Source organism: Lactuca saligna, chromosome 4 (assembly GCF_052625555.1).
Source record: "Lactuca saligna cultivar CGN05327 chromosome 4, ASM5262555v1, whole genome shotgun sequence".
NCBI lineage: Eukaryota > Viridiplantae > Streptophyta > Magnoliopsida > Asterales > Asteraceae > Lactuca > Lactuca saligna.
The window spans coordinates 97,092,594-97,164,682 of record NC_136420.1 but is presented as its reverse complement, the minus strand read 5'-3'; the positions used below and the strand labels follow the sequence as shown (position 1 = coordinate 97,164,682).

The 72,089-nt window shown below is 37.1% G+C and overlaps 5 protein-coding genes across 5 annotated transcripts; 3 read left to right on the top strand and 2 right to left on the bottom strand.

Moving 5' to 3' along the window:
• Positions 1 to 30,254: 30,254 nt before the first annotated feature.
• On the top strand, positions 30,255 to 31,758 carry LOC145042438 (transcription factor MYB1R1-like). The gene is made up of 3 exons (XM_078990857.1): positions 30,255 to 30,764; positions 30,990 to 31,198; positions 31,321 to 31,758. The coding sequence occupies exons 1-3, from the start codon at positions 30,482 to 30,484 to the stop codon at positions 31,633 to 31,635; spliced, it is 807 nt and encodes a 268-aa protein (XP_078846983.1). The 5' UTR covers positions 30,255 to 30,481; the 3' UTR covers positions 31,636 to 31,758.
• A 2,235-nt stretch (positions 31,759 to 33,993) lies between these two features.
• On the bottom strand, positions 33,994 to 37,193 carry LOC145042437 (serine/threonine-protein kinase AtPK1/AtPK6-like). The gene is made up of 7 exons (XM_078990856.1): positions 37,046 to 37,193; positions 36,166 to 36,973; positions 35,197 to 35,279; positions 34,975 to 35,095; positions 34,736 to 34,909; positions 34,517 to 34,624; positions 33,994 to 34,432 (listed from the first exon to the last, which is right to left on the bottom strand). The coding sequence occupies exons 2-7, from the start codon at positions 36,796 to 36,798 to the stop codon at positions 34,121 to 34,123; spliced, it is 1,431 nt and encodes a 476-aa protein (XP_078846982.1). The 5' UTR covers positions 36,799 to 36,973; positions 37,046 to 37,193; the 3' UTR covers positions 33,994 to 34,120.
• Positions 37,194 to 37,467: 274 nt separating this feature from the next.
• Positions 37,468 to 39,746, top strand: LOC145042436 (DPP6 N-terminal domain-like protein). Its single transcript, XM_078990855.1, has one exon. The coding sequence runs from the start codon at positions 37,591 to 37,593 to the stop codon at positions 39,652 to 39,654; it is 2,064 nt and encodes a 687-aa protein (XP_078846981.1). The 5' UTR covers positions 37,468 to 37,590; the 3' UTR covers positions 39,655 to 39,746.
• A 19,430-nt stretch (positions 39,747 to 59,176) lies between these two features.
• Positions 59,177 to 59,943, top strand: LOC145038706 (uncharacterized). The gene has a single exon (XM_078986983.1). It carries the CDS (start codon positions 59,289 to 59,291, stop codon positions 59,772 to 59,774), a length of 486 nt encoding a protein of 161 aa, XP_078843109.1. The 5' UTR covers positions 59,177 to 59,288; the 3' UTR covers positions 59,775 to 59,943.
• A 1,436-nt stretch (positions 59,944 to 61,379) lies between these two features.
• MRL1 (Pentatricopeptide repeat (PPR) superfamily protein) lies at positions 61,380 to 69,875 on the bottom strand. The gene is made up of 19 exons (XM_078990853.1): positions 69,475 to 69,875; positions 67,788 to 68,553; positions 67,468 to 67,681; positions 67,264 to 67,327; positions 66,650 to 66,794; positions 66,428 to 66,543; positions 66,045 to 66,173; positions 65,758 to 65,931; positions 65,066 to 65,230; positions 64,627 to 64,767; positions 64,299 to 64,398; positions 63,753 to 63,861; positions 63,564 to 63,655; positions 62,793 to 62,883; positions 62,432 to 62,666; positions 62,257 to 62,349; positions 62,101 to 62,149; positions 61,936 to 62,029; positions 61,380 to 61,809 (listed from the first exon to the last, which is right to left on the bottom strand). Exons 1-19 carry the CDS (start codon positions 69,817 to 69,819, stop codon positions 61,584 to 61,586), a joined length of 3,348 nt encoding a protein of 1,115 aa, XP_078846979.1. The 5' UTR covers positions 69,820 to 69,875; the 3' UTR covers positions 61,380 to 61,583.
• Positions 69,876 to 72,089: the final 2,214 nt, after the last annotated feature.

Here is a 72,089-nt window from a genome sequence, read left to right as displayed (position 1 = left end):
TCGGTATACATCTGACGACCACCAAAAGAAATTGATTTCTGATGTTCAACCATCGGCGACTGGTTGCCGGAATATGAGAGGGAGACGAGACGGTGATGATGCAGGTTTGGGGGAAAAGATTGGTGTTTCTCATGAGAATGAAGGAGGGGTATTAAGTTAGGTTGGGGTGTCCTTGAATCAAACAAATATATATATATATATATTTGATTAATACATTTTTCATATTAAATTTATATATTTTTTAATTAACTGATAATTAAAAAAAAAAGTAAAAGAAACCAGTAAGGGCAAATCAGTCTTTTTAGAACGGACAGGGACCAAGCGTGTTACAAAAATATCAATTAAGGACGGTTCGAGTTAAAAATAGTTCTTAGGGACCAAGCATGCAGATTACCTTAAACCACAGGGACGATCCGTGTAATTTACCCTACTTTTTATTAGAGAGATGATTACTTTTGGTGGATTATTAATAATTTTTTTCGTTAAGTTGTACTTTTTATTTCGGAATAATTATTTAACGGAAAAAATTATTAGTAATCTAACTGTAAGCAACCATTTTTCTTTAATAAAAGTAATAAGCCATATAGAAGCTTAGTTCCGTAAAAAACTTTGTGTATGAGATTCGATTGAATAATGAGATTGTGATTCCAATTTTTGTATTTGGTGTTGATTGGTACACTAGTGAAGATATGTTTTAGTAGCCGTTAATCTCCACTCCATCATGTCAATAAGTAGACAAATGTGAGTATGTCACCATTATCGACATAAGTGCTCCTTTAATATGATGAGACATTGATTTTACTGGAGTATGTGATATCGACGTTTGTTATTAACTTTTAACTTAACTCTGATACTAGTTCTAAGGCCATTGTGGAGCCGCAATGGTCTTCACGACCACAACTTCCTTCCACCTCAACATCGCTATCATCGTCTTCCACAACAAAGCCGATATACACTCCACATTGATTGTGGTCGTGGTCTGCAAAAGAGAAGAAGAGAGACTTGGTCGCGGTCCTCCGTTCTCCCCACAACAAATCACCACGACAATGCCCAACCACAAACCAGCAGGATAGTATGCACAATCGTGGTTTGTGGCCACATCCACAACGATCCTATTTGTGGTATGTATTACTGATGGTCTAATAGACTCTCTTTCTCTCTTGAAGATATTTGACATACAAGGAAAATTACTTGATATTTATGATATGGTTATTACTCGGTTTGTGAATGATTTAATAAGCTTGACGTAACATCTTGTTTTAAGGTACTTTCTTTTTGACCATTATATTGAGATTTATTGCATTTTGGTCCTTAAAATGTAAGACTTGTGGATGGGATGGGCTATTATGGCAATTTTGGAATCGTAGGGCAGAGTCACACTGGGCATACGGTGTGACATCCCTAAAATCTCGGCAAGAAAAGACTGATTTCATTTATGCTTTTTAAAATAATTTCAGAGTAAATCCTTTTGATTTAAAAGAGTTGCGGAATTTATTCCCAAAAATAAAGTATGATAAAATAATATTTATCAAAACATTTTATCAAGAGATGCATTTTCATTATATAATCAAAACTCGGGATGTCATGTTCCGATACAGATCATAAAGCATAAACGATAACATTACATGTCATTCAACAAATATATACATATACAGACTTGTAAACAAAACAACTTGATGATTCATCCATCTTATGCCCTTGTGCCACTTCCTGTAATACAAATAAATTAAGTGGGTCAGGCTTGGTAGCCTGGTGAGCATATAGGGTTTTCAACCCACAATAAATAATTATATTTAATTTCACCAACCAACAATAACCCGATTACCCATTCCCGTTATCCTCACTTTATGTCCCTAAAACAACATCTATCTCAAGGGACCTAATCTAGGATTTTCATCAGGACGGACATTACTGCTATGGGGTTTCTTCAACAATAGATATCCTAAAGGCAACCATGAGGGGGATAGAGTACACCGGTGAACACATCGTTTACAACACCTACAGGTTATGAACCTGTTAGCGTTCCACTGGACTGTCTACAAAGAGTCTGTGGTCGTCATTCATACTCCGTTATATGACTAGGTCAACATCAACAACATCGAGGCCTCTCATATGTTTATCACACATCAACTATCTACCCATGTTCTACCCAACATATTAGTAGATAAAAATATATATTTTTATACATAGTTTAAAACCAGTATAGCATGTTCAATCAATACATATTCCACATAACAGATGAGGTACACACACATAACACGTGTTTCATAGAGAATAAATCAGATCTATGAGATAGAAGAAAGTGAATATACATTCACACATATAACAACAAAATATACACATAACACGTATTTTTATGTAAAATACTTCATAATTATGCGTTAGAAGAAAGTAACTACACACTCACTTGATCAGAAGATGATAGGACAGCACTACGACTTGTAGAAGTAGTATTCTTCGGTAGATCTGGAAGATCTTCACAAAAACCGGGCTCCTCGCGGGCAGAGCTTCGGCTCGGGAATCGCACTTCTCGGGATCTTCGGGGCTTCGGGATCTTCTTTGGGGCTCGGGATTGATACCGGGGCTTCGGGATATTTTTTAGCACGCAAAACGATGCAAAAGGGGAGAAAGAGGAGAGAATTTGGCAAATGGAGTCGGCTCCCCTCGCAAGCCTTTTATAGAGGTTGAGGCCTCGCATTACGCTGGGTGTAATGCTCTACGCGGGGCGTACGCCTCCGGAAACGTCACTGCATGCGTCATCGGAGCACTCGAGTCCGAGGCGGTGCATGTGTCGGGGTACGCTGGGCGTAGTTCGGATCAGACCAATGACTCCTTCGGATATTATCCGAATTAAAGATTAAATAAATAAATATTAATCATTTAAAAACTTTTGAAATTCATATTTTCTTCATACGAACTCCGTTTTCGACGTTCTTTATATTTACGCGTAGGTGAGACTACGCTCTACAACTTTCGTTTAGACTCCATCGGCTAATTTTGACTTTTATTTTTATTATTTATTTTTAGTAGGCCGGGACAGGAAAACTCTGTTATAAATTCATAACTTCTTCATCTGACGTCCGTTTTCATCTGTCTTTTCACCAATGCACTACTATCAACGAGATTTTCGATTCTCGTTTAGATTGTTTCAACCAACAATCACTCGATCTCGAATCGAGTATTCGGGCTGCATAATGCTAAGCTAAAACTTCGGAAAATCACAACTTCCTCATACGAAGTTAGATTTGAGCATTCTTTTTATGCATGCTCTCGGTTTAATGAACTCTACGAATTTTGTTTAGATCACTAACGCTAAATATCACTCTAGCAGTAAATTTCACTTTTTATGTTATTCAACGTTGTCGGTTCTGTCGCGAAACTTCGACAAGTCATAACTTCTTCGTTATAACTTGGATTTCGGCATTCTTTATATATTCGGAAACCTCATTTCAAGTACTACAACATTATCCATAGATATCGAGCTTATATAACATTTCGTTTTGACGCTTATTTTTATTCTTAATTCAATTAAGTCACGCAGTTAAGCACAAAACACATAATACTCAAATAATACACTTCTATTATTTCTAAACGGGTTACAAAGGTTAAACTACACTATTATATCAACATTAATGACAAGCCCAGAAACACAGGCGTTAAAATTCTCTCCACCTTAGAATGATTCCATCCCCGGAATCACACATCAACGAACAAATGCGGGTAGCGACTCATCATGTCACTCTCCATCTCCCAGGTGAGATTTGGCCCACTCGTGTGTTTCCATCGGACAAGCACTAACTCGACCATCTTGCGTTGCAACTTCTTAGTCTTTCGGTCAATGATTGCCTCTGGTTCTTCAATCAACATTTTGTTCTCATCGATTCTCAACTCCGAAAGTGGAATCATGTCGGAAACTTCTCCCGTGAACTTCCTCAAATAACACACATGGAAAGTGTTATGAATTCCATTCAGTTCTTCTGGTAGTTCGAGCTTGTAAGCTTGGTTCCCAATCCTCTGAAGAACTTTAAACGGTCCAATAAACCTTTGACTTAATTTTCCCCTTTTTCCAAATCTTATAAGTCCCTTCCACGACGAGACTTTAAGCAAAACCGAAATCTCCAACTTCAAAATTCATCGGTCTTCGCTTGTTGTCAGCATAGCTCTTTTGATGATCCTGAGCTGCTAACATTCTTTCCCTAATTATTTTCAACTTTTCAGCGGTTTGATGGACTATCTACGGTCCCATAAACTGCTGTTCCCCAGCCTCAAGCCAACAAGATGGCGTACGACACTTCTGTCCAGACAAAGCTTGATAAGATGCCATCTTTATGATCGAGTGGAAACTATTATTGTATGAAAATTCTACCAAAGGTAAATGCTCATCCCAATTACGTTGGAATTCCAGGGTACATGCTCTCAGCATATCTTCAAGTGTTTGTATCGTCCGTTCGCTCTGACCATCAGTCTGTGGATGGTAAGCTGTACTCAAACACAACTTGGTACCCAATTCCTCTTGTAGACTCTTCCAAAACCTCGAGGTGAAACGGCTGTCACGATCCGATACAATCGTTAACGGAACACCGTGAAGCCTCACAATTTTCTTCACGTAAGAATTTGCAAGCTTTTCCAAAGACCATTTCTTCTTGGCTGCTATGAAATGCGCACTCTTAGTGAATCGATCACCGACCACCCAAATCATGTCGTGACCATTCTTTGTTATGGGCAGTTTAGTGACAAAATACATAGCAATGTCTTCCCATTTACCCATAGGCACAGGTAAAGGTTCTAAACTCCCATATGGTTTCTGATGTTGTGTCTTGACTCTAGCACAAGTAGTAGGGTTTCAGGTCCCTATACATTTTAGTGCTACCGGGATGAATCGAGTACATGGTCTTGTGAGCTTCTTCCATCAGAAAATCTCTGACTCCTCCTGTCTTAGGTATCCAAATCTGATCTTGGAACACCTTTAGTCCATGACTGTTTATACCGAACACCAACGTTTTACCCAAACTTTCCTCCTTTTGGCAATTCTTCTCAGAATCTTCCTCTTGAGCTTTCTTAATACTCCCCACAATTGTCGAGAAAACATCTATTCTCAACCCTCTTGGCCTCTTTCCTTCAAGATTGACTTTCCAACTGAGAGCATGAGCGACAACATTTGCTTTACCGGGGTGGTAAAGTATCTCACAGTCGTAGTCCTTAAGTAACTATAGCCAGCGTCGTTGTTGCCTCATATTCAATTCTTTCTGATTAAAGAGATATTGAAGACTCTTATGATCAATGAAAAGTTTTCACTTTGTGGCATAGAGGTAATGCCTCCATATCTTCAGAGCAAAAACGACCGCTGCTAACTCCAAATCATGAGTCGGGTAGTTCTTTTCATGCTCTTTCAATTTTCGAGATGCATATGCGATCACCTTATCTCTTTGGGTCAAAACACAACCCAATCCAACTCCAGACGCATCGCTATAAACAACGAAGTCTTCAACTCCATCGGGCAGAGAAAGTATCGGTGCCTCGCATAGTTTCTTCTTTAGCTTTTCGAATGCTTCTTTATGCTTATCATTCCAAGCATAAGTAGATCCTTTGTGCGTCAAAGCTGTTAATGGAGTAGCGGTCGAAGAAAAGCCTTGGATAAACCTTTGGTAATATCCGACTAATCCCAAAAAGCTTCGGATCTCTGTGGGACTTTTCGGTTGTTCCCACTTCATCACAACTTCGATCTTCGCTGGATCTACCATTATCCCCTCTTGGTTGACCACGTGACCCAAGAATTGGACTTATCAAATCCAAAAATCACATTTGGAGAACTTTGCATACAACTTCTCCATATTCAACACTTCCAAAACTTCTCGCAAGTGTCTGCCATGCTCCTTTTGGCTTTTTGAGTAAATCAGAATGTCATCTATGAACACTATCACAGATTTATCTAGGAACGGATTACAAACCCTGTTCATTAAATCCATGAATGCCTCTGGAGCATTGGTTAGTCCAAACGACATAACCAAAAACTCGTAGTGCCCATATCGTGTTCTGAATGCAGTCTTCTTTATATTCTGCTCTCTTACCTTCAGCTGATGATATCCTGACCTAAGATCGATCTTTGAGAAATAACTCGAACCTTGTAGTTGATCGAACAGGTCATCAATCCTCGACAGTGGATATCTATTCTTTATTATTGCCTTGTTCAGCTCTATGTTATCAATGCATATCCTCATACTTCCATCTTTCTTCTTCACGAATAACACTAGAGCTCCCCAGGGTGATGAACTAGGTCTAATGAAACCTTTGTCCAATAACTCCTGAAGTTGCATCATCAGCTCCTTCATCTCCATCGGTGCTAATCGGTAAGGTGCTTTTGCTATTGGCGTCGTCCCTGGTAACAAGTTTATTCTAAACTCTACTTGTCTATCAGGCGGTAATCCGGGAAGATCTTCGGGAAATACTTCCGGATAATCACATACGACAGGAATGCTCTGCATCTCCTTTTTCTCCTTCATAGCATCTATCACAAATGCCAGATACGACGTACATCCTTTGGCCAAACACTTTCTGGCTTTCATCAATGAAATCATTCCAGAATTTACTCTGCGTTTATCTCCATACACCATAAACAACTCTTTCCCAGGCGGGTTTACTTTGACTATCTTCTTCTTGCACAATATCTCGATGTCATTGGCGCTAAGCCAATCCATTCCAAGCACGATTTCGAAACCGTTTAGTTCGATAGGCAGTAATTCCTCATGGAATTTATTCCCATTCAAGTCAATTAAGATGTTTTTCATACGATGGCTAACAGGTACAAACTTACCACTAGCAACTTCGACTAATAAGGCATTCTCTAGTCTATCAACAGGCAAAACTAGTTTTCTACCAAATTCATGCGATATAAAGGAGTAGTTGGCTCCAGAATCAAATAAAATTTGGTTAGGCAATTTGTTTATGAGAAAGGTACATGAAGCGACATCAGCTTCATCTTTAGCAGCTTCCAGTTTCATCTGGAATGCTCTCGCCTTCGGCTTTGGCGGAATATTGGGTCTTGCTGCCTCCTTCTTTTTCGGGCAGTCCCTCGACATGTGTCCCTCCTCACCACAACCATAGCAAACTTTCTTAGTGAGGGTGCATTCATTGGCATAGTGCCATGGATTTCCACATTTAAAACATGTGGCCACCACTTCACATTTCCCATGATGCTTCTTACATTTGTCGCACCACTTGGCTTCACCTCCACCTCCCCTCGAACCAGACTTCGAGAACTTGTTTTTCTTGTTGGATCCTGAAGGTCCATCAAACTTCCTCTTTTCACCAACCTCTATCCTTTCCAGACCCTTTTCCTTCTGCCGTGCCTCCACATTCTTAGCTGCTCGAACAGCTGTTTTTAGAGTGGTTGCCATCTTGACTGTCAGGCCAACGTCGGCAAGCAGCCCATTAGCGAACCTATCAATCTTGGAGAGTTCCTTTGGCACTAGGTACAAAAATAACTTCATATTCTCAGTGAATGTTGTAGCATAGTCATCTATGCTCATCCTCACCTTCTTCAAGTTTTGGAACTCATTGTTCAGATCTATCTCTGAACAATATTGCACCCTTAACTGTTCCAAGAACTCCTCCCATGACATTTTCAGGGCTTCTCCTCGTGGCATAGTATCTGCCAACAACTCCCACCAACTCAAGACCCCGGTGTTCAGTTGTCTAACTGAAAATATAGTCTTCTGTTTGTTGCTACATTCGCAACTTTCAAATACCATCTCCATTTCGGAGATCCAATTTATAATCTCAACAGGCTTCAGGCTCCCAGAAGACTTGGCGCCCAAGAAATTCTTGTACATTCGCCCATCCTTGTTGTTTCTCCTTTCCGGTTCGTTCCTTCGTTCTTCTTGAGTCCCAAATTGACTCATAATGCGACTATTGTTCCCTTCCTCCAATTAATCGAGAATCAATTCAGGTTCCTCGATGGGCATAATAGGTTTGTCCCTATTATCATGCAACATCTGTCGCATTTCATCCCTTTGTTCGGCTAACATAGCCCGAATCATGGCTTGCACCCTAGCTATTGTTATTGGTTATTGTGCTGCTGCTACAACAGGTATTTGCTCAACATGTATTTGCTCAATCACTAGTAGTTGATTCCTGTTTTCATCCGCGTTTCCAACGCCACTCCTTGTTCTCACCATTTTTGTTTTATACACCGAATAAGGTGAAATTAGATCCTCATTCACGATAGATATTCAAATCTTCCTTATTACTCCGAAACATTTACATGCTAGTTCTAATACCGTAGACATACGCTTAGAATCCTAAACACATAAGGTTTCCAGATCTGGTCGGCAACAGACCATAGATCCGAACAATTAATATCATTTATGGCAACATATAACATTTAACACATAAAAGCATTTTAGGCAACTTTCCTAAAATAAACTAGTGCTCGTGTCTGAAATATAGCAGACACACATCTAACAATCTCCACTTAGCATTCTAAGTTTAAGTCTAGAAATCCTACAAATTCCTAGTTCGCTTAAACTAATGCTCTAATACCAACTATGACATCCCCAAAATCTCGACCAGAAAAGACCGATTTCATTTATGCTTTTTAAAATAATTTCAGAGTAAATCCTTTTGATTTAAAAGAGTTGCGGAATTTATTCCCAAAAATAAAGTATGATAAAATAATATTTATCAAAACATTTTATCAAGAGATGCATTTTCATTATATAATCAAAACTCGGGATGTCATGTTCCGATACAGATCATAAAGCATAAACGATAACATTACATGTCATTCAACAAATATATACATATACAGACTTGTAAACAAAACAACTTGATGATTCATCCATCTTATGCCCTTGTGCCACTTCCTGTAATACAAATAAATTACGTGGGTCAGGCTTGGGAGCCTGGTCAGCATATAGGGTTTTCAACCCACAATAAATAATTATATTTAGTTTCACCAACCAACAATAACCCGATTACCTATTCCCGTTATCCTCACTTTATGTCCCTAAAACAACATCTATCTCAAGGGACCTAATCTAGGATTTTCGTCGGGATGGACATTACTGCTAAGGGGTTTCGTTAACAATAGATATCCTAAAGGCAACCATGAGGGGGATAGAGTACACCGTTGAACACATCATTCACAACACCTAGAGGTTATGAACCTGCTAGCGTTTCACTGGACTGTCTAGAAAGAGTCCGTGGTCGTCATCCATACTCTGCTAGATGACTAGGTCAACATCAACAATATCGAGACCTCTCATCTGTTTATCACACATCAATTATCTACCCATGTTTTACCCAACATATTAGTAGATAAAATATATATTTTTATACATAGTTTAAAACCAATATAGCGTGTTCAATCAATACATATTCCACATAACAGATGAGGCACACACACATAACACGTATTTCATAGAGAATAAATCAAATCTATGAGATAGAAGAATGTGAATATACATTCACACATATAACAACAAAAAATATACATAACATGTATTTTATGTAAAATACTTCATAATATTGCGTTAGAAGAAAGTAACTACACACTCACTTGATCAGAAGATGATAGGACAGCACTACGACTTGTAGAAGTAGTATTCTTCGGTAGATCTGGAAGATCTTCACAAAAACGGGGCTCCTCGGGGGCAGAGAGCTTCAGCTCGGGAATCACACTTCTCGAGATCTTTAGGGCTTCGGGACTTGCTTCGCGGCTCGGGATTGATACCGGGGCTTCGGGATATTTCTAGCACGCAAAACGATGCAAAACAAGAGAAAGAAGAGAGAATTTGGAAAATGGAGTCGGCTGCCCTTGCAAACCTTTTACAAAGGCTAAGGCCTCGCATTACGTTGGGCGTAATGCTCTGCGCGGGGCGTACGCCTCTGGAAACGTCACTGCATGCGTCATCGGAGCACTCGAGTCTGAGGCGGTGCATGTATCGGGGTACGCTGATAAATAAATATTAATCATTTAAAAATTTTGAAATTCATATCTTCTTCATACGAACTCCGTTTTTGACGTTCTTTATATTCACGCGTAGGTGAGACTACGCTCTACAACTTTCGTTTAGACTCCGTCGGCTAATTTTGACTTTTATTTTTATTATTTATTTTTAGTAGGCCGGGACAGGAAAACTCTGTTATAAATTCATAACTTCTTCATCTGACGTCCGTTTTCATCTGTCTTTTCACCAATGCACTACTATCAACGAGATTTTCGATTCTCGTTTAGATTGTTTCAACCAACAATCACTCGATCTCGAATCGAGTATTCGGGCTACATACTGCTAAGCTGAAATTTCGGAAAATCATAGCTTCCTGATACGAAGTTAGATTTGAGCATTCTTTTTATGCACACTATCGGTTTAATGAACTCTACAACTTTTGTTTAGATCACTAAGGCTAAATATCGCTCTAGCAATAAATTTCACTTTTTATGTTATTCAGCGTTGTCGGTTCTGTCGCGAAATTTCGATATGTCATAACTTCTTCGTTATAACTCGGATTTCGGCATTCTTTATATATTCGGAAACCTCATTTCAACTAATACAACATTATCCATAGATATAGAGCTTATCTAACATTTCATTTTGACACTTATTTTTATTCTTAATTCAATTAAGTCACGCAGTTAAGCACAAAACACATAATAGTTAAATAATACACTTCTATTATTTCTAAACGGGTTACACAGGTTAACCTTGACTATTATATCCACATTAATGACAAGCCCAGAAACACAAGCATTACATATGGGGTGAAGTCCCAAACCCTAATATTTAGGGTTTATACCCTATTTATTTATCATTAACTCTCAAACTTGGTTCCCTTCATCAGCCTTCATCCTCTCAAAATGTTTTTGCAATCCCTAATCTTCCTTGTGAGCATTTTTAAGCTTGGCTGTGTGTGTTTTGTGCCTTTGAAGAAGAATGAAGAAAATAAAGACCATCATGGAGGAGTGAATCACTTTAGATCCAGAATCACACCATCTTTTGGTATCACTTGGAGGTATAAAGTTCTGAACTTGGTGAAGTTATACTTAGATCTTGTTTTAGGCTTGATTATATGTTCTTTTGGTCCCCTAAGCTTGGTACTATGAGTAGGGGTTAATCTAATCCATTTGAGTTGTCCTTTCAGAGGTTTTGGAGCCTCTTGAGTCATAAAAATGTAATCTTGGACACAAGTTTCTTCCCATGCATGGTCTTAATGGATTAAAAGGTTAGGATCTTTGGTGTTGGGCACTTAATGGACATGCAAAGTCATAAAGTTGGAAACTTTATGACTATTGAGGATATTTTAGCCTTGGATCTGTAACTGGAAGCATTAAGTCGAAGAAATAAGGGTTGAATGGGTTAAGAAGAGGGCAGTTGCGTACGCTGGGTGTACCGCATGGTACGTTGCGCGTATGAAAATATGGGCCCGGTGCCTCGGATGCTTGTACGCCCCGCATACCTCCGGAGTACGCCTCGCATATGAGGCCTGAGTCAACTCGGTTGTGTTGACTCGTTGACTTTGACCAAATTTAACCAAGTTTGACTTAAGGGTATTTTGAATTATGTTTGAGAATTGGCCACTTGGATGAATAGGTGGCGGTTAGAGTTAAGATTTGGAGTCTGGACCTCATCACTTATAGTTCAGACTGTGATGTGAGTTTTCCTCACTTTACTTTCGGGCCGATGACACCAAGGCCGACCCATTGGATCGTTACCCTAGTTTACCGTAGGTTGTTATATTGTAGTGATCTGTTATATTTGTATCCTAGTTTATAGGATGTTGCTATGTGGTAGTGATCTGTAGACCTGCCTGTTTAACTGTTTGTTGATTATATGTTTATCTGTTATGTATATGTCGACATATTGTGCTGGGATGAGGTTGTACTACTTTATACTTTAGCCAACAAACCTATCAGCATTCCAGATATGAGCTGAGGGCCGATTGGCATGACAGACTCATACTGAGGGGTCGATAGCATTCCAAATATGAATTGAGGGCCGGTTAGTATGCCAAACTTGTACTAAGGGACCGAGGGTATTCCAGCCCGAATGGAACCGTTGTATATTGGAATTCCAGTCCAATGACTGATTGGGCCATGGTTAATCCAGGCCGATGGCTGTAGTGTAACGACGTAGTTTTTCAACCAAAATTTTCATTTTAAAACACATGAACTCATATAATATATTTCATGAAAATCATAAGTGTCTCCGTGTCAATATAAATTCACGACAAAAGTGAATTCCCAGAACCCTCAACATAATCTCAAACAAGTGTGTACAATCATGCCAATGCCTTCCCGTGATCCTCGGATGTACCTGAAACACATAACACATAACACGGTAAGCATAAAGCTTAGTGAGCTCCCCAAAATACCACACAAAAATAATTAGCCACTCGAGGCTATAGCTCTGGAAGACCCTCCGATCAAAGTGTCTCAATGGGTCCCTCTAGTCCCATGGCTCGTTGGACCCTCTGGTCCGATCTGGTTTAGAACCCTTCGGTCTCATAGTTCGTTGGACCCTCCGGTCCGGTCTAAGTAACACATAATATAACATACAATACATATCACATAAACATGCATAAATCAAGCAAGATCATAAGACCCTCTGATCACACATAGTTACCACTCTAGGTAAAGTATGGTGTGAAGACTCATCTCGAAGTAAGCAAGCTAATACACCTCGTACACGAATCACAAAATCAGCCTCTGCCTAATACATATGGTGGTTATCTTTAATTAGACCAATTATACTAATAAGCTCCTACTCACCCTTCTCTAACTCTCGGTAAGGGTAAAAGACTATTCTACCCCTCTATGGTCTCCATTACTCATAGTTGGTCCAAACTCCAAAATTCAACAAAAGTCATCTGAGTCAACAGTCCATGTTGACTCAACTCGTTGAGTGCACCGGGAGGACTGGTTGAGTCCCCTCATTCCCTCAAAGACCTTATGAAAACCAACTCTACTCGCCGAGTAGACCCGTCTACTTGTCGAGTTATAGCATGTTCAGACTTTATCGGGTAAACCCTAATCGACTCGTCGAGTCTGCACATGGACTCGGCAAGTTCATCCAGCCCATACTCCCATTCAAACGTTTTAGGGCACATCTACCACTCCAAACACTAGATCTAGGCTCCCTAGGCTCGAATGTCACGTAAAGCTTCGATCTTTATGTTCATGCATGACATAAATGCTCCATAATGTCATTACATGCTCCAAAGAAGGTTAAATGCATGTGGACCTGCCTCTAACTCAATAAAGTTCGAATCTTTGGACTCTCAAGGCCTTCTCTAGTCTAGATCAGAGGTTCTAACCTCAAACCATGCACAAATAACTCAAGAACACAATATGATTTGGCCGAAAACCCTAAAAACTCCCAAAAATGAGATCTAATGAATGTGTGGCCGATATGAGAGCTTATTACCTCTGAATAACAACGAATGACAGAAGAATGCAAGATCCATAGCTTTCCTTTGGTTAGATTCACCCAAGCTCTTCCAATCCTTCCTCCAAATGCACAAGAATGCTCAAAATGGTCTCTCTCTCTCTCTCTCTCTCTCTCTACACAACGAAAGGGGCTGGTTAGGGTTTCCCTCTGTGAAGTGTGGCTGCCTAAGTAAGCTATAAGTGCCCTTAAATAGGTCCCAAACCCGAGGATTTAGGGTTTCTCATTCCAGCGCCTACTCGGCGAGTAGCCTCTTGGACTCGTCGAGTAGGTCATTAAACCATTGTGACCACGCATGACTCGACTCGACGAGTTATAACATCAACTCATCGAGTCGATCTATAAACTTCAAAAATAAATAATCAAAATGATGTACCTAGGATTCCGGATGTTACAATTCTCCCCCACTAGAATCAGACTTCATCCTCAAAGTCATGCACCACAAATAACTATGGATGCTGCTCCCGCACCTCTGACTCTGGCACACAAGTCAACTCGGACCTCCTCCGATGTTGCCACTGGACTTGAACCAGGGGCACTTTCTTGTTCCTCAGAACTTTCACCTTCCGATCCAAAATCGCGATCGGCCTTTCAATATAATTCAAGCTCACATCCACCTGAATTTCCTCTTACGATACCACTGCCGACTCATCAGCCACAAACTTCCTTAACTAAGACACGTGGAAGGTGTTATGGATCATACTAAAATCCGCATGTAGCTCTAACTGGTATGCCACCCTGCCCACTCTGGCGGTCACTTTGAAAGGACCGATGTATCGGGGTCCCATCTTGCCCCGTTTGCTGAATCAGATCACCCATTTCCAAGGGGATACCTTCAGGAGTACAAAGTCTCCAACCTGAAATTCAAGCTCGGATCATCACCTGTCCGCATAACTCTTCTGGTGGCTTTGCGCCATCAGTAATCTCTGTCTAACTTGATAAATCTGCTCGATCGTTTTCAGCACTATCTCCGTGCCACCCATCACTCTCTGTCCTACTTCTCCCCAGCAAATGGGAGTCCGACACCTTCTCCCATACAAAATCTCAAAAGGAGGCATACCAATACTCAAATGATAGTTGTTGTTGTAAGAAAACTCAGCTAGTGGTATGTAGGTGTCCCAACTTCCTCCGAAGTCCATAACACACGCACACAACATGTCCTCAAGTGTCTGAATCGTCCGCTTGCTCTGCTCATCGTTTTGTGGATTATACATGGTACTGAAATGAAAGCGTGCGCCCAACTCCTCATGAAACTTCTTCCAAAACCTGGAAGTAAAATGCACGTCCCGATCCGACACTATCGAAACCGGCACCCTAGGACATGCTACCACTTCTCTCACATAGATCTCAACCAATCTCTCCGCAGAAGAGCTCTCACTAATAGCAAGGAAGTGAGCGCTCTTCATCAATCGGTCCACAATCACCCAAATCGCGTCAACTCCTTGCACAATCCTTGGAAACTTGATGATAGAGTGCATCAATATATACATCCACTTCCACTAGATAATATCAAGGGGCTGTAATGGACCATGTGGATGCTGGTGCTCTGCTTTGACCCGACGGCAGGTCAAGCACCTATCAACTACCCAGGCAACATCCATCTTCATACAAGGCCACCAATAGTCTCTCTTCAGGTCTAAGTACATCTTAGTAGCCCTAGGAAAGATTGAGAACCTCGATCTATGCACCTCTTCCATCAGTATACGCCGAGATCCGCCCATATAAGGCACCCAAATCCACCCTCGGAAAGTCATAAGTCCTCGGCTATCCGTCACGAAATCGGACAACTGCCTACTAACCCGCTCCCTCTTGCAGTTCTCCCGTTTCACAGCCTCGGACTGCGCTTCTCGAATGGTATCCAAGACTAGAGTCATCATTGTCATCCTCATGCACACATCTCGAATCAGGGCACTCTCTTCTCTATGACTCAGGGCGTCGGCCACCATGTTAGCCTTGCCCGGATGATACAGAATCTCACAGTTATAGTCTTTCACCACATCCAACCATCTCCTCTGCCGCATATTTAGGTAGGGTTGATCCATTAGATACTTCAGGCTCTTGTGGTCCGTGTAAGTGGTACACCGAACCCCATACAAGTAGTGGCACCACATCTTGAGGGCGAACACTACCGCCCCCAAATATAGGTCGTGGGTGGGATATCTCATATCATGAGGCTTCAACTGCCTCAATGCGTATGCTATCACATGACCTCTTTGCATTAGCACCACACCTAACCCGAATATATATGTATCGCAATAAACCAAAAACAAAAGCAACGTTGGCGAAGAGTCTTCAATGAGGTCTGCTGCTCAAGAAGAGCTAACACTGTGGCTTTGCACAATCGCTGGCGAAGAGTCTTGAATGAGGTCTGCTGCTCGGGACCCCAAGCAAAAGAAACACCCTTCTGAGTCAACCTCGTGAGGGGGACGACAATCTTAGAGAAATCATTGACTCCGATAGTAGCCGGCCAACCCTAGAAAACTCCTGATATCGGTGGGGGATCTCGGCACTTCCCATCTCATAACTGCCTCAATCTTGGTCGGATCAACCAAAATCCCATTTTGATTAATAAGGTGTCCCAAGAATTGAACCTCCCGTAACCAGAAATCAGACTTGGAGAATTTGGCGAAAAGCCTCTCCGATCTCAATACACCCAGAATATCTCTCAAATTCTCCTCATGCTGCTCTCTGGATCTCAAATACACCAAAATATCGTCGATGAAAACAATCACTAAGGGATCCAACATAGTCTTGCACACCCAAAAGGCATCACCATGAACACGTAATGCCTATAATGAGTCCAAAAGGCCGTCTTCTGGATATCCAACCATCTCCTCTGCCGCATATTTAGGTAGGGTTGATCCATTAGATACTTCAGGCTCTTGTGGTCCGTGTAAGTGGTACACCGAACCCCATACAAGTAGTGGCACCACATATTGAGGGCGAACACTACCGCCCCCAAATATAGGTCGTGGGTGGGATATCTCATATCATGAGGCTTCAACTGCCTCAATGCGTATGCTATCACATGACCTCTTTGCATTAGCACCACACCTAACCCGAATATATATGTATCGCAATAAACCAAAAACAAAAGCAACGTTGGCGAAGAGTCTTCAATGAGGTCTGCTGTTCAAGAAGAGCTAACACTGTGGCTTTGCACAATCGCTGGCGAAGAGTCTTGAATGAGGTCTGCTGCTCGGGACCCCAAGCAAAAGAAACACCCTTCTGAGTCAACCTCGTGAGGGGGACGACAATCTTAGAGAAATCATTGACTCCGATAGTAGCCGGCCAACCCTAGAAAACTCCTGATATCGGTGGGGGATCTCGGCACTTCCCATCTCATAACTGCCTCAATCTTGGTCGGATCGACCAAAATCCCATTTTGATTAATGAGGTGTCCCAAGAATTGAACCTCCCGTAACCAGAAATCAGACTTGGAGAATTTGGCGAAAAGCCTCTCCGATCTCAATACACCCAGAATATCTCTCAAATTCTCCTCATGCTGCTCTCTGGATCTCAAATACACCAAAATATCGTCGATGAAAACAATCACTAAGGGATCCAACATAGTCTTGCACACCCAAAAGGCATCACCATGAACACGTAATGCCTATAATGAGTCCAAAAGGCCGTCTTCTGGATATCCAACCATCTCCTCTGCCGCATATTTAGGTAGGGTTGATCCATTAGATACTTCAGGCTCTTGTGGTCCGTGTAAGTGGTACACCGAACCCCATACAAGTAGTGGCACCACATCTTGAGGGCGAACACTACCGCCCCCAAATATAGGTCGTGGGTGGGATATCTCATATCATGAGGCTTCAACTGCCTCAATGCGTATGCTATCACATGACCTCTTTGCATTAGCACCACACCTAACCCGAATATATATGTATCGCAATAAACCAAAAACAAAAGCAACGTTGGCGAAGAGTCTTCAATGAGGTCTGCTGCTCAAGAAGAGCTAACACTGTGGCTTTGCACAATCGCTGGCGAAGAGTCTTGAATGAGGTCTGCTGCTCGGGACCCCAAGCAAAAGAAACACCCTTCTGAGTCAACCTCGTGAGGGGGACGACAATCTTAGAGAAATCATTGACTCCGATAGTAGCCGGCCAACCCTAGAAAACTCCTGATATCGGTGGGGGATCTCGGCACTTCCCATCTCATAACTGCCTCAATCTTGGTCGGATCAACCAAAATCCCATTTTGATTAATAAGGTGTCCCAAGAATTGAACCTCCCGTAACCAGAAATCAGACTTGGAGAATTTGGCGAAAAGCCTCTCCGATCTCAATACACCCAGAATATCTCTCAAATTCTCCTCATGCTGCTCTCTGGATCTCAAATACACCAAAATATCGTCGATGAAAACAATCACTAAGGGATCCAACATAGTCTTGCACACCCAAAAGGCATCACCATGAACACGTAATGCCTATAATGAGTCCAAAAGGCCGTCTTCTGGATATCCAACCATCTCCTCTGCCGCATATTTAGGTAGGGTTGATCCATTAGATACTTCAGGCTCTTGTGGTCCGTGTAAGTGGTACACCGAACCCCATACAAGTAGTGGCACCACATATTGAGGGCGAACACTACCGCCCCCAAATATAGGTCGTGGGTGGGATATCTCATATCATGAGGCTTCAACTGCCTCAATGCGTATGCTATCACATGACCTCTTTGCATTAGCACCACACCTAACCCGAATATATATGTATCGCAATAAACCAAAAACAAAAGCAACGTTGGCGAAGAGTCTTCAATGAGGTCTGCTGTTCAAGAAGAGCTAACACTGTGGCTTTGCACAATCGCTGGCGAAGAGTCTTGAATGAGGTCTGCTGCTCGGGACCCCAAGCAAAAGAAACACCCTTCTGAGTCAACCTCGTGAGGGGGACGACAATCTTAGAGAAATCATTGACTCCGATAGTAGCCGGCCAACCCTAGAAAACTCCTGATATCGGTGGGGGATCTCGACACTTCCCATCTCATAACTGCCTCAATCTTGGTCGGATCGACCAAAATCCCATTTTGATTAATGAGGTGTCCCAAGAATTGAACCTCCCGTAACCAGAAATCAGACTTGGAGAATTTGGCGAAAAGCCTCTCCGATCTCAATACACCCAGAATATCTCTCAAATTCTCCTCATGCTGCTCTCTGGATCTCAAATACACCAAAATATCGTCGATGAAAACAATCACTAAGGGATCCAACATAGTCTTGCACACCCAAAAGGCATCACCATGAACACGTAATGCCTATAATGAGTCCAAAAGGCCGTCTTCTGGATATCCAACCATCTCCTCTGCCGCATATTTAGGTAGGGTTGATCCATTAGATACTTCAGGCTCTTGTGGTCCGTGTAAGTGGTACACCGAACCCCATACAAGTAGTGGCACCACATCTTGAGGGCGAACACTACCGCCCCCAAATATAGGTCGTGGGTGGGATATCTCATATCATGAGGCTTCAACTGCCTCAATGCGTATGCTATCACATGACCTCTTTGCATTAGCACCACACCTAACCCGAATATATATGTATCGCAATAAACCAAAAACAAAAGCAACGTTGGCGAAGAGTCTTCAATGAGGTCTGCTGCTCAAGAAGAGCTAACACTGTGGCTTTGCACAATCGCTGGCGAAGAGTCTTGAATGAGGTCTGCTGCTCGGGACCCCAAGCAAAAGAAACACCCTTCTGAGTCAACCTCGTGAGGGGGACGACAATCTTAGAGAAATCATTGACTCCGATAGTAGCCGGCCAACCCTAGAAAACTCCTGATATCGGTGGGGGATCTCGGCACTTCCCATCTCATAACTGCCTCAATCTTGGTCGGATCAACCAAAATCCCATTTTGATTAATAAGGTGTCCCAAGAATTGAACCTCCCGTAACCAGAAATCAGACTTGGAGAATTTGGCGAAAAGCCTCTCCGATCTCAATACACCCAGAATATCTCTCAAATTCTCCTCATGCTGCTCTCTGGATCTCAAATACACCAAAATATCGTCGATGAAAACAATCACTAAGGGATCCAACATAGTCTTGCACACCCAAAAGGCATCACCATGAACACGTAATGCCTATAATGAGTCCAAAAGGCCGTCTTCTGGATATCCTCCTCGCGGACCCTCATTTGTTGACATCTAGACCTCAAGTCGATCTTGGAAAACTAAGATGCACCCTTAATTGACCGAACAGATCGTCGATCCTTGGCAACAGAAAACGGTTCATGACAGTCAGCTTGTTCAAATCTTAGTAATTAATGCACATCCCATGTGACCCATCCTTTTTCTTCACAAAAAGGATTGGCGCTCCCCACAACGAGCTACTCAGTCGTATAAAACCTTTCCCTAATAGCTCCTGAAGCTGCGAGGATAACTCGTGTATCTCTGGCGTCGCAGGGCGATAAGGTGCCTTGGTAATAGGCGCCGCTCCCGAAACCAAATCGATCCGGAACTCCACCTGCCTCTCGGAAGGCACACCTGGTAACTCCTCAGGAAAAACATCCGGAAACTCACTCACTATCGGAACCTTAGCGATAGAACTCAATCTCTAGGTAGCAACTCGCGTGTCCATCACATACGCTACAAAACCCCTACAACCCTGCCATAGACTCTAACTCGCTCTGGCGGCCAATCAAAATGCTGACCTAGATCGGGTACCGTCACCATATACTGTAATCACTCCCCCACTATGGTCTCATATGGTCACAAACTAACACTTACAGTCGATCATAACTCTGAATTGACTCAACCAGTCCATACCCATTATGACACAGACATCTCCCATCGCAATCGTACCAGGTCTATCGGGAACTCAACTCCAAAAATTTAAAGCACACATCCCCGGATCACATCAATTGCAAACACTACATGCTCATCGGCTATGGAGACTCTTAGAGGCCAACTCAACGCCTCTCTTCGGATACTGATATGACGAATAAATGCTAAAGATATGAAGGATCAACTCGCACCCGAGTCAAATAACACCAAGGCAGGTACATAACTCACAAGAAAAGTACCTACGCATATAACAATATAAGCACAAAATAACTCAAATAGAATAAATAAAAGATCACATACCAGCCACGACATCAGGTGCTGCGTGGACCTCCTCCGCTGTCAGGTGGAAAGCTCTTCCGTGAGCCTTCGATACCTTGACTTTCACTGGCCGACTCTCTGTAGCTCGTGTAGTGGCAGGGGGAGATCCCTGTGCTGATCCCTATAACAACTGCAGGAACTCGGCCTTCCGATGGCCTTTCTAGTTGCAGTGAAAGCAAACTGCGAACCCCTTGGGGAAATCCCTCGCGATATGCCTCTCCTTTCCACACTTGTAGCACACACCCACTCGACATACTCCCTCATGACTCTTGCCACACTTCCCACAAGTGAGACCCTTTTGGCCTCCACATCTCGAATCAGTGGGTTTGCCTGCTTGGCTACCGGCTGAGACTGTGACGGTTGCCTATCCCTCCCTTGAGACTCAGCCTCCTCTCTAGCCTGAGTCTCCAACTCAATCTCCCTCTTTCGAGCATTGGCTTGGAGATTAGCAAATGTCTGGTATGTCAAGTTCACCACGAATTCACTAATGTCCCTCCTCAGTATACTCAAATATCTGCTCATTCATTCCTGCTCGATAGATACGTGCTTAGGGCAGAACATCGCCCTCTCATGGAACATCCTCGTAATCACTGTCACCGACTCTATCCTCTGCTTGAGGGACAAGAACTCCTAGGCCAACCATTCCCTCTCCATCGGGGGAACATACTCGTCTTGAAATATAGTAGTGAACCTCTCCCAAGACACTGCAGTGAGCTCTGCAGAAGTGAATCTGGCTGTCACAAACTTCCACCAGTCCTTCGCCCCCAAACGAAGCTGGTTCAAAGCGAATCGTACCCTTAAATGTTCTGAACAGGAACAAGTGTAGAAACACCCCTCGATGTCGGATATCCATCTCATTGCGGCAATCGGGTCCTGAGTCCCGTCACACTCCGGTGGCTTCGTGTTGATGAACTCCCGGTACAGCAATGAGTCACCCGCCTGTGGCCTGGCAGCAACGACAACTGCGGTGGCTGCAGCAACATCCACCTCGGTAACCGCAGCATAACGCTCATCAAATGGCTCAATCAAGGTGGTCTTGGTACACCCAAACATCTCCGGGATGGCCTCTCGGATATCTGCAGCCACCTCCTCGTGAATCATCCTGCGAATCACATCAGCGCTAACTCCACTGCTCTCAGGGTTGTGGCGTGTACCCACCATGATGTCTCTGAGACACAACATAAAATAGTCATAGACTTGCTCGAGTATACTCACACTTGATCACTCCCCCTACTTGTTTCCTAGCATCCTGAGGATTCTTACTTGGACTGTTCACCGACCCGGTGCATCCGGTAGTACGGGCCCAATACTACCTTCCACACCGCATCTATAATCACACCAAGTCCTCCACCTAGGATTCCAGATCACAACTACTCTATATCTCGTCGAACATAGGCTACTGTCATAAGCTCATTATGCTACATACTCGTACTTAAAGCAAATCACAGGTAGCAGTAAATCCTAGGCAAAGTCATCACAAATCAGGCCACTCTAGTCCTAAAATATGAAGTACCTACCCTACTCTCTAGCATGCATAACGTATCTCATAATATTTCATAAATATCTCATAACACTGAAAGTTAGGGTATTTTAGGAAAATCATTGTTCGGGCGCTGGCAAATTGTACACACTGCTCTTTCTGGCTTTTCTCTTAGAAACTCTTACTCATTTTAGAAAAATCGTTTCTCTTGAATTTTTTTCTCAAATCCTCAGTTTGAGTCCAGACATACCCGAAGGTGCATCCGAATCCATCAAACCAAGGCTCTGATACCAACTTGTAACAACGTAGTTTTTCAACCAAAATTTTCATTTTTAAAACACACAAACTCATATAATATATTTCATGAAAATCATAAGTGTCTCAGTGTCAACATAAATTCACAACAAAAGTCAATTCCTAGAACCCTCAACATAATCTCAAACATGTATGTACAATCATACCGGTGCCTTCCCACGATCCTTAGATGTACCTAAAACACATAACACGGTAAGCATAAAGCCTAGTGAGTTCCCTAAAATACCACACAAAAATAATTAAACACTCGAGGCTATAGCTCTGGAAGATCCTCCGGTCAATGTGTTTCAATGGGTCCCTCCAGTCCCACGGCTCATTGGACCCTCTGGTCCGGTCTGGTTTAGAACCCTCCGGTCTCATAGTTCGTTGGACCCTCCGGTCCAGTCTAAGTAACACATAATATACCATACAATACATATCTCACAAACATACATAACTCAAGCAAGCACATTAGACCCTCTGATCACACATAGTTACCACTCTAGTTAAAATATAGTAAGAAGCTCACCTTGAAGTAAGCAATCTAATACACCTCGTACACGAACCACCGAATCAACCTCCGCCTAATACATATGGTGGTTATCTTTAATTAGAACAATTATACTAATAAGCTCCTACTAACCCTCTCTAACTCTCGGTAAGGGTAAAAGACTATTCCACCCCTCCACGGTCTCCATTACTCATAGTTGGTCCAAACTCCAAAAGTCAACGGAAGTCACCTTGAGTCAACAGTACATGTTGATTCAACTCGTCGAGTGCACCCGGAGGACTCGTCGAGTCCCCTCATTTCCTCAAAGACCTTATGAAAACCAACTCTACTCGCCGAGTAGACTCGTCAACTTGTCGAGTTATAGCGTGTTTAGACTTTATCGGGTAAACACTATTCGAATTGTCGAGTCTGCACATGGACTCAGCAAGTTCATCCAGTCCATACTCCTATTCAGACGTTTTACAGCAGATCTACCACTCCAAACACTAGATCTAGGCTCCCTAGGCTCGAATGTCACGTAAAGCTTCGATCTTTATGTTCATGCATGGAATAAATGCTCCATAATGCCATTACAAGCTCCAAAGAAGGTTAAATGCATGTGGACCTACCTCTAACTCCATAATGTTCGAATCTCTGGACTCTCAAGGCCTTATCTAGTCCAGATCTGAGGTTCTAACCTCAAACATGCACAAATAACTCAAGAACACAATACGATTTGGGAGAAAACCCTAAAAACTCCCACAAATGAGATCTAATGAATGTGTGGCCGATATGAGAGCTTATTACCTCTGAATAACAACGAATGACAGAAGAATGCAAGATCCATAGCTTTCATTTGGTTAGATTCACCCAAGCTCTTCTAATCCTTCCTCCAAAATGCACAATAATGCTCAAAATGGTCTCTTTCTCTCTCTCTCTCTCTCTCTCTACACAACGAAAGGGGCTGGTTAAGGGTTCTCTCTGTGAAGTGTGGCTGCCCAAAAAGGCTAGAAGTGCTTTTAAATAGGTCCCAAACCCGGGGATTTAGGGTTTTTCATTCCAGCACCTACTCAGCGAGTAACCTCTTGGACTCATCGAGAAGGTCATTAAACCCTTGTGACCACGCGCGACTTGATATTGGATGTTACATGTGGACCCGGGGGTATAAACTTCAAAAATAAATAATCAAAATGATGTACCTGGGATTTTGGATGTTACATGTGGACCCGGGGGTATTCCAGTCCGACGACTGATTGGACCCAACATGCTTGTTCGTTTATGTTATGTATTTTGTGTGGTGATACTTTGAGTGAAACTCGCTAAGCGTTGGCTTACAGTTTTTGGTTATGGTTTCAGGTACTTCCGAGGATCGTTGGAAGACAAAGGCATGACCGTACACTTCCTAATTTAATGTTATTGATATTGGAAAACTTTGTTGAACAATGTTTTGAAAATAATAGTTTTATAAACACTTTTATTAGTAAATTTGTTGATTTGAAAAGTTTAAATTGGTTGTGATTTTTGATACGTAACACTTGGGCTCACTTGTGAATGAAATTATTAATAGTTTTGCTTATTAAATTGTTTTTTTCAACAAGCCTAAGACCGGATGGTGTGTATGCATCACATGGTGCGGTTAATGCTAGATAACATCATACCATTGTAGTAACATCACATCATGGTCTGCGAAATGTGTGGTAAGGGCCAATGTAGGAAGCAAATCCATTGCTTTTATTCTTCTATTTTCTTTCCATTTTTTGGTACTTGTAAACTACAGTACAATATACTATTGTGCTATGTTTATTAAAAATGAATACAAAAAGTGTGAGGAAATGAGAGGTAACCATTTCCTGAAGCGATGATTAGTGAGCATGTGAAAATTGTTGGATAAGGTGTCTAAGCCCATAACTATAATTGGTATGTACTTGAATTGATAGCAACACAGTCTTTTTGGGTTGCCCTCAAACCTAACAACTTGACAACGAAATTATGAAAGGAGAGATATTGATTTATTATAAGATTAATAAATTAATATAAATGATTTATTAATATGTTAAAAGATTAATATATTAATTATAAATCATAATGTTTAATTAATAGTTAGCCAAAAATTAATTAGAATTAATTTTGGGGTTAACTGTATAAATTATAAAGTACAGGGACTGGTTTGCAATTATCAAATAGTTGAGTGGAAGGTTCCAGAACCTCCTTGGAAGGGGGTGGACGAAATCTATAGGGGAAACCCTAATGATATCATCCAAGGGGCTTGGATAAGCCCTTTGGATAAGCTTATGCCCCAAGAAAAGGAACATAAGGGTTTCCCTTAACCCTAGATCCTTCAGCTATATAAGGAGCCTCCTGGCACCTAAAATCGGTCACTCCTTCCTTGAAGAAACCCTAGGGGCCAAAAATTGCATAGCCTACTCTCTCTCTCTCCTCCAAGTTTCCTTCTTGCTAGCTTTTGGGTGTGACTGCATTAGAGGCATTACATTTGTGGTGCTAAGATTCGAAGAAGATCAAGATCAAAAGGGTTACCAATTTTTTGCTATAACAATTGAAATGTATGTAAATCTTAAACCCTAATTGGTTAATTTCAAAAATAGCCTCTTTCCTTAGGGTTCTTGTTTTGCAATTCAAAGTTATATGTTCAATAGTTAAAACATAGATCCAAAGTAGGTTGCATGTGAACTTAGGAATTATTTTTCAAGTTTATTTGTTTTACCTTAAACCCATCAAAAATGATGTGACCAATGTCGCATGCAACCTCTTTATATGTAGGATAAAAGAGAAATGTGATAAGGGGTCATCAAACATAACCCCCTTTTAAATCTCGAACTCTTTCATGGGGTTTCCATTTACATGTATTAAGGTACGTGTCTTGGTTAGGTCTTCTTGAATCCATATAACCTATTCATTGACCCTTAAAACCCATCCATGACAAAATCGATAAAGACAGAATTGATCAAATATTTTTTTATAAAAGAATAAATTATCTAAAAGCATTATCTTTCGTCTAACTTTCTATGCCTATCTATATAATTCGTTAATTTTAAATAGATGATCACTAATGTTCCTACCTACAAGATACACCAATTATTCCATAATAAAATAAAAACAATTATACATTTGGGACAATTTATAAAAACGTCAATATGATAACAGTTGGATATATGTGTAATGTCACAACATGTTATTATTATATATATAATTTTTCAAACATCCTTATGAATAGTACATACCCCGAGGTACTGTTCATCGAGTTACTTAATTCAACCAATGTTTCTTTAATCGGTCACCGATACACCGACTTTATCCTGGATCAATCGATGCCAAAAATGATGATTGGGGAAGAACATCAAAGAATGGTTTCTACTTGATTTCTGCTGGCAACGTTGGTGACCTCAAAGATATTCCAGTGATTTTCTGGTGGGGAGGTCAGTAATCTCATAGATCTTCCGGTCAAGTCGCTACTATCGCCGACTTCAACTTTGACGATATAAGCAACCTTTTTCATCAGTTGGTTTTCCAGCTGCTTCCTACCACCTGTAAAATGATTTCACCCTCCGATTTCACAACTTGGTTTTGCCTTTGATTTGAGGAATGTTTTCAGGATTTCAAAATCACCAACATTAGTGGGTAGTGCACGACTCACCGCCTCCTTTCTTCCAATCAGATGCTCTTCTGCTGCTCGCTTCCTTTTTTGGCGCCTCCAGTTTTTTGATCTCCAATCTGATAACTAATCTGATTTTTTTTAAAATTGTATTTGGTCTGTTGATTTGAATCGAAATTTAGGTCCTTCCACAAAGAAGTTGTGTCTGGAGGTGGAGTTTGAAAGATTGCACGCCAAGTGTTCGATGAAAGCACTTAAATACGTCAACTGGTGTTCTTCGTTCAAGAACAACCTTCATGGGCTTTTGAGTTCACAAATTGGATTCTGCAATACCAACATGTCTGGTAGCAGATTTGACTTGCAACAATAACTAAGGCACCATATTATCTCCCACACCGATTTTAAAGGATTCTACCAAATCAATTTTAATTGATCGAGGGTCTTATATTTTTTTTTTATATAAACATAGTATAATCGTTTCTGATTAGTATATGCCTTGATTATATGCAATCATAATCCTTTCCATGGACAGTGTTGTTGCTAATGATAAGATAAAGTACCAAGCAACTAAAGAAAAGATGACAATTCATGTTAGATAAATGGAGCAAACTGTAATGAACCTTCCAAACCACAAATCAGTGGGAGAGAAGGTGGGATCTATACTGAAGAAGATATATTTCATTAAACTAAACTGGAATGGGTTGAGTTCTCAATGAGAGTTTTTGGGTCTCTTAAAATACTTTATCATTGGCCATGGTTTTTATATATTTGATTTAATGTAAAAGTTTAAATAGTACATATCTGCTCCATGATTCTGTAATGTTGGGTTTCTTTTTTGTTGTGATCATACTTTGAGCATATAAATTAAAATATCCTCTACTATCTCACTGACATATGATATCTTTGTATATAAGTATTGGGTTAGTTAGGGGAAAAAATGGTGTGGCTTGTGCAAAATCTTCATATCCAATAATCCTTCAAGCATCAAGAATCATGAGCTTGGCACACAACACAAAAATAATGTCACAAAGAGATTGTTTAGCGTGAGTGAAGAGAAATTTGCTAAAGATAAAGGAAAAAAAGAAATTGTCCGTGTTGTCATGAAAATTGAAGAGATGACATATTACTCACCATCTCCTGATCCATGTAGACATTGGAATCATTGCAAAGTGAATCCAAAAGAATTCCTTGCAAAGTTCTTGGTTTGTTTTTACAGTTTCATTTTACAAAGACTCAAAGAGTAACATATGTAGTTGAATGTTTTCATTTGTTTAGCTTTTCAGGGTTGAGATGCTTACAGCTTTGATGTCATTTTGTTCTATTCACCAAAAAGAGGAAGAAAGTTTGTAAAGTCATGTTTTTCTCAATGCCAAAGTGAGTCATAAGATAGAAGATTGTACTTGATGCATATGTATGTTAATATGTTTTTTCCCTCCATCTCTTTATTTTTACTATTCTATAATTTGAATAAAGAAATTTAATCGAATTCTTGTATGACAGTTGACAGGTTTCTTCAAGGAGGACAAGGAAGCTTTAGTTTTACTCATTCAAGCCGTTAGAATAATGGATGATATTTTTTACGAGCAGGTCTTTGAGATTTTTTAATAAATAAATGCAAATGCTTTAATGGGGTACTTTTCTTCTTATTTCTATACCCTTTTATCTTTTAATCAGGTTTGGTCTAGCAATTCATCTTTAAGGGGATGGTTAAAAGAGCGTGATCAAGTATCTGACTTTGACATGTTACAATGTAATAAAACAAACACCGTTCCAACCCATGCAAAGCATGAGCACCTACACTAGTCCCTATTCTAATAAAAGAATAATTTTAATTTTCTTTTAACGTGTGTCATTCTATTAAGCCTCATAATTAATGCATATTTTAGTCTACTTTTGCCATGTGTCACCCTATTAGACTTATTCATTAATACATATCACTTATCAACCTATTACTTCTTAATTTTAAATTTTAAATTTTAAATTTTCCACTCTAATTACATCAATTTAATTACATTAGAATAAAAATTAGATTAAAATTAATACAAATTATAAAGTGATATAATTTCACATATTTATTTAAATTAACGATTATAATTTTATATAACTAAAAAATATCTCTTAATTAATAATTTATTTGAAATAATTGATTGATAATTTTGAGTTCTCACTATAATAGTTTAATTAATTTTGTAACCGTGGTTTCCACAGGTTATAAACTAGTTGATATAATAATTGCATGAAAGATATATGTTACATATTTGGCCAACTAAGAAAAACAAAAACAATTAATTAGATAAATTAATTTGTTATTTGTCAAAATAAGTGAAATTAACTAATAACTAATATAACATATATAAACAATTAATTAGTTTAATTAATTTTGTTATTTGTCAAATAAATATTAATTAATTAATCATTAATGATGATAGATTAATTTGTTATTTATTGGTTCAGATAAAAAACAGAAACTGAACTGAATCAAATGATTTTGTATATTTGGTTTAGTTAATGGAAAAACGACACCATATTTGGTTTGATTTTGATTAAATTTTTATTATTTTGGATAAACTAAAAAGTCCAATAAACTATTTAATTGATATATTTTTATAGTTTATATCAATCAATTAATATTTTATATTTAAATAGATAGATTAGTTAATAAAAAAGATTTGCATGCCTCATTATTTAATTATTAACCATTATAAATTTATAATTATTTATATCTTGTTTTTAAAAGCAACAACTAATTAGTAAAATGTCAATTAACCTTTGATTATTTCTATTATATTTATATACGACTAAAACTATATTAACTCGCTTTTACAATCGATATTTCAAAACAACATATTTTTTAAAGACTAAATATAATATGTTATGTATTAGGTTTCTTTTTTTTTTTAAATTAAAACTTCAGTAATTTTTTTTTTACTTTTAGTTTAATATTTATTTTTACATGTGAAATTTTATTCGGTCTAATAGGTAAACCAAACCGAATAAACCGTAACCAAATTATTCAAAACCGACTAAACCGAATATTTTTTGGTTTGGTTATAGTTGATTTTAAGTTATAAAAAACCGATAAAACTGAAAAACCAATAAACGAACTGATTAAACCGAAATAAAAAAAACCAACCGAATAACAAACTTAATGATTTATCTAGAAAAGGCACCGTAACCGAACAACAATTTCTCAAAATGATTTTGGATCTACAAAGTTCTTATGGAATCAATTACTAGGGCGAAATGAGCATATTGCCGAGATATTTTGAGGGAAGTTGACGATGAGGGAGAAAAAATAGCTTGAAAGTGACCTTATATATGTAAGGCCTTTCATCTTTTCTTTAACAGTCGCGATTTTTTTTTTTTTTTTTTTTTTTTTTTTTTTTTTTAATGTTTTTTCGCTAAAACGTAATATAATAATTTTCTTTCCATATGACCAAATAGTATAAAACTTAAAAAATCTAAATCCCCAAAATATAATATTAAAAGTTTTAATGTATTACCTATTTACTACAATACTACATAATACTATAACATTAAATATGATATCCATTAACTACTAAAATAATCAATATTCTTGAATGCATTAGTTACAATCTATTTATTTACCTTAAAAAACAGCTAAGCATGAGAAACGTTGGTTTGACTTTGACTTTACAGCATGGTCGTATTGAAGCTGAAGGAGTGTGATTCGCGGACAAATAAGCATCGTAGCATAGGTTGCCACGTGTATGAACGCTATAACCACATGGATAATGGAACCCACCTGTCAATTTTAGCATTTTATATAATAATTATATATATCCCACCTAGACCTACCCATCCAAACCCCAATATCGTTATCATATGCAGAATGCATCTGTTCTCCACCGATAAAACAAATAAAACCCTGTGTACGGCCATCTGATTCCCTCACCCGACCTTCCCACAGATAAGATTAAAGATTATCCGGTGAACTCGGCATTAATTTCCAACATATTTTCATCGTTGTTGTAGATTCGGTTTTTGGATTTGGTAGGTCGCAATCGGATTGATTGATTGATTTTTGGTTGAGTTGAGGATGATGTCAGAATCACACTCGATGAACGGTCAGAACTCCGGCGATGCTGGCTCCGGTGAGATCATGTTGTTCGGAGTCAGAGTCAAGGTTGATCCGATGAGGAAGAGTGTGAGTATGAACGATCTCTCACAGTACGTACAGATACAGCCTGCTACACATGGTTCGTCTAGCAATAGTAATAATAACTTTGATGGCTCCACCGCGGTTGCCGGCGAAACTGGTTACGCCTCCGCTGATGATGCTGTCCGCAACCAATCCAATGGTGGACGAGAGCGCAAACGAGGTTAGATCTCGCTTTTTCAATATCTCTTACATCTTCGATTTATCTATTGCTTATCCGTTTCTGCGCTTCTTTTTCGCATTTGATTGAGTTAGCGTTTGTATTGGATTCTCCTATTGTTAGCGAAGGATTACGATTTTGCATCTCTGAAATTGGAAATTGATTTTTCTTGTTGCGAGCAATTTCAGTATCTCATAATATCTGATTCTATTATAATTGAAAAAACAGGGGTTCCATGGACGGAGGAAGAACACAAGCTGTTTCTGTTAGGTCTGCAGAAGGTAGGGAAAGGAGACTGGAGGGGGATTTCAAGGAACTTTGTGAAGACACGTACACCTACTCAAGTCGCAAGCCATGCTCAGAAATATTTCCTCCGCCGGAGCAACCTCAACCGCCGGCGCCAGAGGTCCAGTCTCTTTGATATCACTACTGATTCAGTGAGTCTCATCACATAACAGATCTGAATCTAATTCTGTAAATCATTAATCACTTGTGTCACTCCTAGCATATCAACTGTTTATAATAGTAATCAATTGGTTTTGCGGATGATGATGATTAGGTTGCAGCTATCCCAGTGGAAGAACAGAAAGATGATGAAGATAACAAGAGTCAGCAAATATCTCCTCTAAGTGGATTCCCAATGGCAGCTTTTTCACCTCCATCACCACTACCATTAATGGAGAACCAGATGAAAACCGAAGCTTTCTGTAATGGTGGTCAATTCAATCAATCAACAAGGACAAATGAAAAAAATTCATTGTCATTATCTCTCAACCTCTCTCTGTCTTATGATAACAATCGAATGGTGGATTCTTCCGCGTTCCAGGTCATCTCACCCTTCAACAATGGAGATCGTATGATCAGTGTTGGTTAAACATCTGCAAATGAAGTGAAATCTGCAGGTAGTTAGTGTTTTTTTAATTTTTATTTATTTTAATCTAATACTTTATCATGTACAGACCAGGATTTCCTTAAATTATCATCATGTTTGTTATAATTATCGTTGTTGTATGCATACTCATCAGTCATCATATTTCATATCATCCATTATGTTATGCAAGTAATGTTTTGAAAAACACTACTTACATCTTGTTAAAATCCAACGCTTTGAATACAAATCCAAGAAATTAAAAGCAACCGACATATAAAAGGAAAGCGTATATTCTCTGATTCTAAAAATATATGAACGGCCAAATTGTCAATTTAATTTGATGCGGTTGCCAAAAAAAAAATCCCAGTGGTGATTTGGTTTTTGCATCCGTATGATTCAACTTATTTTGTGGTGTGGAATCATGTTTTACTTTTCTTTGTTTTGGTTGGGTAATGAGATCATATAAATACCAATTAATAGAGGCAGATTAATAACATTATAGTTTTAATATCATCATAGAAGCTATCATTACGTGAGTTCTTCAGCTCCTTCACTTTCTTCTGAGATAATAAATCTCATCTTTAATAGTTGTAAACTCATCTTCAAAACTCAAATTCAATTTTATATGTTTTTCATCAATCAATTGCCAAAATTTGCACTTTTTTGTTTCTTTGGTAACAAAAAACAAATTTTAAGCGGGTAAAAAGGAAGGTTAATTTGAAAAGAAAAAAAAACCTATTTGTAGAAAAAAATTGTCAAACTCATACCAAATAATTAGGGAAGACTTTAGGGTGTTCTTTTTTCTTGGAAATACAAATTTGAAACAATCATAAAGAATCTTATTGTTTGTTATCAGTAAAATACATTTTTGCTTATTTCTTAAATATCCAACATAGGAAAGTAAGTTTTGGTTTATTTTATTTTGGAAATGCAAATTCGAGTAGAGAGGAAGCAATCACATGAGAAAAACTAAAAAAATCAACTATAAACAGTGAAAGATTTATTTTGCAATAAAAAAACATTATATATATATATATATATATATATATATATATATATATATATATATATTTTGAGAACTATACAAATACCATATTAAATCATTTTTTCAGGCTTTATCATAATGATTGAACATGTATGAAAACAACATGATCAATGATTTATTTTGTAAAAAAAAACAATAAAGACTAAATATACAAAAACTAAAAATGAGCCTGATAATCTAATTTTGAAAATTAATCATAACTATTGAATGAGATTAGATCAAAAGTTGGATTTGTATGATGGGAATTAGAATATGAAATTATGAATGAATGAGGATGAGATCTAGGTGTATAGGGGTAGGGGTGTGTCCTGATTCAATGGTGGCAAGATGAGAGTGGTAGGACCATATAACTTTAAGTTAATGGTGGTTCTTGGTTGATTTTTTTTGTTTTGTGCCATTTTCATCTTTACGTGGGTGGTTGCTGATATTAGCATTATTCTTAGTAGTGTTTTAGATATTTAAGAAATAAGCAAAAATGTATTTTATTGACTTTTGTTATCACAATGCCTATGGAAAGTAAGTTTTGGTTTACTTTATTTTCAAAAGTTGAGTCTCAAATCTTATCTCTTTATCTTGTAACCAAGAACAGCTGGGACACCTACGAAGCCTTTTTTAACCAATGACTTCCCACTTGGAACAATTTCATTTATAAATAAATAAATAAAACACTTTACAGCTTTCACCCCTCAAAATTACAATTTCTCTCGTTTCTAGGCTATTTAGGCATCAGATTCATAATACTAACATTTATAAAAGTACACATTTATTTATCTTTGAAAAACTAAAACAGTAGAAGATTTAAAAAATGACCCAAAGTACATATTTTGGGTTTACAATTTCAATTGATAAACCTCGTGTCTTTGTGGCTAGTCTAAAGTCTAAACACACGTTTACACGACTTGCAATGATTCGCATTATTAGTGTATACATAGTTTTTGGTTAAATTTGATGTTGCTCTATCTTTTTAATGATATTCTTAATATCATTTTCACTAGCTTGACTAAAAAATATCCAAGATGAATAACAATTTATAAAATCAAAGAAAAGCCAAGTACCAAAAAGAAACTAAAGTCCATAGAATCTTGAAATCCACAAAGGAAATTCTACAAGATTAAAAGCGACCAAGTTTTGAGTTGTTCAACCACTCCTCGTACTATTTGTTTTAATTTCTAGGCAACTTCACATGGAGATGTAGATCAAACATATCTTAACAAGATTTGAGTGGATTGGGGAGTAAATTGATTAATTAATTGTTTTTGTTGAATTACACTTATGAATTACGTATATTTAAATACAAGCATGTGGGACAACTCTGATTAAAAGAAAAGTCTAAAGATAAAAGATTCCATAACGACATCAATCCACATGATGAAACGAATACATGCCACTTGCATCTTCATGTTCATTATTAGAAGAAATCAAGAAGGGGGCAAATCGACAAATTTACATATCTTGAGGGGTGGGTTGGTTAGGAGGAGAAGAAAGCCAAGGGTTAGGTGCCACGTAGGTGTAACCATGGAAATGTTCACCCGCTGTTGGTGTAGGAGCTGGTGAGTCATCCAGGGGCATTCCTGTCCAACATTTGTCAAAATTTTCAGTGCAATCTTCTCCACTGATATCTGGCTTGAACTTGGGTTGCAACTCTCTCAACTCCAATTTCTTCCAGTTTATTGTTCGAAACCATTTATGGCTTTTAATATCATCACCTCCTCTCGCTCCACTTCCCAACCTCATTAAAGGATCCTTCTGCAACAACTACACAAAACAAAACAAAACAAAACATATATTTTAATTGTATTATGAAAAATTTACCAAATTATAAATTATAGCTTCACTTACTCCTTTGAGCAAAGAGTGAGCTTCACCACTTAATCGTGGTAAGAGCTTCACTTTTTCATTGATGATCTTCTCCTGAAGTTTCTTTCTGTTTGAATGAGTAAATGGTGGCTGAACATAATAGCATCATCACAAAAATTTACAATTACAAGTTTACAACCCAACTATAAAAAATAATAAAATAATAATATATATATATATATATATATATATATTTTTTACCTTCCCAGTTAGCATTTCATACAAGAGTATTCCAACACTCCACCAATCTGCATTTTTATTATGGCCTTTAGAAAGTAATATTTCAGGAGCCATGTATTCTGTGGTCCCACACATTGAGTTTGATCTGCTTGATTCATCAATCTCCTTTGCCAGACCAAAATCCGTCAGCATAACCTGAAATCATAAATAATAATTATTTTTAATTTTTAAGAAAATTAATTAATTAATTAAATACATACATGGCCATCAGCATCCATGAGTATGTTTTCAGGTTTAAGATCTCTGTGCACGATTCCATTCTGGTGAAGATGTGAAACAGCAGATACTATCTCAGCAGTATACACCCTTGCTTGATCCTCACTACCCAACATTCAAATTCAACAATATTAATTATTATTATTTTTTTTTATATAAAAATTCAAGTGTAAATAAATTATTATAAACAAGTAATCGATGTGCACCTGAAGATTCCTTGTCGGTATAAGTGAAAGAAAAGATGGCCTCCGTTTATAAAATCCAGGATCAAATACAGCTTCGTTTTTGTCTGCAACAAAAAAGAAACCAAAAAAGTATAATTAATAAATTAACAAATGAAAAGGATCAAGTTCAAGGGTTTCCGTAGGAATCAGAATTCGATTCCATTCCGTTCAGGTGTTTGGTCGCAAATGAGTAGGAAATTAACTTTTCTTAAAGTCATGGAATTCAATTCCAGTCGTCCCTCATTTGTGTAAATGACTGATATACCCTTCCTTTATGTCTTCTTTTTAAAATATGTGGACCATATAAAACAAACCATAGTTTTCAAAAAATCAATAACCAAAATTTCAGTCATTTGTCGCTTTTTTGCATTCCAAATCTTTTGAGAGAATTATATAATAAAGAAAATATTTAATTTTTTTAAAACTTTTTTTATTGTGGTCATTTACAAATTCATTTTATGAAAATTCTCGAATAAATAAGCACCGCTTTTAGATAGAAGGGTATAATTGGTTTTCTTTTTTTCATATTCAAATTGTTCATTCAGTCGAAAAAAGAAACAGACTTTTTTTTTATACAGCACTCATTCAGTCCTTATATCAAAGATTTAAAGTAATTTTTACATCATGAATGGGAAGAAGACACTTTATCAAGCTTCAAGTTTTCAGTTAAAGCTAAGGTTGTGGGACATCTAGGGAACTTTTGCAATGATGTGAGGGCGAATAAGGTCATTTGTGATCAAATTTATCTGAAAAGGGAATTACTACTCATTCGCATGATTTGCATCTTTCCCTTCATAATTGAGACAAGCATCTTCCAATAGAACAAAAGCTTAATAAAGATTACCAAAACATCTTTTAACTAAAACAACCACGAGATGAAAATGTCAAATGTGCTATGATTTCAAAGATTCAATGAAAAAAAATCCTGAAAATAAGAACAAAAGTGAGTACCTGAAAAGAATAACGAAGCTGAACAATGAAAGGATGAACTACTTTAGTTAGTATATCCCTTTCAGCCTTCATATAATCGACATGATTATTTTTTATGATTGTGTCCTTCCGCATAACTTTCATGGCGAATATCCCATCCCCAATCACAGCCTCGCCCTCACCATTAATCACGCTCCTATCCTTCCTTCTCACCTGGAATACCTTGCCAAAAGACCCTTTACCAATGACCCTCATTATTTCAAAATCCCCAGGCACGATCTTGTAATCCAGTCTACCCTTCCCTTCAACATCATATTCCTCCTCTTTCTCGACTTTGATTAGATCGTCGTCTTCTCCGGAGCTCTCGAGATCAAACTCATGGTGAAAAGCAAGGGATTTGGAGAGGGTGTAACGAGGGGAAGGGCCAATGAAGGAGTGGGATCGATTGTGGATAATTTGGGGATCCCCTATGAAGAGGTTAGGGTTTGGATTAGGATTAGTTGAAGATGATGAATTAGGGCCAAATACATCGGCAAAATCGAAGTCTTGATCAGTTGATGATGGCGGAATTGTGAGGTTATTGAGCTTGCTTGCTAGCATCGAGTGTAGGGTTTTCTTCTGCTGAGCTGTTGTTGAACCCATGTTCATGTTCATACTTATCGTGTTCGTGTGTGGGGGGATGATTTTTAGAGGAAGAATCCTGCCAAGAACTGATTCAAGGCGGGGTGGGAGACTTGGGATTACATTTTATAAACACGATAATTTCTTACAGATCCAGAAGCGATATCGACGATGGAGATTGGGGATGATGAATAACAAGACGATAGTACTGCAATACAATTGTGTAGGATAGAAGTAAGGTAAAATTTCTGCAAAATAAACAAAAGAGACAAAGTGTTACCCCTCTTGGATGATGTTCGAGAACTAGAGTTTAGAGTTTAGACCATGGGGGATGGATTCTATCGATATCTAATATGGAAGGAAATATAATAGTATAATACACCTTCTCGTAAAAGAATTTTCTGTTTCTGGTTGGGTTCATTTAATCGGATTTCTCCAAAAAGGTAGCCTATTTTTGTTCTCTTTAGTTTTTTTGAACTTATTCCTTAAAATGATAATTAAATTAAATGATAATATGTTTTGAGAACGACAGGATGTACCTAAAAAAAATGAAAATACCCCTACCTAAGAGTACCTATATACAATCAAAGCGTTAAAAAAGTAAAAATTCTTATTGGTGTCCAACATGATATTTATAAGGGAAATAAATGGTTGTGACATGACAAATTAATTACCTAAAAACCGAAAAATCAATAATATTCGGTTGATATTACTCCATTATTATGCAACAAATTTATTAGAACCAGATAATTCCTCTCGGATAAGATGGCCACTATTACACTATTCCCACTGTCACTTGCCCACTGCTAAGTGCGAATCCCAAACATGAAATCCCCGCATCTTATCATCTTCCTCGTCATCTTCTTCATCAACGACTCGATCGCAGCTGACCCTGCTACCAGCATCATCTTCACTACGCTCGGCCGATCAAGGTATGCATTCGATATATTCTCCCTCCCAATTGACACGACCGGCACTGAAATCCAACTTACCGATGGCAACTCCGTCAATTTCAATGGCTACTTCGCCTCTTCCTTTAATGGGAATCCCATAACTAATCCTACCTTTGTTGACCCACAATCCACCCACCTCGTCTATGTCACTGAACGCAACGGATCATCCTCCATCTATCTGGACTCAATTTATCACTCTGGTGTGGACAGCACCAGAAAACGTTCGGTCCTTGAAGCTGAGTTAACTCGTTACCAACACCGTCTCGTGGGAGGCAGCGGCGGACGGATTTCGATGAAAGATAGGCCGAGTCTGGTGGGTGATTTCTTGGTATACGTGTCGACTCATGAGGAAACAGGTGTGGGTCGGACGAGTTGGGCTGCGGTTTACTCGACTCAGCTGTCAACCAAGGTAACTCGCCGGTTAACACCTCAAGGAGTAGCCGATTTCAGCCCGGCTGTGTCTCCGTCGGGTTTGTGGACGGCGGTGGCTTCTTCCGGAGAAAAAGGTTGGGGTGGGGAGGTGCAGGAACTCGATACGGATATATATGTTTTCTTGACTCAGGACGGGTCAAGACGAGTCAAGGTGGTGGAGCACGGTGGTTGGCCGAGTTGGTCAGACGAGTCAACATTGTTCTTCCACCGGCAGAGTGATGATGGGTGGTGGAGCATTTATATCGCGATTCTTCCAAAAAATAAGCCCTTCACGGTTAACTCGGTGACGACTCAACGAGTCACTCCACCGGGTCTCCACGCGTTCACCCCGGCTGCTTCAGTAACCAAGAAGAATATTATTGCAGTAGCAACCAGGAGACCCGGTTCAGATTACCGTCATATAGAGCTGTACGACATCGTTTCTGGTTCATTTAAAGACTTGACCCGGTCAATTGCTCCACGGGCCAATCACTATAACCCATTTATATCACCAGATTCATCCCGGGTCGGTTATCACAAATGTAGAGGGTCGGGAAGCAACAGTGAGATGATAAATAATGACATGTTTCTTGAAAATATCCAAACCCCAAAACCCCGGATTTCCCTATTCCGAATCGATGGATCATTTCCTTCATTTTCACCCGACGGAAGTCAAATCGCTTATGTGCGTTTACCGGGTCTTTACGTGGTTAACAGTGACGGGTCGGGTCATCGAGAGATTGCCCCGGATATTACTGCATTTTCAATAGCGTGGAACCCCACGCACAAAGGTGTGGTCTACACAAGCATCGGACCCACCTTTGCGAGTGAGGCGACAGACGTTGATATATTCGCAGTAGAAGTTGATAAAGATGAACCGACTTTTACTAAACTCACATTCGGTGGACAAAACAATGCGTTTCCATCCGTTTCACCCGATGGAAAATATATCGTTTTCAGATCGGGTCGATCGGGCCATAAGAACTTGTACATCATGAACGCCCTTGAAGGTGAAAAAGGTGGTCTAACTCAATTGACCAATGGACCATGGTCTGACACAATGTGTAATTGGTCCCCAGATGGGGATCACATTGCATTTGCGTCAGACCGTCATAACCCTGGTTCAGGTAGTTTCGCGCTGTATATGATCCACCCAAATGGGACCGGGCTTCGACAACTGATCCATAGTGGTTCGTCTGGACGTACGAACCACCCGTGGTTCAGTCCAGATGGAAAGTACATTGTATTCACTTCGGATTATGCGGCTGTTTCAGCAGAACCGATATCCAATCCACATCACTATCAACCGTATGGAGACATATTTACTATGAAATTGGATGGTTCAGAGTTGACCAGATTGACACATAACTCGTATGAAGATGGGACGCCATGTTGGGGTCCTAAGTTTATGAAGCCGAAGGACGTTGAGTGGCCAAAAGGTGAGGAAAAATGCTCCTTTGAGGATTGCACGTGGCTGGCGATAAGTAACTCACGTGATCGTGAAAAGATCCAATGTGGTGGTTAAGGAGTATTTAAATTACTTTTGGAGTAGATATATCATGCACAAATAATGTATTTATTAGTACTCCGTTATACAATAAAAATGTTGTTCTTTTATGGACATTTCAGATAAATAGATAATCACACTTTTATCATGTTAAAAAATGGGTCTTATCCCGATTAAGAATGTTTATTTTGAATTATCCGTTTTGATTTCGATATAAAATGATGAATAGCACAATATATTTTCATATGGTTGATGATTCGTCCACTAAGCTATTTTATCAATACCAGGAAAGTAACAAGGTATTTTATTAGTTTAAAATGAAAACTAACAACATACTTTCATTTATTTTTTGTTATAAATGCATTGTACTCATAAAAAAACTAACCAAAAAGAAAATGGTGCTGTCTATTTTTTTATTTGAGTAATCTACCACATTATAGCAATAAAAATCATTTTATATTTGGATGACATTGTCACATTTGTGTAAATTCTTCAAAATACAGCATTTTTACAATGAAGAAATGAATGTAGGTTGCTATAAAAAACAAATAAGTAAAAGTACGTTGCTCTTTTAGCATTTAACTTTGATTTTGCACCTTTTCTATTTTCTTTTTGACAAGTACTCGGGACTCGTAGATCGAGAAATTTAGGGAATGTTTTGTTCACATGTCCTTTTGGAAGAGATGAAATGTGTTAAAGGAATTAAAATATGAATGAATTGTAATCGTTCACACATTTGGTTGGAAATAAGTCGATCAAATTTTATAAATTTTTTTAATGATTTTTCAAAATTTCATCTAAAATAAAAGTTACTTACATTATATCGTGATATGTAGCGAGGGTATTTTTGTCTTTTAATAGAAAAACAAGAGATCCATTTGCCCTCCTCTAGGAATGGCGATATCCAATTATCCATCAAACATGAAACATGGAATTCATTTCAAACGAACATGAAAGTTGATACTTATTATAAAATATAATAAGGGACAGTTACACAAATTACTGTAGGAATTATTATTTGGCTATATTTCATTAATCTGGTTATGGCCTATGAGATTCTTCTTCAATAAAGTTAGCACGTCTCTAATGGTAACTTACTGAAAAATTATTTGATTTTTTAGCGTTTTACCATTTTAGTAAATAGCTCTTTTAAGGGATCAAATTCCTGCATTATTTTTTTCATATTTACAGAAAAAAAAAAAAAAAAAGTCTAGTCTAAAAGTTTGTAGTCTATAAACAAATGTTTATTTTTTAAAATCTGGAAAACTACATAAAAAAATCTATTTTTTTTTTTTTTTCTGAACTTAAAATACAGTTTCATTAATTGTAGTTTTACAATATTGAAACTAGTGTTAACAACTTGTACATTCTTCTTAAACTTAAAATGAGAAGGAACTTTCTTCAATCGGGTGAATTGGAAAAGAGTAATCTCCCCTAAAGATAGAGGAGGGCTTCGCATTGGGTGCTTGAGGAACTTCAATATTTCACTTTTAGCCAAATGATGGTGGGTTGTAAAAACAGGGGAAAAATCAATAATCTTGACTGGATTTCCTGGGGAGCATCTCCTCTTCCAGTAATTCTAGTATTTGGAGGAATCGTGAAACTGAATCAGTTAAATACAATGAGTTGATGATGATCACACAACTGTTGTTGGACATATTTGCCCCTGTCGCTAGTGGGGTTGTTGTTGCTATAGAATGAATGATGAAGATGCTTCAATCTCTTCTTCTGGTGTTGCTCCCCAACTCAATGAATCTCTACATGGTTTTGCTCAAAAGCTACCTCACAGTTGCTACAGTTGGTTCTGCTTTCAAATTGGTTTCTTTAACTAGGAAGCATCTTTTGGTCCTTGTTGGATTCAGTTAACCTCAGTTGTGCTTCAATTGGTTCTACATTTAACTTTGGTGTTTTCTTGTTTTTAGCTTTGTGATTCTGGCTGTGGTGTGTGTTACTCGTATATTTGTTTCTTTTACATGTAAACTACTCTGTATATCTCCAGCTTCCTTCTCATGTTTCTTTTTATTGATAAATTGTTCTGCTTGTTCAAAAAAAACCTCTTAGGATTAAAAATTGTTACCAACCATTGACTCCTTTTCATATAAATGAAACCTGAAAGTAGATGATGGTGGAAGGAATCGATCCCTGTATTGATTATTAAAACCCTTTATATTGAGTCGGTCTCTAATATTCTCCCGAAGTTTGAACTGTAGGTAAACGAACACTCAAATTGGAACGAAAATTTTGATAAAGCTGTCGAGGCAATTCCTTTGTGAAAATGTCTGCATATTGTAAAGCAGAAGGAACGTGAAGCACCCGGACTTTACCTAGCCGAACCTTTTCCCGAACAAAGTGAATGTCGAATTCCATGTGTTGATGTTGAACCAGATTATCTGATAGGTAGACGACAGAGACATTGTCACAAAATATGATGGTATTTGTCTTTAAAGGGAACATATAACACGAGTAATAGGTTACGGAGCCATGTAGTTTCGGCAACGCCATCAGACACTCCCCGATATTCTGCATCGGCACTCAAACGAGAGACGATAGGTTGTCATTTTGACAGCCACAGAATTAAATTATTCCCCAAAAATACACAATACCCGAAGCTTTCCGTGCAATCTACCCCTACGGTTTGTGATTTACCATTGACAACCAACTGTACTTTGTAATTGTACCTGTAAAGAGTGACATCCGATCTAAATTTGTGGCGATAGAGCCACATGCACCGAATGACGGGTCAATCGATGGCCCCATGTTTTATTTTCGTATAAAGCTCTATATTCATTTTCCATGGCAAGTTTCCAATTAGGGTCTATGGAGGCTTGGTTGTAAGAGGCGGGTAAGGGAGATAACTTGTTTGGGTTGGTGGATACATGAAGACTGAGGCGAGTGACTAGTTTGGTAGAACCGGTTTTTAAACGTGTTTGCATGTAGTGAAGGTAGTTGGGATGGTGCAAGGGGATGCGTAGTTTGAGTGGGTTAGTGACGTCGAGTATAAGTGATTGTAGGTGGGGATGTTGGTTGTTGGAAAGGAGTCGAATTCATGGTAGATTTTGGCGAGGGAGTGGCAGTAGGTATGGGGCTATGGATTGGGAGTGTTGAAGTAGTGGTTTGTCGGAGGATGGGTAGTAACAATGGTATCCCCTAAAGTTTTCTGGGTACCCAAGAAAGATGCAGTTGGGGGAATGAGGGTGGAGTTTATTTGGTTGGGTAGCATGTGCAACCAAACACACGTAAATGATAATATGTAGGGTGTCGGCCAAATAGAGCAAAGGTGGGGTTGAAAAATGTAGGTGTTTGGTGGGTAATATGTTGTGAAGATAAGTGTTGGTGTATAGAGCCTCTACCAAAAATTGAGGGAGTAAGGTGCTATTTGTTTTTTCTGAGGTAAAATGTCTGCAGTCTGCGGACTATATCTGTAGACCTCTGCAGTAGAAGAGGTGGACCAAACGTCTGCAGTCTGAAAAAAGAAAACTGTTTGTTTTTTTAACATCTGCGGGCTATTAAAATAAACTGAAATCTAAATAAACTGATTTTTTAAAACTTCAAAGCGAATTTTTTATATATTTTTACGACTTTATTATAAATATATAACGAATCTAGATCAACTTTTATGTATTATTATATAAAAAATAAAAATAAAAATGGTATTAATTCATATACATATTTGATAAAAACCAACAACTTTGATTGCAAAGTTATAACTAAACATTATAATTAGTGATCAAAGAATTTGATACATAAATAGATGGAAATAAACTTCGATTTTTTCAAATAAATCTATTAAAAACGTACGATAAATATTTTCTCGAGAAATTGATGATACTCTACTAAATAAAGTTTTACAAAATTTTGGCAAAAAAATATAAGAATATATTATGATTTTTTTTTTCATATTTATATAAACAACTTCAACGAATATTATTATAATAAATTTTTATTTATAAATTTGTTAAAAATATCATGTTTGTATCGTCAAATGTTTTTTTTTTTTAAGTTTTGTAATTTTTTTTTCATATTGTTTATCATTAATAAAGTTGGAAAAAATATAAATTAAAAAAAAAAACTTTAAAAAAATAAAGATATATATGTTTTTTTAAGCTAGAAGATGTCTGAAGATGTTAGAAGACTCTGGTCCACATCTGCGCCAAGAAGAGGGCGCGCATACATTTTTAGGTCTGCAGTCTTCAAAAAAACAAACAGTCTGCGAAGACTAATGTCTGCGCGTGGTCTGCGCGGCGCAGATAGAAGACGTCTCGCAGATCTGCAGACAAAAAACAAACACTACCTAAATGAGCATGAGTTATAAGAGTGCGGATGATGTCATTTAAGAGACGAAGCATCTGTTTGGCCCGACCATCTTGTTGGGAGGTTCAGGGACAAGAAAAGCAAAAAGGAAGGCCATGTGTTGCAACAAAAGTTTTGAAGTTATGATTATAAAATTTTCCACCTAGATTGCATTGAAAGGTTTTGATATTACGGTTAAATTAGGTTGAGATAAGCTGATCAAATTTGGAAAAATTGATAAAGGTTTCTGATTTATATTTTAATGGGTACACCCATACATAATGAGTGAAATTATCGATCAAGACCATACAATATTTGTAACCAGATTTACTCAAAATTGAAAAAATCGTCAAATCTTTTTTAGCCTAAATATGGCTTGGATGCACCATTTGGAGAAGATTGATATTTTTTGTGTTGAAAAATGATGAGTTGATTACGAGTTCGTAAGTTCTCACAAATCTTTTGGTTCTCAAGAGAACCTGATTATATATATATATATATATATATATATATATATATATATATATATATATATATATATATATATATATATATATATATATATCCCAAAATTTAAGAGCAAATTTTTTATTTTTAAATAAGTAATAAATAAACCATTAGTATTAAAAACATTCATCGTGTCATCCCATAACAAAACCAAAATGTCAATAATCAAAACATGTCACAATAAAACATCATCAAAGTATATCTCCCAAGAATCTCATGTAAGGAAATCATGGTGTGATGCGCTGCAATCATGTCGGCTCCTTCTCCTTCGAAGAGTAGGTACCTGAAGCCAAAACTGAAAGCCGTAAGCACAACGCTTAATGAGTTCCCCCATCATACCACATACCATATAACAAATACATTGCCAAGCATATTTGGGTGTTGGCCTCCCCTTCGGTCTATTTCAACTGGATATTGTTGAGCATATCTAGGTGTTGGCCTCCCCTTCGGTCTATTTCAATCGGATACTGCCGAGCAGTTGGCCTCCCATTCGGTCTACTTCAACCGGATATTCCCGAGTATATCTAGGTGTTGGCCTCCCTTTCAGTCTATTTCAACCGGACACTGGGTCTATCTCACCCCTATCACTAGTACATAATATCGTAAGTAAGCACATAAAACATAACAGATAGTCGCAAGCTAGACAGTTATCACAAAGACAATCATCTCAACTACAACAACTACTAATGGGCCGACATTGGTGCCTTCGACCCACTCATACATGGAGGTAACTCACCTCGTAAAACTTAATGCAAAATCTAACGGTATGAATCTCTAGCGGTAGCTCCGACGACTCCCCAAGCTATCATTACCACAATAATACTTAACCAGAAACTAATAATCCTTCTTAGGGTAAAATGACCATTTACCCTTGATCTAATTTGGTTAATGCCTAAGGCCCAACACCATAACATGAAAATGCCTAAATCTAAATAGGCTTCCCAAACCCACAAGTGGCCCACCAATGGCCCAATTTTCTAAATTGGGCCCAACTCCTCAAATGGGCCGTATCGAAAGCCCAATAAATCCTTAGCCCAAAATAAATAATTTCGAATGGCCCATTATGGCGTAGAAGGCCCACAACTATAAATCTTAGTTCCAAGCCCAGAGGCCTTACTCCACAGTGGGCCATGAGGCCCAACTGTCCAGGCCTAAACTCCTAAGGCCCAAAAACCTAGTTTTGTCACTTTGCATGCGTACGCACGGCGTACCTGGCATGTACACCCAACGTACGCTGGCCTTGATCAAAAGTGGGAAGTTGACCTAGTACGCGCAACGTACCAGGGTGTATGTCCAGCATACTGGCCAACTTCCTTAAGACTCCTTTTGTGGCTTAATCCACTACGTCTAAAACATAGATTCAGGTCCTTTAAGACATCCTAAACCATAAAGTTACAAACTTTATGTATTTGCATGCATAGATGGGGGTTAAAACATGATTCAAGTCCTTGAACAACCTTTGTGACCAACAAACACTTTCATGGTTGTGGCTTAACCATCAAGGTCTGATTTTTATGACTATAAGTGCTTCCAAGAGCTCAAAAGGACAGCTCTTATGGTCTGGAACTATCAAGACACAAGAAACCATAACAATAGAGTCAAAATAACCCATAAAACACCCAAACACTACAACTAAGCATGCAATGGTCAAGTTTGAAGCTTGATACCTCAAATCAGTCAGAAATGGTGTTGATCCCCTGGATCTACAAGCTCTCTTCAAGTTATTGCTCCTTCTTTAAACTCATTCTTCTTCTAAATCACCAAAGGTACACCAAAAACTCAAAGTAAGCTCCAAAATACAAACAAGAGGGTTAGGGTTCGAGTTGGGCACTGAGGGGGCAAGGGAGGTTGAGAGGATAAGGGCTTTGAAGATTATAAATGTTTAAAAAGGGTGCAAACCCAAAATTTTAGGGTTTTAGGGACTGCATGCGTACGCTACGTGTACCCTTTGGTATGCTGGGCATACGTGCATGGCATCCACATCCTATCTCTTGAGTACGCTGAGGGTACATGGAATGGTACCCCCCCCCCTCACGTATGACACCTCTCGGTCCAATCACAAAGACCCAATGGTCCAAGCCCAAACCAATTAAATTCATTAATCTTATACAAATAATTAATACCTTTTAAGTCTCGGATGTTACCATATATATATATATATATATATATATATATATATATATATATATATATATATATATAAAAGATAAAAACTAATTAAAGTCAAGCCAAATGAAGAATAATATGATAAGTTTAACATAAGAAAAAAATAACACACACACACACACACATATATATATATATATATATATCATAAGCACCTAAATGGTATCTTATTTTTAAAGTAAAAAAAAAAAGACAAAAAGAAATGAGGGTGGGCCTGGACTTACCCTGACCCTAAGGTGCCTCCGCCCTTGTTGACGAGAATTGTAAAAAGTTCATTATAATATCACATGTTAAAAGACTTTTGATGTTGTGTTGTGTTGTGTTTGTTACATGGGGGAGTACCGGATGGGATGAGACTAAAAATGGATCGGACTAGATAAGTTTTGTAGGGTTATTTTTAACGATGAGGATGATGATATATTTGTCCTTTGTAGAGATAGAGAGGTAATGAATGAGTGCTTGTTTCGTTTTATTCTATCTTTTTTATAAGACAACATATATTACTCGGTTATTTTGATATTAGCTTCATTCATAATAAAATACATATGTTTTCATATGTCACTTCATTGCTTTCTTATGGTTAGATGTTATATAAGGCTATGCGAATTGGGAGGAGTAAAGAACGCATGATGTTCACTTAGACAACCAAGTCATGCGTGAACACCGTCTCGATGTCTGGTGGCTTGGCTGTGGCTGATAAGACGAACGAAGACAACCAATCAGGAAGAAGAACAAGCTGGCAACGAATTTTTATCTATTTTCTTTGTTTCTTTTTTCTTTTTCTACCGTTGGACCAAAAACAATTATTTCATTTTGAATTTAAAAAACATATACTACAACTACAAATAATACTTATTTTACATACATTTTACACTACAAAAAGCACATAATCTCTTCCCATTTTCTTTATTTTCTTCAACCTATGGATCCAAATTAAAATACCCGTTTATTCCAAACACCTCAAGCACTCCAAATAATCCATTTGCAATTCTTAGTTACACATAATTGAATCTCGATCCGAAAAATTTAAGCTCATTTTAAAAATTAAACATGTTCTTGAAAAATATCGCAAATAGATTCTATATTTTTATGTTTTTTTAGTAATTTAGGTTTAAGTTTCTATGTTTTTTTTAGTCATTTATGTTTAGTTTTCTATGTTTTTATGTTTTTTTTAGTAATTTAGCTTTATTTTCCTAATTTTTTAAGTTTAATTTTCTATGTTTTTTAATTAATGTAATGTGTAACGCCCGTAGATTCGGGCTAGTCAATTTAGAGACGATAAACATCAAAAATGACTTTTTGATGGAAGATTATTTAGAAGGATTAATCTTAACCAAGTTGTAGTATATGTCATAAGGTTTCCGTGCATATAAAGAACGCTAAAATCCGAGTTATAACGAAGAAGTTATGACCTGTCAAAGTTTCGCGACAGAACCGGCACGACTCAGCACGACGTAAATAGTGAACTTAAGGTAGATAGATATCTATCCTTAGTGATCTAAACAAGAGTTTAAGATTTATTCGATAGTAGTCCAACGATAAAAAGACAGACGAAAACGGAGTTCAGATGAAGGAGTTATGAATTTCGAACGGAGTTTTCCTGTCCCGGCCTACTATAGATAATATATAAGTAATATACTTATAATATATTAAAAATAAAGTCAAAATTAGCCAATGGAGTCGAAACAAGAGTTGTAGAGCATAATCTCACCTTCGCGTCGATATAAAGAACATCGAAAACGGAGTTCGTATGCGAAAGTTATGAATTTCTGAAGTTCGGGGCGCGAAACCGCAAAACTGTCAGAGACCACGACATGGAAAGCAGTGCCACGATGTGGAAAGTCCCCTCACACCTCCGGGAGTCCCCCATATGCAACTTGGGATGACGCATGCAGTGACGATCAAGCCCACGACGTGGCAAAAGGATCCCACGACGTGGCAAGGGCCAAATTTGCCCTATAAATAGATTTGAAGGGCCAGCCGACTATGGTTGCTCCATCCCTTCTCTCCCACTCCCGATACACCCTCTAAGCCCTATTTTAACCCCCCGAAGCCCCGGTATCAACCCCGAGACCCGAAGCAAGTCCCGAAGCCCGAAGATCCCGAGAAGAAAAGAGTTTCCGAGCCGAAGCTCTGCCCGTGAGAAACCCGGTGTGTGAAGTGATCCCGGTTTCACCGAAGAATACTACTTCTATAAGTCGTAGTGCTGTCCGATCATCTTCTAATCAAGTGAGTGTATAGTCCCTTTCATAAACACGATTATAATACAAGTATTGTTTGAATGTATTAAGTATATGTTTTGGATGAGTGTGTGGTCACATTCTTCTAACACATAAATATTAAGTATTTGTTATGAAATACGTGCTATGTGTTTATATATTGTTTGTTTATTTGAGATTGAGTATGGAATGGATGAACTATATAGGTTTTAATGAGTTAAACTGTATATATATATATATATATATATATATATATATATATATATATATATTTTGTATCTACGAATATGTTGGGTAGGATATGGGTAGATGAGATATGTGAGTATGGATCAGATCAAGAGGTTAGTTTTAGATCCGTGAGTATGGATTAGATAAAGAGATTGGATTTAGATCCGAGAATATGGAATAGGAAAAGAGATAAACTTGTTATTAATCCGGGAGTATGGATTAAGACATAGTAAATTGTCCCTAGTCCGGGAGTATGGATTGGGCACAGTTTTAGATCTGGGAGTATGGATCAGACCAATAGGTAAACTTGTCATTAATCCGGGAGTATGGATTAAGACATAGTAAATTGTCCCTAGTCCGGGAGTATGGATTGGGCACAGTTTTAGATCCAGGAGTATGGATCAAACCAAGAGATTAGTTTAGATCCGGGAGTATGGATTAGACCAAGAGGTTAGTTTTAGGTCCGAGAGTATGGATCAGGTGGAGAGATTAGTTTAGATCCGTGAGTAGGGATCAGATAAAGAGGAAAAGTTTAGATACGAGAGTTTAGATCGTGGCATTGTGAGGATCGATCGGGTGGGATAAGAGTTGCTTTTTATATGGTGAAATTATATAATTTTGGATGTTCTATATATATATTTATATGATATAACATTGTGGGATGAAAACCCTATATGCTCACCAGGCTCCCAAGCCTGACCCACTCAGTTTAATTGTATCACAGGTATCGATACGAAGCTGCTTTGCACTGAGAGATTAAAGGAGATGTAAATCACTAGAGTAAATGAATGTATGTTTTGTTTATGCTTATGTGTCTGTATCGGAACATGACATCCCGAGGTTTTATTATTTAATGAAAATACATTCTCTTTGAGAAATGTTTTGATAAGTTTTTATCATATCTTGTTTTGGGAACAAATTCCGCAACCGTTTTCTTTAAACGATTACTATGATTTATAAAACAAAGCATAAACAAATCGGTCTTTTCTGGCCGTGAAATTGGGGATGTCACATAATGTGGATTCAAATAATGTAAAATATTTTATTTTGTTTTAAATTATGTTTTTTTATATTTATTTTAATCATAAAAAACGTAAAAAAAATAAAAATAAAAGAAAATTATGGTGTGATAACCATTTCTAATGTCTAGTGAGCTAGTGGTGGAGATGACATGACGCTGAGTTAACAACGTTTTTTCCGGTGGCTTGACTGTAACCACTCCCCATAACCTAACTATGTAAAAATTATATAATTATAAAATTTAATAAGGGCGAGGTATAAAATTCACTATAGTAGTTATTATTTGGCTATATTTCATTAATTTGGTAATTGGATTCTTCTTCAATAAAGTTACATCTTTAATGGTAGCTTTGTAACGCCTGGTTTTCGGTATGATTTTATTTTCCAATTATTTATTTTCTTGTAGAACTCAGCGAGTTGGAAGCCTCAACTCGGTGTGTCAAGTTGTTTTTGGTCGCAAAGTTTAATGAGCCAAATCGGCGAGTTGAGGTGCCTCAACTTGGCGAGTTGGCAGCTATGAAGAAAACACTCATTTTTAGGGTGTTGCACCCTATTTAAAGGCGTTAAGTCCCTTGGCTGGCCTCCTTACCAGCCTCATCTGTCCAGAAACTCTAGATTCGAGCTTTACCTTCCATTTTTTTAGTATGTGTGCTTAGGGAGAGCCTTGAGTGTTCATTTTTGGTGCTTATTGAAGGTGATAAGGAATTAGAAGTTGCTTGGCTTGAATAAGGAGTCTTGGATCCAAAATCATTAGCTTATTTTCCAAGTTTTTGAGGTATCAATTTATCATATTGCTTAATAAATGCTTAGATCTCTTCTTATGTTAGATTATATGCTTTTAGCCATGGTTGGATGGTTGTTGGAGTAGTTAGACGTCCCAAATGTTTATTATTTCAGATCTAAGATCTTCATGGTTTCTTTTGGCATAAAGGTGTCAACTTTATGGTCTTAAGATCTTCATGCATCCGTTAAGTCCTTGTTTTGGTCTCTTTTGAGAATTTTAAGCCTCTCTTAGTCATGCTTGAGCGTAAAGCTGGAAAATTTATGTAGCCATTTAGCTTTAAGGGTTAGATATGCAGTTTGGAGCTATGCCTTTGGTGATTTAGTGCTTAATGATTAAGCCCTCACCAATTTAAGCCTAGGGTTTGGGTTTTGAACCTATTTTGGTGGTTCCTAAGGATAAAGTTGGAAACTTTACCCTTCTAGACATCATTTTAGAGTAGATATGAGATTTGGAATTCCTTGATTTGATGGAAACAGGTTAATGCATTAATTTGTTGGATGTCTGGCTAACTCGACGAGTTCATTAGTGAACTCGGCGAGTTGATATGATTTTTCCTGATCTGTGCATTCAATGGAGAAACACGACGAGTTGAAGGACAACTCGGTGTGTTGGTCAACTCGGACTGTTGACTTTAACTTTGACCTTAATCTTTGACCATATTTGACTTGTACGGGGTCTTTGGGCATTGAGTTGTATTTAAGGAAATTGTTTCTGTTTAGGGGTTGAGTGGAGTTGATATTTAGAGCCGGGATCTGTTCAACTATCATTTTGTATTTGAGGTGAGTTTCCTTACCGATATTAGTGGGTCGAAGGTACCAATTCTGGCCCATGTTTATGTTATGTTGTATACTAGCTGTCTTCGAGACACTTGTATGTACTTGTGTTTTCTGGGCTTAGGCCTGATGCCAGGCGGAGTCTGATGGATATTGTATGTTATGTATCATTGTGGTTATTGCATGTGTATTTGTTTATTTGATATATGTTATTGTATATTGCGTGGGCCCGTTTTACCAAGCTCAGCTCGATGCCGGGCGGGTCCCGATGTCGGATGGGGTCTGATGCCGCGCGGGGCCTAATGAAGGGAGGGGCTCACTATCTGTTTACTTTATGTTGCTATGTGGTATTTTGGGGGAACTCACTATGTTTTGTGCTTATCATTTTTATTTTATGTTTTAGGTACTTCCGGCTGTAATGGGGATGACTGCATCGTACACATCATTGGGATTCTGCTTATGATGTTTCACTCTGATTTTATGGCAATTGATACATTACTTTTTATTTAAATGTTTAGATAATATTGGAAAAAAAAAACTATTTTATCTATTATTAAAATGGAATTTTTGGGACCATATTTTTGGATGTTACAAGCTTATTGAAAAACAATGTAAATTGTTTTTTTTTTTTTTTTAGCTTTTTACCATTATATTAAATAAATCTTTTAAGCGATCAAATTTCTTCAATTTATGGATCCAAATCAAAATACCCCACCTATCCAATCAGCTCAAACGCTCCAAATAATCTATTTGCAAATCTTAGGTACATGGCATCAAGGCAACGACCAACATGGTCGGCTGCCATGGTGGGGTTTTCCCTCGTTCTCTGGCCAATCAATTACACACACACACGACATACACAACTAGCAACAGCAACACACACATCTACACATGCTAAATACGAACACGACCACCCACCTGGTGGCGTGCAGCGGTCGGAGGACGACAGCGGGATGGAACAGTCGCTGGAGCGGCGACGATGAGTGTGAAGAAGCGATGGAAGAACGAAGAGCCCTCAGTCTTCAGAATTCTTTGCAAAATCAATCCGGAAATTACACTTTAACTCCCAAAATCCAAATTATGACATTTAATTCCCAGAAAACCAACACCCTGCTAATTAATACAACTGTAGGGCTAAGACAAATAGGATAAATTACATCTCGAAGTTTTAAGTATTATTACTTATTTATTTTAAAAGAAATGTTACAATTCACCATGACATAGCAACCTTAACGACACCGTGGTGATGAGTCTGGACAACTTAAACAATTAAGTCATTTCCTTCAACTACAAGATCTCCAAGTCTCAGATTTGATCCTTCCCATGGTCTTGATGAGTAAAGTTTCCAACTTTATCCCTCAAACGGTCACACCCCCGAACCTGGATGGCGGAAACGTCCGGGGGCGGATTACTTCATTTTGTAATATTACAACAATTGAATATGAATGAAACGTAGCAACCAAACATCATACATTAAAAGATACCAACATACATTGTTACAAATTGTATTTGTTCACAAATTTTACTCAAAATGACAAAATGTAATATTTAAACTGCATCAAAATATCCGACACCCATAGTCCATGTACCTGCTCACTGAGTCCCTGAGAATACACGTCGTTTTGAAAAGCGTCAACATAGAATGTTGGTGAGTTCATAAACATGATTGTATGAAAAAGCTTTGTACATCTTTTTTGTAATAACTTGTAAAAACTCCAGAAAATCCGATATTTTATTTGAAAAATGGTTTGTGAATCTCGTTCTAAAGTTGTGAATAATTGCATGCATGTCTTTTGTTTTCTATTGTTTGTAATTGTGAAAAATGCGTTCCCAGAAAATCCAATATTTTCTGTTGTATGAAAACTTGCAGTCTTAAAACCCTAAGACTGGAGTGGTGATAAATAAGTATTGGAAAATGAAGTGTAGTTTTATATTTAATAAAACTAGTGAAGTGTATATTTTTACGTAAATCCAAAATAATGTTATTAATCCCTTTGTGAGTCGTTATAACCATGCTTGATGTGAGTGATATGCCTATCATGATGTTCTTCAGGCATCGGTTTAGGTAAGATATTTGTCACCCTAGACTGGCCCCGTCTAGCTGTAGCGAACAGCTCAAAGAAAGATTTTCGGCCCAATAAGACCAAATGAAGAAGTTATCGGCCCAATGAAGAAATCTTGGTCCAATAGGGTTTTGGGCTGAGAATTTTTGGGCTAAGGCCCAAAATTGATTGAACTTAGCTATTGGATCATGTTTTTGGGCTTATACGAGGTTGTTTCGACCTGAATCGCAATGTATGAACATATGAACTTAAATAGCATTGTAGTTTGAATTTCACTAAATAGGATGTTGTAGGGTTACATGGAGGAAATTGTCTTGTACAAGGATCAAAATCTTATCCCTAATTTTCTAGTTGTGACATCATCCCCCCGTTAGAGGGAATTTCATCCCGAAATTTGTTCTGGAGTAGTCTTCAAGAACTAGGGAAAAGATGAGGGTATTTTTGCATCATCTGGTCTTCATGTTCCCAGGTGAACTCTGGACCTCACCTGGCGCTCCATCGGACCTTCACAATGGGAATGTGACTTTGTTTCATTCGTTTCACTTCTCTGTCCATTATCTCCATGGTTCCTCAACGAAATGAAGGGTTTCATTTACCTCGATTTCGTCGAGCACGACAATGAGGGTTTCGTCAGATAGGCATTTCTTCAGGTTTGACACATGAAAGACAGGGTGTACGTTGCTAAGCTCCAGTCGTAGATGCATCAGTCTGAATGGACAGCCTCGCAGGGCCATCGACCTATTTGGACCGCTCTCCGAGCCTTCAGCACGTCTGGACCGCCTCACGGGCCTTCAGTCTATCCAGACTGCTCGTCGGGCCTTCGGTCTGACTAGTATGCCCTTAACGGGTCTGCAGTCTATTCGTTCCGCCCTGGGTTTTTTTGGCCTTCAGCACAAAGCAAGTCTGCCTCAACCCATCCCCTATCATACAATCAACACATAATACCAAATGCTAGCATAAACAAACAGTCAAACCGATCTAACAGATCACTAATCATAACATCATCCTATTTACCAAGATACCGACCTTACAAGTCACTAACATATCATCATCCTATATACCAAGATACCGACCTAACAGGTCACTAAGCATATCAACATGCAATAAACCCAGATAAAAATCCAAAAGGGTCGACATTAGTGCCTTCGACCCTGTTAGTATAGTGAGGACAACTCACATCAGAATGTCGATCGGAACTGAAATGTCAAACTCGCGAAATACGGCTCCAAACACCAACACCTACAAGCACCAATGAGCCACTTCCATAAATACCCAATTTACCTAAATACCCTCAAAAGTCAACTGGTCAACCTTTGGTCAAGGTCAAAGTCAACGATCAAGGTCAACAGTCCATGTTGACCCGACTCATCGAGTGCAGCTTACAGACTTGTCGAGTTCCTTCAGAACTCATGGAATTGTGAAAATCCCAGTTGACTCGCCGAGTTTCCAGACAACTCGTCGAGTCTATTCAGTGTCCAATATATCGGGAAAACCCTAACCAACTCGTCGATTCACCTTGCTAACTCGTCGAGTTCATGCAGAATATAGAAAAATAGGAAACCCTCATCCGAATCGTCGAGTTGACTATTCAACTTGTCAAGTTCCTTCAATGTCTTTATCATTTAGACATTTCTAAGCTAAACCAAGGCTCCAAACTGTAGATCTAGCTTCCTAGGGTATACTTTCCACTTAAAGTTGCAAATTTTACATGCATGAAAAGCCCAAAATGCCAAAACCAAGCTAAGGAAGAGTTTTAAGCCAAAGAAAAGGGCCAAAGCTTGATAAATTCGATAACTTTATGAGTATGAGGACTTAGAGGGGTCCAGATCTGAAGTTACAACTTCAGATCATGCTCAATACCAAAAATGACCCACAAATATGCTAAAAATGGCCTTAAACCCTTGAATGAGGAGATCTAACACTAGAATGATCAAGGTAACAACTTGTTACCTTCAAATGGAAGCCAAGACGGAGTAGGTACTGGATCTACAAGCTTCTCCTTGATCCAAGCTCTTGAGTCTTCAAGTTTCTTTCAATAAAACCACCTTCCAAGCTTTCATACACACAAAATGAGGAGTAATACACGATTAGGGTTTTCTGAGGTTGAGGGGGACGATAAGAGAGGCAGATGGTGCTAATGAGCCTTTAAATAGGGCGCAAACCCTAAAAATTAGGGTTTTCATGCACAACCTCTACTCGTCGAGTTAGGGTCCTCCAACTCGCCGAGTAGGTTCCATAAACCACACGACCATATCCCGTCTCTACACAACGATTTGGGTTCAACCAACTCGTTGAGTAGGTTTAAAAATGAATATTAAACTTTAAAATTTATACATGGGAGTTGGGGTATTCCATTAATAAGTAAAACCCCATGCATGACATCAAAACTTGATTTTACTTCATATCCAAGACACTAAATGCCTTATTTGACTTGGAGATTCATAAAGTTGCAAACTTTATGAGATCCTATTACTTAAATCCATCAAAACATGGAAAAAGGGGACAAAAACAAAAGATCTAGCAACATGGCAATAAAAAGGTTGAATCTTAGCCACTTACCAAAGTCCAAGAGATATGCTAGCTGAAGAAATGATGCTTGCTAAGTAACCACCTCACCAAGAGCTTCCTTCTCCTTCAAAAATCACCAAAAAGCACCAAAATTGAGCTCAAAACTTCAATGGAGGGTAGGGTTAGGGTTTTTAAGGTTGGGAGGAAGATTGAGGTTGAAACCCTAGCCTTAATGTTCTTTATATAAGGTCAAAAGCCTGAAATTAGTTTTTTCACTAAAACACCTGCTACGTCATAGTGCCCCAAGGCCACGTCGTAGCGGGTCATTTAAATCTCTCGATCCAAAACGTTCCGCTACATCGCTCACGTTATGGCCACCCCAATTAAAGTAAATACATAAAAGTTGATTCATACCTAGACTAGATGTTACACCCAACGTACATGCCATGTACGCCTAATGTACTCAAGGATGACCATATCAAATTTAATGATGTACTCCCAACGTACATGCCATGTACTCCCAACATACATATCAATTCTCATTCCGATCTTAACTTCCATGATCATAACTTCTTCGTCCCAACTTCGTTTTCGGTGTTCTTTATATGCACGAAAATGTATTGAAGAGCCCCATAATCCTATCTAATTACCTTTGACTTAAAACGCATCGAACAAAGATTCTTAGTTCATGAAAGGACTCCAAAACATCACTTTTCCCATTTTACCCATTTGATTCCAAAACACGAACTGAGAGTTTGGATCATATAACCCAAATTATTCACATCCAATAGGATCTAAATTCTATTCCTTCGAAACCCCAATGCCTCTACTTTACCCATTTATTGTCCATAATTCCCGAAATAAGAAATTTTTCGAAATCTGATGTTACAAGAATATTTTAATAAATCTGTATGAATTGATTAGTATTCCAACCTTTTAATTAATTTAAACTATCTAATTAATTAGTAAAATATTTTCTAATTAATTTTTTAATTCATAATAAATTAACAACTTATTTTTCTTCATTTCCTTGTTGTAATTGTGTCATGAGGTCAACCCAAAAGAACTTGGTTATTATTTAGAAATATTACCAATAGTTAATAATTTTGGATACTATCTACAACACTACTATGTTAACATAAATATATACACAGTGGTTTTGGTGGTTTGAAAAATGAAAATTTATGGGTGTACTTTGTGTTAATTTGTCTAGTGCTACAAATTGGAAGCAAAAGTTGTAGCTTTTATTTGAGAAAAAATATTTGAGAAAAATAGTTGTTAGCTTTTAAATATGTAAAATTAAATAAAAACAAAAAGCTAAAAGCTCTAAAAACTTAAAATCTCCCAAAATCCACATAAAATCCAATTTGATGAGTTTTTGTTTTTGCTTAAAAACAGTTAAAAGCTCTTACTATCGAATAACATTTTTTTTATGTAAAATTTTTTAAAAAGTAAAAACTAAAAGTTCTCAATTTCTTAAAAATTGTGTGCCGAACACATCCTTAATACAATTTAATATATGATATTATAGAAACCATTAAATGACTTAACTATTATTGTTATATTGCATTGTATATTCCATCATCCTCTTCATTATCATAATGAAATAATGGAATAATGGAGTGAAAGTATATTCATGATGTATTCTATCATCTTCTTCATTATCTTATTCCTTCATTATCATAATAGAATAATGTAATGAAAGTAAAGGAAAACATAACTATAAACTCTCACCTCTTTATCATTAAATTAAACATATTTTTTATTAGGTGTTTAAAATATAAACTTTTTCTCCTAATTCATATTATCAATTATAAATGTTAAGGTACAGATTTTAATTTTAAGGTCTTACGATTAATTTTAAGATTCTATAAGCAGTGGCGGATCCAGAACTAAATATAAGTGGGGTCCATTTTCATAAAAAAATATATAATAACATAAAATTCAAAACTTTTTTGAGTTTTTCAGTTAAATGAAATATCAATTGGGGCAATTTAATGTACAAATAGTTATTAAGGAGGGTGTTTTTAGTAAAAATATGATTTTTGAAAGGCTCATTAGTAATAAAAATAATGGGACCCACTTCTAAGTGGGGTCCATACACCCCACTTAATGGTACTGCATCCACTGCTTACAAGCGAAAAAAATCACAATTATACTAAGATCTTAGGATCTGACTAGGATCTTACGTTTTTAACGTGATTCCTATCTTTTTAGTTTTTATTATATAGTTAAGTATCAAAAAATTATTCATACAACTTGAAATAAAGCATCACATGTAGTAAGAGGCATAAAAATTCATTGAGTTTCACCCCTTCATCCTTTCATCTTGAATTAGAGAGAGTATCATGACATTTATTCTATTCTCTTTATAATCTTGTGTCTTTAGTTGTATATGATCATAATTATCTTGTTTGTTTTGTTTTTTTTTTCTTCCTAATTTTTGAAGGTTATATCAGCAGGAATTATGTTTCATGTTTAAAAAGTTAAAAGTTATTTTCACTATGGATGTCTTAATCATTATCAATTTTAATGAGTAGTGTCAATGTTAGATTATCCCACTGATAGAGTTTTTGCATCTTAGATTTAAGATCTCAAGTTCTAATCCAGATGTTGATAAATTTTATTAACATAACGATATTAACTTTTAACCACTAATCAACAGTTAAAAAAAAAAAGTAGTGCACAAATAAAACATTATAAATATGAACACCATTTCATTTTGTTAGGATTAATCGATCCTGATCCATCTTCCTATATCAATTTTCCAAATAGTAAAACAATTATAGATAAAATTCAGATCGTAACAATGTAAGTATCAAGTATCATCACTTGTATTTTAAGAAGACGCGTCGATAATTTTTTCTCTCTCACTATACTCTAAACTCTAAAGTCTATCTATACATAAATAACAAATACGAAAGTCCACAGCGTTCCAGCGGCTAACATGCCTTTAATCTCGGCATGAGCGTGACCGATCACCATCTCATCTCCACCTCACTCCTTTTCTGGTCAAAGCCGTCTTCTACTTCTATATAACTAAAACGCCCTAATAACTTTCACACTAACAAACAATCACAACTCGCAAATCGCCATGCCTATTGCTATTGATGAATCTTTTAAGCAACCAGGTTCTGTTCCATTCAAATGGGAGATTCGACCCGGTGTCCCCAAGCTCCACAACCACCACCAACCACCACCCTCAAACTCAAATATTCACCGCCCTTCATCCCTCAAGCCACCACCCTCCTCCTTGGTCTCCGCCTCCCCACGAACTCAATCCAGCCGATTCCATTTTGATAAGCCGCCACCACCCATGATTGGACGTCAACCCGAGGTTGTATCATTGGGTTGCTTTCAACCCCGGAAAGGAGGCCAAGTTAGAAAAACCAACAAGCTCCATGCAGATACGCTCTACAAATCAGACATCGAGACCTTGTCTCAATGGTCTATGTCGACTCAGAACTCAAGATCGCCGTTTTACAACTCATCACCACCGTCTTCTTCCTTCTCGTCCTACCGATCATCACCGGTGATGATGGCAAGTGATGTGGAATGGGCAGGGTACGGTTTATTTTAAGTCGCAAGTAATTAATGTCCTTTAATTTAGTAGTAAATACTAAATACATGTATCTCAAAGAATATTGTATGGTGTAAGTTATAACAGAACAATCATGTCGATTTATTATTGTAACTGTAATCAAGATTTTCTTCGACTGTGGAAATAAATTAATGTCTTTCTTCATGAGGATATGATCGAGTCATGCTAAATCTTGCTAATAAGGTATTGATTTAAACGATGGTGTACACCTATCATATATATTGATCGATCACAAAATAAATCCTATAGTAGCTAGAACGATATGATTTAAGTTGTGCGTGGAATTAATATTGTAATGTCATAATTTGACAAGAGCATCTTAGCCACCTCAATTTTTATCTTTCAAAGACCAAAGATCTGCATATACTGTTATACATGCCTATAATTTTACAATAAACTAGTTATAATTTTTTGTTGGTGATTTATATCACTAATATTATTTAAGTGTAATGAGATTAATTTGTTGATCAATGTTGCAATGATAAATATTAAATAAGTTAGGATGGTGTGGAATATACATATACTTCATTTCCCCTAAAAGGGCTAGTGACCCTGGCTGGTTTTGACCCTAATCCTAAAACCGGATTTTAAGAGCAGTTTAGTGATAGTTTTGTAATAGTTACAAAACTATCATATTATAGTTTTGGTAGTTTTTGGACAAGGTCGTTATTTTTGTCTTATTTATCATATACAAATTTTGGTACGCAAGAGCATACACTTTCTTCATTATTTGTTTTTGAATACTTAGTTTTATCCGATTAAAGATTTTTTTTGTGTACCATCGAAATGTTTTAATCTAAAAATGTGTTTCACGACTCTAAGTAATCCAAACATTCTAAATACGCTGATTTTCTAACACTTTTAGTTGATAGTAATGTCTAATTTATAACTTTGTTGATTATATTAATTCAATATAACATGAATATATTTATAGAATGTGTTTATATATTAAGTTAATATTATTCAAAACTTTAATGTATTGTTTTTTCTTTTGCTATGAAAATGGTTTTTTTTGAAGAATTCTACCAAAAGAAACTCTTAAAAAAAGATTTCATACAATTTTTTTAGAGGATTTCTTAGATGAATTTAAGGATTTCATAAATGACATCTGCAAAATCCTCAACTCCATCTGAGCAATCCTCTGAAAAACTGTAAATTTTTTTAAATTCATTTTTTTTACACATCAAAATTACAATATCAAGCTTTATGTTTACTGCAGAAATCTCGAATCCTCAAAAGTTTTGATCTGTTATTGATCCAATAAGAAATCCATCAATTTGACTCAGTTAGGTAGATGAATGCGTGGGTCGACCCATGACCATATATAATTGTAATTTTTTGTTTAATTAGTGATGGTTGACCATGAAAGATGAATACTTTGCTAAAATTTTTCAACTTTATCTTTTTGTTCCATCTAGGTGGAAATGACCATAAAAACAAGTTATATGCTAACATGGACTCCATATGTATGGTTTTTGGTGAGATAGAGAAATAGATTAAACAATTAATGATATTTTTATGACCTAACTTTTTTATTACTACTATAAATTAAAGCGGTGGACATCCCACATTCCCACCCCAAAGTTGGATAAAAAACTTAGCTCACATATATAAAAAAAAATTACATTTTAAATAGTGCAAGAGTAACTTTAAAAACTTGAAAATATATAATATAAAACCTAAGTATATCAAAACTGTACCTATAGGATATAATATAGATCGACCAGGACCATGATTATGATCTTATTAACTCTCATGTTTTATACAAATCTAAACCAAATTAGAGTTTTACTCAAAAGACAGATTGGTAGATCGAATGTGACGCTGCTGATTGGTGATTCCTTTACCCAAGGATGAACTAAAACCTGTTGGCTTTCCACCATAAGGAGATGAAAGCTTGGGTGAAAGCCATTTCTTGACAACAACACCATTTATTCTGATTTTTCCAAATGACTCGTTTCCTATGTACGACATCCTTAGCCTTCTCAATAATGATGATATAGCTTGGGTAACTCTGTTCATCATCATCAACAACAACATAAATGAAACACAATAATAGACTTAAATGAATGAAATACGAATGTATTTTCATATATTTGCTTATAAATAGGATGTTGATATATACGATTTGTGTACTGACCTTCCTGCGACATTCATTGTTTTGTCACCCATGGGAGCCTTAATTTGTGTCTTTACTACTGGCAGCAAGATGCTTATGTTGGGCAATTTCACACCTGAAATACAAATCAATATCAACCACATAATTATATAATAATAGTAATAGAAGCAGGATGGCATTAATTACCAGCAGCTAGTCTATGCTTAAGACCCTTCAAGACAGTCAAGAAGTAAACCTGAGGAGTTTTCACAAAACCAAAAAGTATTATAAACCCAATGAAAATCAACCATCTGTTGTTCAAGAAATAGCAATGAATTTAGTTTGATTCATAATTAAGCTTACCTCAGCCATATATATTGGTAATTTTGTGACATCCACAACGATGGGGCTTTCTTTTAGAGATACACAAGGAACAATTCCTAGTGAAGCAGCTTCCTAAAATAAAAAGAATAATAAAAAAATGTATAAACGAAAGCAGAAGAGTAAAAGTAGAATGGTATTGAATACAATAGCAAACCTCGAGCAGAGACAAGGCACGGGGATCGTATTCACCGAAGCCATCAATGAGAGAGCAGAGATTTGAGGCTTTTGATGTGTCATCAGCAATTACTCCCAGATTCTCAATCAGTCTGGTTTTTAAGGATGAATCTTGAGGAAGTCTTAAGCATCCCAAGACTTGTGATAATATTTCTATTGTTGGGATACTACCACCCTTGACTGTTTCTCTATATACCATCAACACCAATGTTGTCCTACAGTGCAAATATAGATCATCCCAAAATTTATCTTAATTTCGTTTCAACATAATACTTTGAAAAATCTACCCGGTTATAGCATTTTTTTTCTCTACTAAATATTATAGTTTACAAGGGATTTACCATTCACTGTTTATCTGTAAGCGCCCTGAGTCAAGAGACAAAATGGGCTCACCAATCATACAAGCTTTCTCAAATCTCCGGTACAACAATGCTTCAACATCACACATTAAGGAAAATCAGTTCAAATACCAAAAACGGATTATCCGGATAATAAAAAAAAAAAAAATGTTATATAGTAATGAATGCAAGAAATACCCAATGTTCTTTCAATTATTTGTTTGTTATAGCATCCTGATTTCATTTCTTTTTATTACAACATACAACTCTAAAAAATCTACCCAGTTATATGAGAAATTTTCTTTGTATTTGGATGATGTTGCTAGAATTGGATAGAATTTTCAAACTACACTTGATTTCTTTCTTTTGCAACATTGTACTTTCAAACATCTACCCAATTAGAGCACCGAACTTTGAATTCTTTTCTTTAGAAAGACACTGAACTTTGAAAAATCCACATAATTTTATTTGGACGATATTGCTATAACTGGTTAGATTTTACAAAGTACCCTTCATTACTTTTCCATTACACTATTGCTACATTGTACTTCGAAAAACTTAAGCATTTGTAGCATTGTACTTCCGATTTTTTTTTATTAGGACATTGTACTTTGAATAACATACCTAATTATGTTGGTGGAAATTGCTTTGTATTTTGATGATATTGTTATAGTTAAGTAGATTTTTCAAAGTACAATGTTGTAATATGAAGAAAATAAACAAATGAATTAAAGTAGATTGCTATGTCTTGAAAAAAAAAAAAGTTGATCTTACCAATCAAACACCGGCACATTACAAGATTTGGGGAAATGCCATCCTTTTTGGATTGAGAAAGGAGCATAAGACCAATTTGTAGATCGTCTTTCCTGTATAATTCCCCCCCAAAAAATTATAATATTCAGTTAAACTGATTCATGAAAATTTATAGAGAAGTAAAAAGTATTCTCAAAGTTTAGCAATTACTTTTCACTTGCCACCAATAAAATGGAGTATGTGATGGAGTTTGGGCGTAATCCTAACTTCTTCATTTCTGAAAGAATTTCCACAGCCTTAGGCAGTTCATCTCCATCACCTGCACCATCACATTTCACAAATTTATCAATGCATGCATTATTATAAAATTCTTTAGGATTAACTTGAAGAGCTAAATGCAATAAATAGCAACATAGTTTCATTTATTTGCATATTATAGCATCCCACTTTTATTTCTTTCTATCACAGTACTTTATGACTTGACCCAATTATAGCATTGTAATTTTTTTTTTCTTTCTTATTTGGATATTATACCTTGAAATATCCACCCAATTATAGCAGTGAAAATTTCTTTGTAGTTTGTAGTTGTACTACGTTGCTATAATTGGGTAGATTTTCCCAAGTAAAATGTTGTAATAGGATGAACTGTAACTAGGATGCTATAACAAACAAACCAACGAAAATTTTCCTGCGTTTAACCCTAATTTGAATTAAGAAACAAGTATAAAATAATCCATGTGGGAACTGGGGACTTACATAAGGCAGTAATTAAGGCATTCATCATCGACACCACTGGTTTCATCCTCATGCTTTTGACATATTCATATAACTCCAACGCCTTTTTCCAGTTTTTTGCCTGGGTATATGAATTGGAAATTATTTCAAAACTGTTAGAAATACTTTCATGGCATAAAAAAACAAATAATTATTTTCAAAATTGAAGGCTCAACACGAATAAAAGAACAAAGAATTGATATGATTTTTTTTTCTTTTTAGGAAATTATACGTAGTAATATCTATAGCAGTGAAAATTGCTTTGTATTTGGATGACATTTTATTATATAATTGATATGAAAAAACATACATTGCTACATGCTCCCATCAGTGAGCTATATGATACAATTCCCACATCTATTCCTCCCTTCTTGGCTTCTTGTAGAATTTCAAAGGAAGCATCTAGCTTCCCAGCATGCCCTGCCACATCTATTAATGCACTAAAAAACATCTGCAAGAAAATTAAAAAAAGAGCACTTGTCATTTATAAAAGAAAAAAATACATAACCTTTTACTCAAAAGATATTAAATTGTATTCTCTCAGAGGACTAGTTTAATGATTGTTATGGGCTCTTTAAATTAGGGAACTTGATACTTTCATACTACACAAACCTACCAAATATTTGAATTTTTTGATACCAACATAATGTTGCTCAAGAGACAAAAGGCTAACAAAAATAAAATAATTTCGAAAACACTTACATAGAGAAAGGAAAAATCCCATTCTAACAACTCGGAAGGATAAATACCTCATCAGGGATGATCCCGTTTTTTGTCATATCGTTATAGACAGAGCATGCAAACTCCCAATCACCATGTCCACTGCAACTGTTGAGAGCAATGGTGTAAACTTCAGGAGTACCCTTGATGTTGAATTCTTTAATCATACCATATATCTCTCTAGCACGTTCAACCTAAAACAAATCCAATCCCCCATGTCAACTGGAATAAATCACTAACAGAAAATGGATGCAAGATACACAGAATAAGTTATTGAGGAGGTGTTTGATTCACATAATGTTTTTGCAAGAAACGGAATCTGTCAAAGGAATTGGAATATTAGGGAAGTCTGAGGGGCTGCTTGGTTGGCATCAAAGAAATGGAATTTTGGGGAAAAGGATTCCAATTCCCTCGTATTCATGTGTTTGGTTCAATTTGTAAATTTCATGAGGGGTTTTTAGTCTTATAATAAAAAGAAGGAAGAAAGGAATTGAGTTCGTATTATCTATTCCTAGGAATCGCGAAATCTTCATGGATTTTGAAAGAATTGGAATTCAAGATTCCATTTTATGTTTTCCAAATGGATCAAACTCAATTCCGTTTGAATCCTCCAAATTCCATGTTTGAATTCCATGTATGAACCAAATGACCACTGTCCATTAGGAAACCAAACATGCCATGGAATGGAATCACAAATTCAAATTCAAATTCCATATCTAACCTGACCAGCATTGACACATGCTTTCATCAATGCTCCAATTGTGACATGATCTGGCTCTATTGGATGTGTCTCAGAATTCATTTCTGATAGTACATCAAATGCTCGATCTACTGCTCCTGATTCACCACATGCACTGATAAGCGCATTGAATACAACTCGGTCTGGTTTCACATTCTACTGCATGCATGTACAAATCAACTCTATAAGTACAATGCTATCATTGGCTACATTTTTTTTTATAAAAAAAAATCTATAACGCCTTGATAAGAAAATGACTCTTGACCTACCTTTGACCTCATAATACCATAGGCACCAAATGCCTTGGCAACTTGACCAGCTTTGGCACAACCATCAATAAGTGCACCATATGTGTGAACATTTGGCTCCACTCCCAAGTTTACCATTTCATGGAAAACCTGTAAAATCACAACAAAACATGTGATAGAAACTACGGTTAATGCAGGAAATAGCAATGTACTTTCATTTATAGTACTATAGTTAGGAAGTTTTTCCAGCTTATAATGCCTTCATAAGAATAAAATTATAAGTACAATGTTGTAATAGAAAGAAATGAAAGTAGGATCCTATAACAAACAAATAAATGAAAGCATATTTTTGTTTCTTGCATTTTGCCCTAAAGACTAGAATTGGAAAAGATAAGAAAACATACCTTAAACATTGTATCAACCTTTCTACTCTTAGCACAAGTTGAAATTAGAGTAGTGTAGAGTTTACAATCAGCTTTTAGTCCGGCTTTTTGGACAAGTTGCAAAACCTCAAAAGCTCCTAAAATACAAGATATTATAAAAATATGAAGATAATGACTGTATTCCAATTCAATTTGTGTTGAATTAAAAACTCAACAAAATTATATAAAGACTATTAGTATTACCATCTAAATCTTGAGAGTGTGCACAAATAGACATAAGCGTATTAAATGTGCTCAAAGTTGGATTTGGAATGAGATTAATAAAACGGAAAGCTTCCTTCACAGCTTTTTGGATTCTACACACGCGGAGAAACCCCATATGATAAACCTAAAACCATGAGCAAAAACATACAAAAAGAATAAGCCTTTATCAAATGTTAAACTGGATAGGCGAAAAATAAAAAGGGTTAAATGCTAGAATTAGCAACTCACTTTTTTATTCGTTTGTTACACCATTCTACTCTAATTTCTTCCTATTATAATATTGTATTTGTAGAATCTACCTAATTACAGCAATGTCAACCAAATACAAAGCTATAGTTAGATAGATTTTATCAAAATGCAATGTTTTGATAAGAAAGAAGCTGAAAGTACAATGTTATAATTTGGAAAATTTTCAAAGTACAATGCCTTGATAAGGAAAAAATTAAAAATTATGATGTTGTAATAGAAATAAACTTAAGTAGGATGCTTAAATACACAAATAAATGAAAGTATGTCGCTATTTCTTGCATTTAACCCAAAATTAAAAAAATATGATGACCATCCACTTAAAGGTTAAAAAGAGGCATCCTTACATTATTCATGTCTAACAAACCTTTTCTTTCCAGATATTCAAGCTTCTCTAAGCAGTCAGTTAACCTACAACAAGAAACATAAATTTTACATGAACCTTCACTCCAAATAAACTTTTTGATTGAGATAATACCATGTCATGTTATGTCATGTCATGCATAACAAACCGAGCCTTATAGTACAAATTACAAACACATCAATGTTACCTGCCCTCTTTGAGAAATCGATGGTAAGCACGTAACTGCTGTGATGAATAATCTTGATTGGTTGCTTGCTTCTTAACTTGTGATACTGGGAACAAAATTTTCAAGTCATCTTTACTCAGCATAGCCTTTTCTTCTCCTTTCTTCCAGAAGTTTCTTCTTCCATTAGGAGTGCCATTTTCATACTTTCCATTAGGCGACTTAGCCTCAAACTTTTCTGGAAAATAAATTTATTTCTCATGTCAAATAAGCCGAGAAACACAAACATAACTACTAAACATTTACATAACCAGCTTAAAATGTCAACCATTTCTAGAAATAACCTGCAGCATGAAGAAACTCCTTGGCAGAAAATCTTTCAGGATGAAAAATGGAATTATTCGCTGATGAAGAAAAGAATTTATCCCCAAAAGAGGAAAGCCCAGGCATTGGTTTTGTACTACTAAGATTTTCCATGCCACTCATTGCATAATGATTTGTCTCATAGAAGGAGTGTAATCCATTGTGGGTGAACTTCTTATCTGGAAAGTTATACCTACTTGCATCATGTTCTTTAGTAAGCCCATGGTTTTTCTCTCCAATGACATTACCTCCTGCCACCATACTGTTTGAAGGAACAGAAGCAGCAATCAACTCAGTTTCCACCACTAGCTTAGGTAACTCAGAATCATGATCACTTTCATGTTTCTCATCAAAACAGACAACATTTCTTTCTGTGGGTGGAATACACATTACATCACCTGATCCAAGAAGCATGCTGAGTGACTCTTGAGATGATAATTCCATCATGTTAGGAGGTTCCTCAAAAGATGATTCCAACATACTGAAATCCTTTTTGAAAGATGATTTGACATCAGATGATACTGAAGATTCTAAAATGCTGGAAGCAGTTGTTCCATTGAAGTGTGTCTCTGTTGGTTCATTAGTAAGATCATGGCTAATGTCTTTAACCTCCATAACTATATATTTGCTTCCCTCATCACATTTCTCACTTTCCAGAACAAGATTCGATGAATTTTGTTCATTAAAGGTGTGATTGACTGTACTTGAGCTTTGTTGGGAATCTGTATGATGAAGTGGTTTGGATTTCTGCAGAAAACAGGATAAGTATTAGAAGCTGGCTGCAGTAAACAGATTTTCTATGGTGTTTAAGGAAATTGGATGAAATGAAGATAAACAAGATAAAATACACCAACATTGACCTCCTCAAATAAAGGCAAATGGCATACTCCCTCTCTTAAACACTTGATGTCCTGCCTACAATTCTCACTCTCTTTCCATGTGGGATGGGTTATTACATGAAGTGTTCAAGTATATAGTGAATATATTTGTAGTTTTAAACTTATTTTGGAATAAAAAATGCATATAACCTGACCAATCTGATTATTTATTCTTATTGTTTTGCTTCTTTTGTTGTCTAGGCTTAAATATAGATATAATAAATAATTTTGACAACATTGTTCCAAACAGAATTAAATCTAATGCATTCAATATAGCTAGGTATCGTGGAACAAAGACATAACTTTCATACAAAAAAATGAGTTTGAGACATGTCCCAACCATATAAATTTCTGATTTCAACCTCATGTGTCTGTGTTGTGTATGGATCACTATAAGCAAGAAAAATAAGGTACCTTATCTCATTTCAACACATGGTGCAATTACACATAGCATCCTGTTAGACAGAATTTTGAGTTCGGAATGCTATGTGTTAGTTGTAGTTATTGTACTTATCTCTCAAGAAACTAACGAATTCTACCAACTGAAAATACAGGGAGCTGTAATGCAATTTGAGCACTACAACACGCACAACACAAGAAGGAAATCAAATAATATGTTATAATTCTTTGGCTTCCTTCTCATAATCAATTAGCAACGAGATGAATTACGGCTAGATCATATGATTGATACAAATTGATTTTAATTTTCCGAATGTTAAGCTAGCACTTCAAATGAAAAGGAGAGGGATCATAATTGACCAATTAATCGTAGTTAATTTAGCTAAATTACCTTATTGGATCTATCATCATGCTTTTTGTTGGAGTAATTGAAATAGTAGACGGTGAGAGCTGAAACAGCGACAAAGGAAACGACAACAACAACCGTTTGCAGATCCAAAGCCGCAGATGTTCTGAAGATAAACTTCCTCTTTGTTCTAATCGATGGACTATGAAAATGAACACCCAAGCCTAACCCAAGCCCTAGGCTGCAGCATTTTCTCCGGCGAGAAGGACGACGAAATTCGGGGCCGAATAATTCCGGGCGTAACGAGATGGTCGGAGAAATGCAAGAAGTGAAGGGAGACGATAATGGATGTTGATTGGGTTTTACAAAGAAGACGGAGCTCACATCCATCTGAGGAGGATTTGGATATGAGAGTGTTTGTGTTTGGATAGAGAAGAGAGTGAGTGACCAAGATATCAACGTTGGTTAATCCGGTGGCGTTGCTGACGTGTCATTGATTGGTGGTGGTTATTGTGGGAGCCGCGCGCAATCAATCAGTTATTATCTACACTGCCCCACCTTCCTTCGCTGTTTTCCTCAAAACGTTTTTTCCTTTTTGCCTTGGTTACTTGATGATAAACTTTTTTTTTTCTTTGATAATTTTATTCAAGTGTTGTGATTTTTTTTAGTATTAAACCATTTATCATAAAATGTAGGGAAATTGAATAATCTAACTAATGTTTGTGTTTATTTAAAAAAAAATAACCACTATAAATTTGTTTTTACAAAATAATCATCATTTCTGAAATGACCAATTCCGGAGTCCGTTTCGGACTGTGTATCTGGTCCGACCCATCAAAGACATTCCGGAATGCCTATTTCAGACTAATCCGACTTGTTTCGGATCTCGATTTACAAAACCTGGTTTAGGAATTTATTCTGATACCTTCCAGAAAAATAACCGCACTACAAACTTATCTCGACACATTTCGACCACTACTACACATTTCAGAGTTAAGAACCAAAGAAGATACGCAACACGATCTTGATGATCTGGTCATTTGACGGGTAAGTCTTTTACTTTTACACTTTGAGTAGTTTAATTTGAAGATTATCGTTTTTAGCAGCTTAGTCTAGAATGCAAAGAACATGTCCGAAATACACAGAACACGTTTTGGACTTGCAAATAGATCTTTATATTAGATTTACGACAAACCCAATATTAGTTTACTTATTTGTATTTGAGTATTATACATCGAAAATTTGTATTTCGGAACAAAAATACCATGGAACATCTCCAGAATTACGGATGAGCAACGGGCAGGACCTAGAACGAATCGGCCAGAAGACCGTAAATTGTGAATTATCTTACCCGAAAATCGGACTGGTTTAGGGTGTATCGGTCCAGTTCCGATATCGTGTACCAAACGGATCAAATTGGACTTTGGCAATGTTGTTTATGGTTTCGGTCCGGTTTCGAGTACCAAACAATAAGGATTAATCGCACATTTCTTTTATTATTATTATTTTTATATGTGTAATTGTTGGTCGTAGTACGTCCACAAATAAAAGGAATTAATAAAATGGATAATGATTTAAGAGACCATCGAAGTTTCAAATTTGTTCAAAAAACATAATTCAAATATTACATGTTCAAAAAACACCATCAAACTAAGATATATGTTCAAAAACACCAACGAAGTACATATTCTATTTAAAAAACACCATCTCTATGGTTTTGGATAACTTACATGTTTAGCCCTAACTTTTTTTTCTTAACTCGGACGGTCTCTAGCGTTTATATTTATTTTGTCTTCGGACCATAATCGAATTAAAAGACTAATATACCCTTATTAATTTCATTTAACATTTATTTTTATTACTTGTTAATTATTTATACAATTGATATATTTATAATAAATAATAACCTAAATTGTATAAATAATTAATAAATAATAAAAATAATATTAAATGAAAGTAATAAGGGTATATTAGTCTTTTAACTCGATCTGGGGTCCAAAGTTGAAGCAAATTTAAATTAAAGGGACCGTTCGAGTTAAGAAAAAAAATTAAGGACTAAATATGTAAATTACCCCAAACTATAGCGATGATGTTTTTTGAATAGAACATGTACTTCATTGGTGTTTTTTGAACATATGTCTTAGTTTGATGGTGTTTTATAAACATGTAATACTTGAATGGTGTTAGAATGTAGTTCTTTCAGGATCGATTGATTCTAAGCATGCAAACAAATAAATACGTAAATGTAAACACAAATATGGCTTGAATACGTTGAATGATTAAAGCTTCAACACCTCAGAAGAGCTCGATTAAGAACTTCGATTGTAGAGGTGTTTTAAGGTTACAAAACTCAAGCGTAATTAAAAAGATGTCTCTCAATAATGCATACATGCATGCATATATATAGTCTAACCCTACTAGATAATCACGGATGGACAGGCCCACTCCGGATATATACAAAAATCCCTAAGACGCAACATAATAAGCCCCAACAATCTCCCCCTTTGCGTCTTTGGGACCGAGACTTCAACTCTGTTTAGCAACCGAAGGCTTCTTCACTGTCTTGAATACTCTCGGAATGATAGCTAACAAATGGTACCAAAAGGTAATATACTACCGAAGCATATCAGTAAAATTTTTCTTATCAACATCTGAGTTAT

Bases quoted from the DNA above. Each gene is read 5' to 3' on its own strand.
- LOC145042438 (XM_078990857.1), top strand. From the start codon at position 30,482: ATGATGTCAGAATCACACTCGATGAACGGTCAGAACTCCGGCGATGCT. The intron at 30,765-30,989 runs GTTAGATCTCGC...TTGAAAAAACAG, and splicing joins TGGACGAGAGCGCAAACGAG to GGGTTCCATGGACGGAGGAA. The intron at 31,199-31,320 runs GTGAGTCTCATC...GATGATGATTAG, and splicing joins TTGATATCACTACTGATTCA to GTTGCAGCTATCCCAGTGGA.
- LOC145042437 (XM_078990856.1), bottom strand. From the start codon at position 36,798: ATGAACATGAACATGGGTTCAACAACAGCTCAGCAGAAGAAAACCCTA. The intron at 35,096-35,196 runs GTGCACATCGAT...AATGTTGGGTAG, and splicing joins TACCGACAAGGAATCTTCAG to TGAGGATCAAGCAAGGGTGT. The intron at 34,625-34,735 runs GTAAAAAATATA...TATTATGTTCAG, and splicing joins ATGAAATGCTAACTGGGAAG to CCACCATTTACTCATTCAAA.
- LOC145042436 (XM_078990855.1), top strand. From the start codon at position 37,591: ATGAAATCCCCGCATCTTATCATCTTCCTCGTCATCTTCTTCATCAAC.
- LOC145038706 (XM_078986983.1), top strand. From the start codon at position 59,289: ATGCCTATTGCTATTGATGAATCTTTTAAGCAACCAGGTTCTGTTCCA.
- MRL1 (XM_078990853.1), bottom strand. From the start codon at position 69,819: ATGGATGTGAGCTCCGTCTTCTTTGTAAAACCCAATCAACATCCATTA. The intron at 66,795-67,263 runs GTAAGGATGCCT...TCATGGTTTTAG, and splicing joins GTTTGTTAGACATGAATAAT to GTTTATCATATGGGGTTTCT. The intron at 62,150-62,256 runs GTAAGCTTAATT...AAAACTCCTCAG, and splicing joins TACCAATATATATGGCTGAG to GTTTACTTCTTGACTGTCTT.